The following is a 53,604-nucleotide window of genomic DNA, read 5'->3' as shown; positions in this document are numbered from 1 at the left end:
CCGCCTACATAAACACTGATCCCCAGACTGATGACGAAGCAGTGCAGCAACTGACGTACATGCCAGTGCTTCCTGAAGAAAAAAATTACCATCATTACTCGGAGATTTGCAGCTTTTCGTGCAAACAAAATGTCTGATTTACTATAAATGTATTCTAATTAATGAGACAGCTCTCATTCATTCATTTTATTATGCCATTCTTTAAAAGTTAGGTGTACTTTAAAATGAAACTACTTTCTGTATATGAAGTAGAAGTAAACAGCAGCAGCAGAATTATAAGAGATTAAGAATCAGTAATCAAACATTGACTGCGCCTATAAATAGCAGTTGGAGGATCAAAGGAGTTCTAGCTTGAGGTAGATAATCAGTGATCACATCTGCTTATTACCTCTGGATTTGTAGCTTTTTATTACAACAAGACAAAATGCCACCAATGAGCACCGCTGATTTTAGGACTTTACACCCCTCCCAGTTTCTATCAGCACTTTTTCATCTGACCTTTAAATGAAATCGGCCTCATATGTTTCATATATTCATATTACTAGTTATCACGCCCAGTCAAACTCTTGTCTTCTCATCATGCCGTTTCATTTCCTCTAACCATTGGCGTTGTCGGCTTTGCACAGGAAGTATCAGGTCAGCCCTGCCTCTGCCTCTGCCGCTCATCTCTCCGTTTTATTCTCCCTCACACAAACAAAGTGCGTGCAGTATCCCACCCACAGAGAGGAACTGCGGTTCAGACCAGTGTTTGTGCTTCTCAGCAAGAAGCCGCCCTCCCTATGTGGCTCCTGTCTTCTTCTCCTCTACTGCAGCCTTTTCTCGGATGAGGGGTTTGTTACCCACCTGCAGCTGAGCCCCAACATGAGCTTACGGAAGCTAAGTGAGTACCCCGTGCGTGTTTGGGTGCACAGCTTGCACTTTGTTTTACTTGTAAAGAGGCATGTGAACATTTGGTTAACCAGAACTGACTGTGATGCAGTTTTGAGATGTTTTGGTGATGATACGCAAGAAATCAACTAACTGCCAGACTTGCATTACACTAAAAAGTATATTTTAATGACTTTGTGGTTGAATTTTGTTAAGTTGTCTTAGTATTTATTATATTTCAGAATTATATGTTTTATATTATAAATGTTTTTTTTTTTCAAAAGCAGGGCCTTTTATATCTTCCCTCCTCTGCTCTTTCAAAATGTGCAGTGTGGGATTTTTTTTTTCTTTTCTTTTTGAGTCAAAGTTCTTACAGCAAAATGCAAAATAAATCATTATTTAAAAAAAAAAGTCCCTTAGGGCATCCTGGAATTGACACAAGCAGGACGATACGCACCCACACACTCACGCACACACAGTGTATGCAAATGCAATGCCCTTCATATAGCTGCAAAAGATTGCTAAGATCCACCGGCTGACTGCTTCTGCATCTCAAAATGTCATCACTGTAAAAGGCCTGTTGCTGAAAGAGCCGGACACTGAATGACTCTTTTCTTAAAACAAGTATTTTTTATTTTTTTGCCACTTGGTGGAGTCAAATCAAGCCGAACGCACGCCCATCTGTCGTGTTATTGTCGCCTTATAAAACTGTTATGGCGATAATGCTAGCAAACCGCCGCATGTTTATGCCTCAGCAGATGTGAAGCCATGCCCCGTTTGCAATCCAGATGTTAAGTGATTTCCTCTGTTAATACATTTCTACCTCTCTTGCAAATATTTAGCAACTTTTAAAGGGTTTTGCGCACAGTTCCCATCATTAAGTCTTTGAGTTATGAAGGACAATTACATCTCATCGTGTGTGTGTATGTTGAGAATCCAATTAACACATAAAATAAGCAAATGTTTTCATACTGCAGACTTATTACTGACCCTTCCTACCCTTCATGTTCCCCTCTGAAGGTTTCAAATGGTTCGGCAGCCTCACCAACCTCTCCTTTCGCCGCTCCACTGAGAAATCAGACTCCAAGGCCTCAAAGTCGAAGTCTGGAGATGACGGTGACTGCTGTGGCGCCTCCTCATCGACCCTCAGTCCAGTCGTTGAGGCCACGATGGACGACATGGGGGCCATGCGTCCTCGCACTGCCAGCTACGTCCGCTCCAGTGAGAGCTACACTCACGTTGGCACGCTGCCACGGCTACTGATGAGGAAGAAGGACAAGGGGAATAAAGGTAAAGCAGCAGAGGTTAGGATCGACACTTAAAGGACATTACTTTAGCCTGGCAATTACCTTTCAGAAGGAAAAGAAAAGGGAGAGCTGATGGGTTGCCATCTGTCTCCCAAAACTGCTTTAATGACTGTTTATTGTTTCCTTCTTCTTTCCCAGGATGCCCCAGCAGTACTAAGAAGAGTAAAGACAAGAGCGGCGTCAGCAGAAGCCAGAGCCAGAGACCTGCAGGGGACAAAAACCACGCGTCTCTGAGAAACCCTGACACCTCAACCAAAATGGCTCTAGCTGGAGTTAAATCTGACAGCGAGCTCAGCCAACAGTCCCCTACTGGCCCCAAGACACACCCTGAACCTAAAGTTGAAAGTAATACCACAAACACCCAAAACAAGGACCCTGGACCCACGGCTGCTTGCGAAGATGTGTCGCCATCTGGTGGCTCAAGCTCAGCTCCCCAGCCAGAGGAAGGTGTCACCCAGACAGGTGCAGGCTTGAACGGTGAATCCGTGAAAGAGGCTTCATCTCCCTCACTTAGCCAGGGGAATGACGAAATTGATGGGTTTGCACCTGCCGGGCCTGTGCCTGAACCAGAAGAGGAGGGGGAAGAGACGGACGGAGCCGACAAAGGGAACTCCTCTGACGGCATTTACAGGTGATGCAGTTTGCTGTCTTTTTCCAGTTTTACATTTTATAAAAAGTCATTAAAGTGGTAAAGGTTATTGACTGGACAGAAGAGGAGAGCACCAACCATACAAAGGCCTGTCCTGATGAAAAACCCTGTCATATTCGCCAGCATTGTAAAGTGTCTGATGCAGTTAGACCCTAAATTGACACACTTTTCTTCCCCCGGTGCCCAAAGTTGCCAGGTTAACAGAGTGTCAGGGCATACGAGGCAAACTTATCCAATCATTTATGAAAAATAAAGATTTGGATTTTGTTTTGGTGTATTAACACCCCTTTTCCTCTCCATGTTAATTATCCTTTCCAGTTTAGCTTAGGGACATCAGGCCCAATATCGATCTGATAATGGCTCATACAGACCAAACAGTGTCCATCAGTTTATTTATTTATTTTTTCAGCAGAAACAGTTCTTTTAATTTTAATACAAAGAGCAGATTTTGCTGATGATATGTCTGTACTTTAACGTTATTAGTATTTTCGTGGTAGCATGGTTATCTGTTTACATGGTTATATTGTAAGTAAACGATCTTTCACAATTTTAGCATTTGCAGTATTAAATATATAAATGAATGTGCTACCACAAATCTAGACTTTGTTAAATTCCAGCATAAAAAGACTGTCCACAGTGCTCAGACAGTGGAGGAACTAGGTGTTTTTAGCACTTATCACAATTCTGCTGTTGCTCTTACTCCGTGCGCACACCAGGGGGCGCAGGTCTGCGCGTTAAACTGTGCGCAGAAGTTAAACAATTCGTTTAGGTTTGGCCTTGCCGAGGGACTGGAGTTGTCTTTTTTTGGGGGGGTGTTTGTAAAGTGAGAAGATGTCAGGATTCATCCCTTCACTTCATTTAAGGGCAGCAGGTAACATCGATTCTTTTTATTGATCAAACGCTGCTGGAAAGCTGCCGGTCTGTTCCTGGTTTGATGATTTCTCATTTTGCATTGATTTGTTCTTACTCACAAGAGGCCGAGAGAAATTGGGCTTTTTATTTATTTATTTATTTATTTATTTTGCGAGCTCATAGTGTGGGTTTCCATAATGTTTTGGTTGATTTATCAAGAAAGTGGGAATTTGAGAGTTTGGAGGGAGGGGAAATGTGCTAAACCCCTCCACCACCCTCCTCCTCTCAGCGGAGCAGATTGCATTTTCTCCCTGTTTCCCATGACGTGCCAAGGGGCTCCAGTATTCCGTGCATGGTGGCAGGGTGCGTGGATCGTGTTACAGTGGGATTTGCGCTGCGTGTGTATGTGCGTGGCTGTAGGCATGCAGGGGCTCCTATGTGTGCAGCAGCAGCCCATTAGTTCAGGCCAGGGACCGTGGGAAATACAGCTCTATAGTGGACTCCAGGTTCAGTATGGGCGCTTCAAAGAGCTCTGTCAGTTCAGCCCTAAATCACAGGTCTTTCCATCTCTCAGCCTCACTGTCCATTCAGCCTCTTACAGTCCCTCTCCTGTTCTTCATCTATCCACTGCTCCGCACTGCTTTGAGTTTCCCCCGTTTTTTCTGGAAAAGGCCTGGTGGTGCTTTTTGGTGGAGGGTAAGATTTGGCTCTGGAATTAAATGTTGTCTGTGTTTCTGGGACAGTCAGCTCAGATGGCAGATTGGAGCCTTTAGCTTCGTTGTCCCAGCAGGCCTACTCATTTGTAGGCACTCATTTGAGTAGGGAGGCATTTTAACTGGTGTTGTTATGTCATGCCTAGAGCTGGAACAAGTCACTGGATTAATTCATCTATAGAAAGTTGGTCAGCATCTCATGTGTCAGGAGTTGATGCTTTTTTGTTGGGCTGACATTAAAGTAAATGTACATTTGTTGTGAACTGTTGATCTGAACCAATTTTGTACTGTTGTACTGTGCTTTGTGCTTTGTGACGTTAATTGTATACATTTGCCCCGAATCACAAGTTTCTCTAGGATGGCTTTAGAGTTTGTACACCATATGGCACTGTCCTCAGTCTTAAATATAACAATGAAAAAATGAGGCATGTATTCTCCTCCAGGTTGGCACACTTGCTGTTGGTGCTGCTTGTTCAGTAGAGTTGAGAGTTTTGTATGTGTACATACAAAAAAGCAATTAAAAGCAGACTGTAATGATGCTAAAACTACAAATCTTACTTCCAGGGATGGTTATAGGTGTTTTTTGTAGTGTGTTCAAGTCGACACCTCTCCTGACTGATGGTCTTCCTCCTCTCTAGTTCTGGTTTCTGTCAGCTCTTCCAGTCTCTTTCTTTCTGAATAATTTTTATCACTGCAAATGATGGAGGCAAATATTCAACACGTTTTTTAAAAGCAGAGTTGAAGCACAGCTCGAGCAGCTCGAGAAGGGAATGTAGAGCGCCTCTACTGTGGGACCTATTAACATTCCCAAGCCCCCTGCCACGATGGGACCCTTTGATCTGACCTCTCTGTAGTCATGTGTAACACGGCTTTGCGCCAGCTCCTCCGAGACCCATCATTCAATTGGGAGCTGCGCTGATTGATCTTAAAACTTGTCCGGGAGTGTAATTGCCCCCCTTTTGCTCGCTCTTGCTTGGTACCACAAAGCTGCACAGCAGCGCCCACAGTATGGCTCCCAAGGCTGCAGCGCAGCGGGCTTCTGACACATGATCGGGACCTATCATGAGTGTTAAAGTGTGAGTTATGGCGCCCACGAGATTTGCAAGGCCAGCTCGGTATTTTGCAACCGTAGATGCTCAGTGGGGTTTGTTATCTATCTGTTTTCCACGAGGCCGGACTGCACTGGAGAGACTGCTACAGTCATGGGAATACAGGCATGTGATAACATGTGCAGCACCTGTTAGAAGAGATGATCAGACACAAAAGCACACGTCTGCGTATAAAAGCAATTGTACACACAGTTTGGACAAAGATTTTCCAGAATTTTTTTCTCTTATTTTTGCATTACACAACATCTTCTGTGATTTGCTTCTTTGCTTCACTTACACATTTTTGTTTTTCTCCCTTTGCAGCTACATGAAGCCTATAGAGAACCAGCCAGAATATGTTCAGGTAAGTCTACTCTGTCCAGATGTGTATGCATCTGTAAAGATCCTATGCTGCAAGATCTGTAGTGTGTGCATGCATATAATATACACTGATCAGGCATAACATTATGAATATTGCGTAGGTTTCTCTTGTGCCTCTAAAACAGTTGTGACTCATCAGAGAATGGACATGGGCCTTCTGAGGGTGTCCTTTGGGTCCTATGGGTTGAGGGGTGGGGCCTCTGTGGATCAGTTTGGGATCTAGTGAATTTAGAGGCCAGGTCAACACCTTGTGCTGTTCTTCATGTTTTTTTGAGTTGTTCCTAAACTGTTTTTGTGTGTGTGTCTGTGTCAGACTGCATCCTGCTGGGGATGGCTGCTGCCATCAACGAGTGTCATTGCTATGGGGTGGGGGTGCCTGGTCTGGTCTAAGTGGGTGGTACATCCACACGAATCCCAGGTCCAGAAGTTTCCCAGCAGAACAGTGTTTTGTCACAATATTTACTTCTCCTGTCAGTGGTTTTAATGTTGTGGCTGATCTGTGTAATATTCCCGCAGAAAACTTTTCTGGGGCGGCTTAAAATTCTATATTTGGTTCCTACCAGTAACACACATGCACACACATTTAATACCTGACATGACAGTGGGTATCAGTTGTAGTTTTCAGCCTGAACGCTCACCCGAGTTCGAATTTCCTCCTCTCTCCGGTATTATTGAATTCGATTTTTAATGTGAGCGCTCAGATGTAATTGTGCCTGATTATTAGCCCTTAATCTTCAACAGCTATGCTCATTTCAGCAGACTCACTCTGCATTTGGGCTAATTCGGGCTGCCATTTAGCTAATTGAATTCGGAGCGAGGCGGCGCTGGTGTCAGCGCGGCGCAGCTCGCAGGCAGTCGCCGCTGCGGCCAGGAGGTGGAGCCACCGCCTCGAGTTGGGAGCGCCTCGGAGCTCAAGGAAGCTTTTACATGACCTTGGGGATGGATCGTAAGGATCTATTCATCCTGTATGCACACATATACTACAAACAAACACCTCTAATGAGCTCAAAAGTGTGAAATGAGAGCGGGAATGTCAAGCTTGAAAAGGAAGGACAGAAGAAGAAAGAGAAGGGAAGACTAAGTGAACTGTTGAGCTCTGGGGATCAGTTTTTGTATTGATTATACCTCACAGGCGAGGTGGTAAAAGCCTTCTCCTATGACCCTGACCTGTACTCCTTTTGTAAAACAAATGCGTCCAACTTCCCCTGGCCACAACAAATTGACTGCAGTTAAATCCCGCTGCATTACCTCCCTTGTTAGGATTCCCGTAAAGCTGGCAGCGGACCATCAGCAACACCGGCTCTTTGCTTACCTCCAACACATGTGTGGATTACGTGCATAAGTACAGGTTTGTTTTGCAGCTTTGCCGATGTTTGGATTAGCTTGGAGTACAGCTTTCTTGCAAAACAAAATGATGTAAATATGTGCCAATTATAAATTACAAATCGCCGTCGTATACAAGCCAGCACCATCACTTCACGGCCACTTGTCATGAATGAGTTCTTGGAGCTTCTGCTACTTTCCCAGAATGATAATGTCTTATTTTACAGCTTGTATACATTTCTTTTTATAAATTTCGTGTCAGTGATCTTGTCTTTATTTCATAACAGCACACTGCTGTGCTTTATGACCCATGCCTTATGCTCCTTAAAGCAAACAGCGTCTTTATTACACAGAGCGCTAGAGCTGGATTAAGGCGTTCCCCGTGTTATGGTTATTGATGTGACCTGCGACCTTTGAGGCTATTTTTGGTCATTATTTGATAGCAGATGTCAAAGACAAGCACATGTTCGCAACTGAGATTAACAGGGGTTAAGACTACTCTTACTTTAAGTCTGAATATTTTAGTCTGACCTCTCTTTACCAGGTAGTTATCGCCATATTTAGTTAGCCCCATCTCACCCACCTTTTACCTCCTATTTAAACCCCCCTGCGTGTTTTGTTGCCCAAACGTGTCATCTCTCTTCCTTTGCTCTTGCACAACACAACAGTCCCCCTCCCACCGCCACCGCCACCACCCGCCGCCCCACCCACTCTCTGAAAGCTGCCGGCAGTCCCTCCGTCTCCTTCCATTTCTCTGAAACATTTATGACAGCTGATGTTTAAATCAGTAGTCGGCCTCGCTGCTCCCAGCTGAAATGGGACAGACCAGGCCAGTGACACACGTGTGTCCAAATCTACAGGCTGCATCGCGCAGAAAATGAATGGAGATGAGGCAAAGTGGGACAGGAAAAGTCGCACAGTCTAAACAAATCTGAAAATGATAAATAATGATTCAGAAAACAGCCTTTTAAGACATTTTTCACCTTTTGCCGTAAAATATCCGTCATAATTAACTTTTCATTTGGATGCAGCGAGCCAAGAAGTGGGCTGTATTTGTTTGTGTGCATTTCTTAAGAGAAGCAGACATAATTTTTATATTCACTTAAATGGTTTGTGGCTGGTGTAAATTAGGTAGTCAATCAAAAATAGTTCAGTCTAAGTGCGTAAGACGTGCATGTGCGTGGTTTCTTGCTTCATGATTGTGTGCATTTATTTTTGCCTGCAGCCCAGCCCTGCTTTGTCTCTCATCTTGTTCAGTGGTTTGGTTGTATTTTGACGGGGAGGGGCAGGAGGAGGGGGAAGGTGGTGGGCCGGGTCGGTTTATATGAGGTTTATTAGCATTTGTCTGGCTCGGGAGTCGCAACGGCGCTCTTGCAAAAAAATATGTGCATGTGCGTGTGTGAAGGGTCTCAGCTGTGTGTCTGTGCGTTAATGCATGTTTGATTATGCGAATGGTTTAAATTTCCAAATTCTGTAGGTGTCTGCGCGCTGGCTGATTAAATTAAGGTAGTGCTCTGTGGGGGCGTGTGTGAGTATTACAGTAGATTGAATTATTTGGTGGCTGTGAATGAGAGAGGGTGAAAAAAGCTGCCGGGCTGCCGACGCCACCCCCGAAAAGTGTTCAGTTCCTACTCCTAGCACACGTGTGACAAAGTGACAAAGACACAATTTAGAGACGTCACTCACAGAATATCATGCCACTATTACACACAAAAATAGCTTGACTGCAACAGCACAGTATCACACAACACACAGTATGTGTTACTTTGAACTTACGTGCAGTTTTGTTATGTCCCCTTAAGGGCAGTTTTGAAGCTCAGTGTGGCGGCTCTGGCCGTCGCCATCTTGGCAGTTACTCACTCCTTCTTAATCCAGGCTAATTCAAAAATAGGCAAGTCAAGTCATTGACTGCTGACTGTAACACCATCACCTTCCACTTGTTTTTTTGGTTAACAATGCTGAAAATCAAGATATTTTTGTACAGAAGTGGCGACTTCAGCTTCTTTTTCCTTTCCGAATTTGCGCAAAGCCAACCCGCTAAGTTCTTGTTTGGCTAATGGTAATGGCGAGAAGACCAACTGACATTAGAGCCTACATTTGAACAGTATGTGATTGAATCGGCTCATTTACAAAATGTTTTGGTTTGTATTTATATTATATTTATATTTTGACTGTATTTTTAATAAAGAAAGTCATGTACCTTAAGGTTAAGGCCACTGGCTTCAGGGCTCTGGGCACTTTGCCAGTGCGTAATCCATCCATGAGACACATACACTGTGTTTTATTTCATTCATCATTTCTTTATGTTTACTGAATAGAAATGGGCCCAAGTACTCAATATATAGTTTTTCATTGCTGCATAATTCAAATACCATTTGTGTTTGTATCTTGGTGATTTATCTTGTGGTGCCTTGCAAACTTGGTAACTGGATAGGAGCAACACTACAGCAGTGCTAGCAATTCCGCAGAGTGATGCTTCAGACAAACAGTGCTAACAGTGTTAACATGCTGACGTTTAGCAGGCGATGTTTACAATATTTACTGTCTTTGTTTAGCACGTTAGCATGTAGGCATTTGCTAATTGGCACTAAATACAATGTATAGATGAGGCTAATGGGAATTTCATCAGTTTTGCAGACATGTGGCGGATTTGGAGGATCACCAGTTTCTACACCAAAATTAATTAATCCTTTCAACTCGTTTTGACATTTTACTGAAAGACAACGGGGTTAGATATTCCAGATAAAAAGTCACCAGAGTTGGCTGGCTTCATCGTCCATGGAAAGCTGTGTGCTAATCCATAGATATTTGAGAGACATTGCTGAAAAAGTTAAATCGCTGACCTGCTGGTGGCGCATTAGGAGGATCCAGGTGCCCATTAAAGTCCGTAGCGTTCATCTTCTGAGTACCATGTATATTTGTACCAAAGCTTAAGGGATTCTGTCCAGTTGTTCTTGAAACATATCAACCTCGGACGCAGTTTTGGACCTACTTGCCAGATATTTTCATCCCTAAAGTGCCTGCTGCTGATCATTTAAAGTGCATTGATCAGTTCCTGAACTCTTGACAGTTCAGTCATCAGACTATGTTGTAGTGTAAAGAGAAAGGACTCCAAAACTGTTCTGCGACGTGCAAAATAGAGGAAAGCTGCATTAACAAAGAGGATGACGTGTCACGTGTAGGGCTTCATCAGTCACCATTACTGGATTTTTGCTTCACAAACTGCAGCTTCAAAAGTAACCACCGAATTGAGAGTCCCAACAAAACATCAGATATTTACTGCAGGGCAAATTTATTCTCAGGTATTTCTATTATTTTGTCACCCCGTCTTCAAGGTCATCACGCTCATTCCGCCGCGCAGCACATAAAGCCGAGAATAATGACACATTGACCTCTCTTAGGCAGCGTTACACTCTCGCTTTATTCATGCTAAAGACGTGTCTAGTTGCTACAGCAACACATTTCTGCGAGGTTTAGTCGTTTTAATGCGATTAGAGCAAGACAGCTGATTTTTAATTGCACTATTTCACACCTAAATGAAGAATTTTCAGCGCATTTGTACCGACAAAGTCACAGCGTTCCCAGCAGGCGCCTTTCTGCCTTTGTATCGCGATTGCAGGCTGGTGATTCAAACGGGCTTTGAAACGCATATCTGTGGTTCGATACGGATTAACCAGTTGGCGAATAGGGTCCACCCTGTGAAAACACACTGATGACAATCAGACACACACACGCAGACACACACACACAGGTCATTAGCTGTACCCTGCTAACCCCCACTAGAGCCGGGCCTTTGTTTTTAGAGGCGCACATGTGCACACACATAGAGACGTGTTTGCACATATAATCTTGATCTACCCTCAGTGTATCTCCTTTCATCTCTCACACACACACACACCAGCCTGACACATTTTCTTCTCTTCCCTCTCACACACACTCTCCATCTTTGTGTGTGTCGCTCTTCGCACACACACACGTGGGCACACACTTTCATTTAGTGGGATGCTCGCAGGCACATGCAGGGATTCTCCATTGTGCTCCCTATCAGCCTGCGGGATGGGGCCCGCTAATTAATATTTAACTGAATACCGCCTCCAAGCAGGGGAGGAGGCATGCAGATAGAGGACTGGAAGGAGGGGAAAGTGGATGGACGGCCATGGAGGAGAAAGAAAGGGCAGAGGAGAGGATAAGAGAGAAGGAGGAGGATCAGAGAGAAGAGGAGGCTGGGAGAAGGAGGTTAGGCTATTGATCAGAGGGATAAGAGGGAGGGAGATATGAGGGGCGGAGGAGGGTGATAAGAAATGCTGGATTTGACAGAGCGTAGAGGGAGAGAGAGTAGAGGAATGCGGAAAAGATAGGTTCAACGCCTAGATGACAGCAAAAGTAGAAGAGTGACAGAAGACGTGTTTCGAAGAAAATTCACACGTTTTGAAAAACGAAAAAAGGAGCCAGGAGAGACAAGTCAGGGTAATGAAGTGTACAAAACACTAAAGTAAGAGTAAGACTCTCTAGTGTTTCCAAAGTTGGAGCCATTTTTCTTCCAGCGCGCGTCAGTTCAGTCCGCCACATGAAAACGGCTTAAATGATGTGGAACTCCAGGAATGGATGATACAACCAAGAGTACACAGTGTACTGTGATAAATTGCCACATTATCTCCTGACATATAGCAATAACTGTTTAGAAGATGTGTGATATTTTGCGTTGATCTGCGCCCCATATGTTTGTCTTTACGATCACTTAGAAATCCGGACCGTTTGGTCGGCCGCGTGTCGTCTATTTGCTGTTAAATCATGCAGCGTTCAGACCGTTTAAAACTGCAGTACGGGTTAATTTCTCTGTAGGAGAGCTGAATTGCGAGCCGAACGCAGGACCATAGGGGCTCGGTTGTGGCGGGCACGTTGGTTTGTTTTAATGCTTCGGCTCCCCGCAGCAGTCATTCGAAGTCTGCTTGACTTAATTGAATTCATCTGAGGATGCAAAATGATAAACACTGGAGCTTTCACAACGTATCTTGCTTTGAATCGATGACAGGATGTGCTCATCTTAGCGAGGTTGTTTTGCTTGAACTAATCATCATTAAAAAAAAAGAGCAGCCAAAAAGGCTATGGTAGCAGGCAGAATATGTTATTTGTGGAGTGGCCATTAGCTAATGCACCTTAAAGTCCAATACACCCTGGCATTGCCAGTTTTAACAATAAAGCCGCAGTGGACCGACGCTTTATTAGACTCTCGTCCATCATGTTGTCATGTGTTTTACCACACGAATTTTGGGTGGTGTGTGTGTGTGTGTGTGTGTGTGTGTGTGTGTGTGTGGCGCAGCAGCAGCCAGATGTAACACGCTGCATGTTATGATTGTTTTGCCACGGTATTATAGAAGACTGAGGGAGCGAAAGCACGGACCCCCTCTTATGAGATTATTTGCGTCCCCACTGTGTAATCTGTCTAATCCGGCACTGGATGGTTTGAGATTACATTAAGAGGAGACACTGCAGTTAACGAATGATTCCTGTGTCTTCTAGCTCCTTATCTGTCGGCTTTCTCTCTCTCTCTCTCTCTCTCATTCTCTCTCTCTCTCCCTGTGACCCACTAGCATGCATTCAAGAGGCAGATTAGGAAAGTGATTACTGGAATCATCTGATGCTGCCTGTTTTGTGGGTTGCAGAGATGACCTCGAGCGACAAAGTCAGAAGAAGGAGCTTAAAAATTATTTGTGCACGTTTCTCTCCTTCTCTGAGTACGTCCCTTTCTCTCTCTCTCTCCCTCTCTCTCCCTCTCTCTGTCTCTCACCCGTTATGCTTCCCTGCAGTGGTGCAGGACTCAACTAAATGCAGTGTCAGAATTTTGGATGCTGTCAAGGCTCTCGCAGTGTTGCCATGGCGAAGCGTCCCCGATGATGTCACTCAGGCAGGCCTCTGGAGACAGAGCCCCACCCCTCCTGACATCTCCCTGCCGGTATGCGTGTGTGCGTGTTGCTCTGTGCGTGCGTGTGCGTCTCTCGGTGTGTGAAATGGGCCGGCGAAAATCACACCGCGTTATCCTTGAAACACCTGCCCGTGTGTTTCAGCCTGTAATGAGCTGTCTAGCTGCAGTCTGCACGGCTTTTCGGAGACACATCATTATATTCTCCAACACCACACTGTCCCTCGCTCACTCTCTCTCTCTTTCACACACACACACAGATTTCTGTCAACATCATTTCAGCCCAGAAACCAAATGCTCAATAGCACCTGCTATAGTAATATATAGCAGTGTGTATGTGTTAATATGTAGGTGGAATAAAAGGTGTGAATTTGCATTCAAGTGTGTGTGTGTGTGGGTGGGTGTGGGTGTGTGTGAGTGTGGTGGGGGAGCACCCCTGCTGGGTTTCTTTCATGGCGAAAGAAAGGTTAGATTCCTCTGGGAGCCTGCATACATCCTCCTCTTTCTTGCCTTCCTCCCATCTCATCTTGTAATGATCCTTTCTTTCTCTCCTCCCATCTTTTCCTTACTTTCTCTCTGTTTCACTCCCACCCCCCCACCCCCTTGTCGCCCCCTCTCCCTCCACCCCCTGTCAGCATTGTCTCAGCGCTGAAGTGGGGGTCATCGGATGGGTGGGTGGGGTTTCTGCCTGCATTTCGACAGCACTCCTCTCTTTGCTTGTGCCTGCGAGCACCCCCCACCACCGCTGCCACCTCCCTCCCTCCCTCCCTCCCTCCCTCCATCCATCCATCCCTCCCACCCTCTCTCCCTCTGGTCCACCCTCCCCCCACCCACACTCCTTTCATCAGCAAGCAATGAGGTAATCCCTAGCAGCCGCGTGAAGTGCAGCAAGTGCAGTGAGAGGAGCGAGAGCAGAGGAGACAGAAGCCGGTGCAGGGCAGGAGCAGCGGAGATGTCAGGAGCTGCAATATCACTCGCTGTTATCTCTACCGGCTGTTAGCGGCTCGCTCGTAGGTAGTGGCTGATGTGGTTTACCAGCAGCTGCTTGCAGGCTGTAGCTGGGTTGTTAGCTGTTTAGCTCGTAGCCCGGTTTCTGTAGAGGTGGCACTATGTTGAGGGGCTGTTAGCCAGGCAGAGAGGCAGGCAGGCAGGCAGGCAGGCAGGCAGGGGTGGGACAGGCTCAGACCGGGGGCTGGTGTTCAGATCGGACACCCTGGGTGGGGTAGAGAGGGAAGAGGACAGGAGACGGGCCAGAGAAGAAGAGAGGAAGAAGTAAAAGAAGAAGAAGAATAAGGAGGGGAAACAGTGTGTGCCAACCATGACGGAAAGGTGTAGTCTGTGGAGTGCCCTTTCGGCTGCAGCATGCTGCTTCTACCGGGGATCCTTCATGCAGGTGCAGGTGAGTGGACATGTGAGTGTGTTTGCATGTGCTCTCAGCACATGATATGTCATTAGCAGGCATATGCGCGCTCTGGTTTCGCGTCCCATCCAAGTTTCCTTACATTTGGCGCATTTGTGCATGCACGTGTGTTCGTGTGTGTAGCTTCGTGCTCGTGTGTATTTGTGGGAGGTATGCTGGCTCCTCTTCTGTCCCGGCAGCCGGTAACGTCAGCCTGCCACCCAGCTGGCAGACGGATGATATCATAGAGACTCTGTACAGTTCTTCAAGGCTTCAGAAGGACTGTGTGAAAACACTGGTCGGAGAGAGTTAAAGGGAAATCATGAGCGGAGAGACGGTTTCGGGAGTTTCGTGTGTGTGTGAGCGAGAGTGAAATGACAGGAATAGGCATTTGTAATTTGTGTGCTTGTGTATGAGAGGGGGAGAAAGTGTGTGAAGGGTACAGTGGAGTGTGGCGTACAGTATCAGCTTTACTTGGGTCTAATTCTGGCTTGATGTTTGAAACCCAATATCTGACCTTATTCCCGGGACAAAATGACACCTGCAGCGTATTCTGTGTGTGCGGACACACTACGTGTCCATGTCTGTCAATGTTTGACATGTGATTGTGTTTGGCGAAAAGAACCGTAGCAACTTTTTAGGAAGCGACAAACTCAGTGTGTTTGTTTCGCCGCCTGCAGTGCCGCTTTGTGTTTTTCTCTGGAAAGGTTTGTCTGTGGAGACGTTTATGTGACAGGGGATTTTTCTGAGTGGGAGTTGCAGAGAATTCGCATGACAGCAGTGATAAGAGAAGAGAATAATAATAATAGATGAGATAATGGGAAATGGTAGACTGTGGGGAACCGAACAATGTTATTGCCTGAGGTTATGATACCGTGCTGGACTGAAGCATGGTGTCATAACCTCATCATAACCCCCTCTTCTCTTCTCTTCTCTTCTCTTCTCTTCTCTTCTCTTCATCCTAATGTTCCGTGCTGACACGTCCCACCTTGTCTCTGGCGGCAGGACACTTCGTCACTGTCACAACTAGCTGAGACAGTCAGTGTCTTCATCCTGCATTTGTTGTTCTTAAAACAAATGTCTGTCTCAGAGAGAACGAGAGACAGAGATTCTCGGTTCTTGGCATCTGCTTTTGTTTAGAGTGAAGTGTTTCAAAGCTCAGAGTAATGAAGTTGTTTTAATTAAATCTGTCGCGGGGGTTCCTGTGTAGTGGTGGTTGTGGTTGGGGTGTGCACGTGCGAGCGGGGGGTAAATTAATTAGAAGCCGTTGAATGGTTAGAGTTGAGTGGGAGTCGCACTAATGTTAAAAAAAAAAAGAAAAAGAAAAGAATAATGACTTAATTTTCTGTGTGTTTACAAACAGTGTGATTTCTGTCAATAGACCAATATTGATTCCACAATCCATTCTAATTAAACATGGCCCGTCAAGCACAATGCTGCGTGCCGAGTAACCCAAACACTGTCTGCGACACGGAGAGGCAGTGCGTTAATCACTACTTGTTCTGCCACTCAGTGCCATGTAGATTCCTTGTCTTTGCCTGCGGGGGGGAATCGTTTGTTAGAATATCTGAATCGGGGTTGACTGAAAAAGAGATAACCCTCGCTGTAATCTCCGCGGACAGGCATCTGCAGGTGTGAATGTGCAGAATGTGGAAGCAAAGGACGGGATTTCGACACCGGAAGCTTTCTGCTTATCGGTCCAGAGGTGCAAACATGACCAATCGTGTTTGAGCGGGCTTTGGTTGCACGCAGGTAAACAGTCAGCGAGAGCGTAAGAGGGACACCAGCCAGTCTGTCGCACATTGTTGGCAGTGAAGCTGATATATCATCGGCTGTTGTTGAGGTTTTAAACTGTTCGTAACCTGTCCGGTCGTCGACCTCTGAACTCCGTTCTCACACCTCTCTCGGGGTCGGATTGTGTGAACAATGACCGACAACACAGAACAGGCAGTGTTGGCCCAGATATCTGTTATCTGGATATCCACCGGCTGCACCAGAAGCCCAGAAACACTGGCCGTTGTCCCCCCAAAGGCTAAGTCATCAGACAATAGCTGATGGATTCCCAGATTGGAATCGCTGGTTTTAAACCCTCAACACTCAGGAATCAGTACCAAACCAGAAATCCGTAACATTTTCCATCTATCTATGACCAGAAATGACTCTAAGATACATAAACCCAAAGGTTACAAATATCTGGCGTAAGGAGTGGTACATTTCTCACAGTTTAACTCTATATATTTTTTATTTATTTAATATTTTGCAGAGAGTATGCAGAGAGACTAATTACTTGTAGTATCTCTGGGCATCATTAGCGAGTGCAGGCTGTTTGGTTCGTGCTGGTTTTTGCTCCATGAGTGTTCATTAGTGGTCAGTAACTGCACCAAAGGAAGAACTTCTTCATCTACAGAAAACTGTAACCGTGATATTTTTCTCTTTTTAAACATGGATGTGCTTCAGTTAGCCGAAAAAAAGTTGGGACTGTCCACAGACGGGGCAATTGAGAACGTAGTTAATGTTTGGGCATGCGGAGAAGTAGGCAGGCGTGAAGAGTATGAGTAAATCTTTGTGGCCATATGTGATGTTAATGCTTCTCAGTCGAGACTTGTGTGCAATAAAGGCAGCCAAAAAGGTTCAAATACTCCTTTTAAATGGATTAATAAGTTAACCTTTTTACACATTTGACATGCAGAAATGATGTTGATACAGTGACGGTGGGATTGTTACCATAGTTCATCAGCTGTATCGGTGGAAAGAGATTATGCTTGATCCCCCGGTCTAGACTGCTAACTATGAACGCACACACATTCACACATTCTCTCACACACACACACAGAGACATGCAGCTTAACCATTGTGTCTGCATTACGCCCAGTGTTTCCAGCGCGTCTCTGTAACTGGGACAATGTAACCGCCTGCTGGACTCAAACTCCCCATCAGCCCCCATAAAAAGACCCACACACACCAACGCGCATGCTTCACAAACAGATGCACGGACGTAAAAATCCACATAATGATTCCCTCTCCTGCTTCGATCGCTTTTGAAGTTAATCCTGTTTTGCCTACCAGCCACTTTCCCTCCGCCTCCCCCATCTCTGGCCTCTGTAGCCTCATTCCCTGCTGACCTCAACAGCCAGCAGCCGGTACCTCTGTCCTTTAGCGTTCTTGCAGCCCGACTGTATCTGGAGCGTTGCTGTCAACCTCCAACCCTGCCACATGGCGCCTCGCTGGCATCCACGTACACTGTGTGCAAACTCATACCTCATGGAATTATTGGACGGAAAATAGTCCGATAGGGTATGATTGAAGTCATTTGGACTTAAATGCCGACTTTGATAAAACGTTCAGGAACATAAGTTAATTTGTTTATGTTTATATTGATTTTCTTACTAAGAAATGCCAAGATTTTTATATTTCATACAGCTGAATGTGTCCCTGTGCACGCAAAAGTTTAGAGTAGAAGTTCAGAAAATCTTCTGCAAAAATTTTGTTAATCACAATTTTGAGCTGAAGCATTTGGTAGAGTCTGATATGGTTGATTGATGCACACCAATCAGCCACAACATTAAAACCACTGACTGAAGTGAATGACATTGACCATCTTGTGACAATCCAATATTTGGCTGGGAAACTTCTGGACCTGGCATTCATGTGGATGTTACTTAGACATGTACCACCCACCTAGACCAGACCAGGCACCACCACCACCCCATAGCAATGACACTCCTTGATGGCAGCAGTTTCCTGCAAGGCAACACCATCCAAGACTTTGGGTCTTACCAATTTCATCCTGCTGATTGCGGCCTCAGATGAACTGCTGCTTTTTTTTTTTATAAATAGAGATTTGTGATGAAGAGCCAGCTATGTCTGTACAGTATTGTTCTGCGTTAAGTTCTGATGAAATATACAAGCGGGCCATCCAGGCAACCAGAGCCTGGTATGTTCACTTGCAGCCAACACTACAAAGCGAGGGGCAATGAGCAGACCAGACCTTTTTAAGTAAAAACAGCAAGCTTTTTACATCAGTTTTTGTATTTTTGATTTGTTAAATTAAATTTGCACATGGAATATTTAAAAAAAAAAAAAAACAATTCATATGTTTTTCAAATAAAAAACAGAGACATTAATTCAGGTCATATAAAAGACAAATCGTTTGGGTCCATATATTCAGGCTGCAGGTGGATTTTTTTGCCTAGAAATCCCGCTACAAATAACTCATACATATTACACCGGACAGTTTTATTGCACTGACGTCCCGTCTGTACATCTCGTCTATGTATTACTCCTATCTCTATTCCCAGGAGGAGGTCACAATTTAATAACTGAAAATGAACCGAGCAGCAGTGGTCTTGTCCTGTCTGAGTCGTCTGTGTGATGTTCGCATCTGTACATAGTTCTCAAGTCTGTGCTTTGATGTTATCCATTTTAAAGAAACAAAAAGTGTGTCACATGTCTTGCATGTTAGATGACAGATGACATGGCGTTAAAGTGGTAGGAAGGGCTTGGTTGGTTTTGGTCCACTCAGTCTGTCGCAGCAGTTTAACCAGCACTTTGTCACTCAGATCCCCAGGGGGTCCTAGTGGTTTTGTATTAGCTTTACCCATCACCCACTGTCTCTTATATATATATATGTATATATATATATATGTGTGTGTGTGGTGTGTGGTGTGTGTCTGTCCAAGCCAGAAAGGGAGACCAAACCAATTGGTATGTTTTAGCATTGAAATATTCACCATGTAATCCCCTCTTCTCCACTCCTCCTATCTCTCTCCCCCTCTCACCCTCCTCCCCAAAGCTTTTCGCCACAAATCCTCTTTTGGCGTGCCTGCCTGTCACACCCTGCAGGCTCATAGTGTGAAGGGCAGCTGCGCATGCTTGTGTGTGTGCCTAAATTGCCTTGTTCCAGTGTCTATATCCTCATTAGAGAACTGTGATGTTTTTGGCACTAATGAGGAGCAAGACTGCCCGCATATGTGTGTGTGTGTGTGCTTGTGTGTGTGTTTGAATGTATCAGCTTTGTATGTGTGCTTCGCGGGTTTATGACTAGCCTATTTGTGTGTGAGTCTCCGGTCCAGTTAGTTAAAGGTTTATTGGGGGCATCTCAGACTTTTATTGTTTGGGAATTAGCTGAAGAAAAGGCTTAGTTTAAGCCTGTGTAATTGATCAAAGATTCTTTAGATCAACTAGTTTGTTTAGCGCTTGCAACCTTTTTTGATATTGTAAGAGTTAATTTGTGTGAGCTTCACATAACTCTTGAAGTAACAATGAAAAAGTTCTTATTTTTAAACAACTAAACACACTGCTCAAACATTAACTGTATAAGAGTACAGCATCAAGCCAATAAAGAGACGACCCCCAAAACTGGAATGCTTTTACAGGTTGAGGGTACTGACATTTTTTCCCTCCTCATCTTTTCTGACTGTTTTTCACTAGTTTTGCATTTGGCTAGGGCCTGCTTGTAGCATGAGGCGATACCTGGACCCTACAGAGGTTGCACAGGCAGTTCAACTCCGCCAGGGTGGCACATCAATACTTCTGCCATAGCCAGAAGGTTTACTGTGTCTCCTAGCACAGTCTCAAGAGCATGGAGGACATTCCAGGACACATGCAGTTACTCTAGGAGAGCTGGAGAGGGCCGTAGAAGGTCCTCAAACCATCAGCAGGACCAGTATGTGCGCCTTTGTGCAAAGAGGATCAGGATGAGCACTGCCAGAGCTGTACAAAATGACCTCCAGCAGGCCACTGGTGTGAATGTCTCTGACCAAACAATCAGAAACTGACTTCATGAGGTTGGCCTGAGGGCCCTGGCACGCTCTACTGGGTCCTGTGCTACAGCCCGGCACCGTGGAACTCGATTGGCATTTGCCATTGAACTCCAGAATTGGCAGGTATGCCACTGGCACTCTTTGCTTTTCACAGATGAGAGCAGGTTCACCCTGAGCACATGTGACAGACATGAAAGGGTCTGGAGAAGCCGTGGAGAACCTTATGCTGCCTGTAACATCGTTCAGCATGACCAGTTTGGTGGTGGGTCAGTGATAGTCTGAGGAGGCATATCCATGGAGGGATGCACACACCTCTACAGACTAGACAATGGCACGTTGAGTGCCATTAGCTATTGGATGAAATCCTCGGAGCTTGTCATACCTGCTGGTGCAGTGGGCCCTGGGTTCCTCCTGGTTCACGACAATTCCTGGCCCCTTATGTGGTGAGAGTATGCAGGCAGTTCCTAGAGGATGAAGGAACTGATACCACTGACTGGCCCGCATTCTTGCCTGACCTAAAAGAACACCTCTCTGACCTTACGTTTCATTCCATCCGATGCTGCCAGGTTGCGCCTCAGACTGTCCAGGGGCTCAGTGATGCCCTGGTCCAGATCTGGGAGGAGATACCCTGGGACACATCCATCGGCTCATTAGGAGCATACAAGCGCATACAAGCAAACTACTGAGTACCATTTTGAGTTGCTGCAATGACATTTCAGCAAAATGGACCAGCCTGCCACATCATTCTTTTTCATTTTGATTTTCAGGGTGTCTTTGAATTCAGCCCTCTGAAGGTTGATCATTTTGAGTTCCATCAAATGATGTGGCATCCTTTCATTCGTAACACATTACCTAGTCCATGTCAGTATAAATATCCTGCATGATGTTTTTTTTTTTCCATTGAGATCTGATGTGTTCTCAAAGCATTCCTTTAATTTTTTTTGAGCAGTGTAGATTATTTGCAGCATTTTCTTATTTGACGTTGTCATTATTTATGCCTTTCAGAACTATAACAAATTACCCTGACAAAAACTGTGTATCTACGCTTTTTAAGAGCTGCCTGGGAAGGATGAGATACACAATCTCTGACATCAAATTAGAGGCTTTGTATGCTTTAAACATCCACTCTGATCTCTTCAAGATTTGCAAACCTTAACAGCGTCTGTGCTTGCTTCTCAGAGAAAATAGTCATTATTAGCACAACTGCTCAGGGGTGGTTTGTCAGAAAAGCATTAACATGGATTCAAAGACACTTCTAGTGCGTCAAGGAATTGCTTGAAAGAAAATGTTTCGGCTGTTAGATTCAGTGGAACAAGCCATGCTGTAGAAGGTCGGTGATACACCAGGCCAGCAGTCTGTAATTTGCCGGTGTTGGGCAGTTGATAAGTGTCTGTGAACGTAGTGTTTGCGGTGTGTCCTGCAAGGTTGCCTCTTGTCAGACCTCTGGACTTTTGAGCAGATTCAAAATTTTGATTTAGAAGAAGCATGATTTAGGGTTGTAACTCTTTCATGCTTCTTGGCTAGTCCTAGTTTCCAGTTACCCATTCTAAATGACAAATACAGACTACTGCCACCTGCTGGTATGGAGAGTTATTTCCCCTCACACAGACACACAGGGAACTCTCAGAAAATTGGCCAACGATGAGGAATCCTTTGAGAACAAAACCTAATGTACATGAACATTCAATCTTCGAGAACAGTAGCAATAAACATTTATCACATGAAGGATGCTGCAGTAGCACCCAGTCAGGTTATAAAGACCTTGATACAGCAGAAAGTGATTAAACTTTACTTGTGAGCTTATAGCCATGCTGTTGTGAAGAAAATGGGAAGGATGAATAAAACAGCAACCGCCAATCAGCTTATACAAACATGATTTCCTGCAAAGACAGTCTAATTGCTTTCGCCGAAGCTTCACCTTCCTCTTTCATGGTAACACAGCAGGGGAACATACGTAAGTTATTCAGCAAAAAAATAAAAAAAAATAAAAAATAGATCCTGCAATGCCTAACCACATATGCACCTGCACTGATTATGCGACGACACTTTCAGCATCAGCCTTACAGTATGAGTTGAACTTGACTTAACACGTCATAGCTTGAAGGCTTTTACTGTGAAGCAGAAGCAGGATGTATTAAGTTTGCTTTAAGATCATGCTAAACAGTCCACTAGTGGTTCATTCTTTAGCTGCGCTTTGTCCCACTGATACATGTCTTCAGGCACTCTGCTTCACCAAACCCCATAACACACTCACCATTCAAACAAGTGAAAATGCAAAAAAACTAAATGGTCTCTTCATATCATGACTTTTAGCTGCAGGCCGGGATCACAGAGCTTTCCAGCTCACTGCTTCATGTAATCATCTCCCCTCTGCAGGCGTGATAGAGGAAAGCTTTAAAATAGAACAACATAAGAGCATAAACCTATGCTGAATGCTCCTGTGCATTTAATTGCAGTCTCGCCTCTTTAAACAGAGCCTAGTGGAGCGGAGATTATTCTGAAGACTACTTGCCTGCAGGTTAAATTAACATGCCCTTCAAGTCAGTATTGTAATTATCTCTTTTTTTCTTCTTTCAGCATATGTTGTGTAGGACTTAATGGTAATAAGTTTGGTGGATATTTACATTTAGACTATTCATCGTTTAGTGCCTCAGCTTCTATAAATTTACAGTTTTAGATCATTTCTGTCGTTAATTTGTCTTGTTTGATTCTGCGTATTAAGAGCTGGGCAGAGTAATGTAAAATAATGGCATCGGCTTCTGAGCTGCTAATGTTGAAGGCCAGCTGTTCCTGGATGTGAAGAATGGCTGCTAAAAGGCTCACACAATACTTTAAATCAAGATGTATTATCTTAAATTGTGAACGTATAGGAGTAACACTGAATATGAGATGATTGCTCGGCCTATTAGCTCAGCTTATGTGTTGCAGCCACTTTGTTCGTCAGTGATTATGTTCTTGTGTCATCTCTCAGTTGAGGCTGGGAATTTAGTACGGTGCCTTTTTTGAGTACAGAAGAAGAAGAAGTTGCGTTCTTCCCTTTTTTTTCTGATTTAAAGATAGCCACCACCACTGACGCATGTGGTGTTGGTTTGCAGCAGGGCCCTAACCCTAAGATAAAGAATTACAAAAGCCCGGGCTTGGCTGAAGCCGATCCCGATCTGATAATTTTAAAAAATACCAGCCCTGACTGGGACATCCCTACTTTGTAGTACAAGAATGAACTCTGTCGGTGCGAGAACGTAACCCTACTCTCCATACTCACTCTTTTTGTGTTTTCTTTTTCCGCCTTCATTCACAAGTTCTAATGTTGGGTTTGACGATGAAGTAAGCTGTTGGTTTTACTCGCAAACTTTCAGAAATGAAACGGAGCGCTCGACACTTTGTGTGTGAATGAGTCCTCTGAAGTCTCTCCACCAGTCTCTCGCTGAAGAAATCATACATGCCCTGGGATCCACACCACACACACACACACACACACCACTCTCGCACATGCTGGGAAAGACACAGCTGAGAGGGAGTGTGGCATAGTGAAGAGATTTGGAGCAGGAGGTTGGCAATTGTTTGCCATCTTCATCTTTGACCTCTCCCGACCTGGGAGGACGCAGGGGCTTTTGGGTCGCGGGCTGCTGCGACTTTAAAGGCTTAGTTCTCCCAAATGAAACAAATAGCCCTTCCAGCACGGGGAGGTGTGCTCTCATGGCCATTGTTTGATCACAAAAAGTTGGGCCTTCTGGTTTGAAATGAGAGCAATCTGTTAGGTAGGACCTTCTCAGACACGCAGGTGGAGCTGATAATCGCGGGGAAGTTCAGACAAAGGTTTGATTAAAAACTAACAAATGAAGTTATGATAGATTTTGTTGCTCGCCAGGGTTTCACTCGAACATAGTACAGTGCTTAGAACGTTAACCGATATTAGAATGCCACTGTCTGTCGTGGAAAATGTTTTTATCCCTATTAATTTATTTTGGATGAATGTTCAGAGCACAGTGCATCCGCTCGGGGACTTTGTATTTCGTTTAGGTGAAGATTTTCCAGCTCTCCATGCTGGTGTTGCTCTACCGCTTGAATTTCTAATAAATCCCAGCGGGTAAAGCGTGTTTGAGTTACGAAAGGCCCCGGACCTCTGTGGACTTTTTAATGCGTCGTTTTCCTTTATGAAAAGACCCGGGGCTGTTAAAGCGTCTCTGGGTGATTTGCAGGGAGCAGCTGAGAATGGCACACTTGCTCTCACTCGCTTTATCTCCCTCCCTACCGCGCACACCCAACATGCGCACGGATATTCAGTCATGTATGTGTCCATGCCTAAACATGCAATATTTCCAATTTCATTTGCATTCATCCTTGTTAAACAGCTGCTTTTGTGAATCAGTTATTACTGACTAACTGTTGCAGATATCATTCTTTACAGGAAAAGGTGCAGATAAAATGTTTTAGTTATTAATGGAGCAGATCGCGGTGTTAATGTGAACCAGATACAGATACTGATTGGAGATTAAATCAGCTTTATTGACAGAAATGTGATAGCTTTGTTGAGCGTAATTAAATTCAAATTGGATTGGATCAGATTAACACTTCTGCCAGTAAAACGGAATTTATGCGGTGTGCACACAGAGATCATGTGCTGGAACGCATATAACCCCTGCATGCGCGTAGTCACGGGGTTTCAGTGAAAGTAATTAGTTCGAGCAGAGAGAAAGATGAGGGGAATGTGGTGATGGAGCTGTAGATAGCAGTTATTATGCTTCCTCAATGCGATGTTGAAGTAAGAGAAGTGTCCCATTATAAGAAAGTAATGGACAAGGTAAAGAACATCCTACAGCGAGGCAGTTACTTCCTGTATCGGGACATCTAAATAGTACTGTGTGCGTGCTTAAGTGGCTTTCACAGTGAGGTATTAAGATGTATATCTACACGGTGCATATAAGCTCCCATCTACAGCTTTTGAGATTCAGGTTTGCATCTTTTGTTCGTGCCTGAAGTCACTGCTATGCTGGGAATTACGAGAGTGACATCATAGTCTAAAAAAAGGGGTATTGGGTTGAGGAGTAGCGGAAGGTGTGGGTGGTGAAAGGCAGAGGCGAGTGTAAGGAAGAGAGAGACGGAGGAGAATGAACATGCAGCGTGTTGTAACGGGCTAATGTCTCATGAGCAGCTCTTGGAGGATGCGCCGAGCGTCTCTCGCGGGAGTGTTTACACTCACACCATCACACAAACACACTTCCTCATGCTGGAAGTGAGTCCCTTTTGCTGTTTTTTTTTTTTTTTTCCTGCTCCTTGAAAGCAGCTGCAAAGGCGAAGGCGAGGCAGACCTCAAAAGGTGTGCACAGTCGAGCATCAATGAAAAGTGTTGTGGGAGCGTGTGTGTGTGTGCGTGTGTGTGTGTGTGTGTGTAGTTTATTGCAAAGTGAGAGTCCCAGCTAGCAGTAAAAGCTCCATCTGCATCACCATGACAACAGCCCGGTAACAACAGGGAGACAACACCCATCTCAGCCCTCCCAACCCCCATCAGCTGTGTGTGTGTGTGTAAGCGTAAGTATGGGTGAGTGTGTGCACGCTCGATTTGATGCATATTTGATAGTGTGCACTTTATTGAGATTTGAGCATTTGTGTGTGCCAGAGAGAGCGTCCATTAGGGGCATCCCAGCAGGTACTGTCTGTGTCTCGGGATGATGGACGGGGCCCTAATAGCTCTGTGTGTATGCCACAGTGGGGAGTGGTCACCCCGACAAACGCACACAAACACGCGCTTGCACGCACGCTTCGTCGCCGTCTCCGTATGAATGGAATTGATACCTCAGCAGCGCTCCCCTACTGTCTGCCTCAGCCAGCCAATTGCACGGCTCGCTGCTCAGCCTCCAGGAAGAGATGACATCATTGCCGGCCAATGGCATCACAGCTCAAGGGCGTGCTTCTCTCTGCTGCTCTGCATGGCCAGGGGTGAAAAAGGAAAGGGTGTGCGTGCGTTTGTAAGAGAGAGATAAAAACTGATTGAAATGCATGTGCAGTCTACCTGTGGGATCAAACACTTTCATCCCATCAGTCACTACTCTGTTTGTGCCCTTTCTTCTTTTTGTTTTTCTCGCATTTCTTTCTCCCTCTGTAACTTCTCTTTCCCCGTAATTCCTTTTTAAGTGTCTTCTTGTCCTATTTCCACTTTCTTTTCTTTGTCTTTAATCTCTAGCGCCCCTTTTTAATCTTCCACAGTTGCGTCTTCAGCTACATCATCGTCATCATCATCAGCACCTCTCCCTGTGGATGTTTGTGCGTCAAGTTACAAGGGCAGTCGATAGGTCATCGTTTTCATTGTGGCCAGGCAAAATTTATGTGTGTGTGTGTGTGTGTGTACACTGACAAAGCAGAGAGTAGGATGTCACCGTGACAAAGCTGCAGAAATGCAGGTTAGCCTGGATACAGCCTCATTTCTAACACATAAACAAGAGAGTGGTGTCATTCTTTTGATCAAATTCTCAGGAAGAAAGCCAGCAGTATCACACATCCCAAACTACGTCTTAGCCAACAGATTAAGGGATTTTAGACTTTGTAAAAATGAAAGAAAACTGTCTTTATGAAGCTGCTTCACAAGCACTGGCTTCATAAAAGTAAACAGTGGTCACAATGCATTTGTGCCATGACTTGGTACACACTTTATGTTCACAGTATGCCACTACTTCATGCTGTGAGAAATCTACAGATGTTTCAGAGAGAGAGTCTTCCTGTCAAGCCAGTGAATCCTTATTTGACTTCAGTTTTTGTCCAAAGTCAGAGTCTTTGAGCCTTGGCCGCGTTTCAGCGTTCAAAGCTGATTAATTCTCTGCCGTCAGTCATTGATTAATTAATTAGATGCTGTGTCACCATATGTGTGAGTCTCCGTGGTAACAAGGCCGCATCTTTGGCCGTAGCCATTGTTGACGTATCTCTAACAGAAGTAATGGCACATAACACTTTAAAACACGGCATATAATGCAGCTAAAAAGTTAAATTAACTCATGAATGGGTAACGGTTACTGGTCTAGCTTCTATCACAAACTCGGTACAGATCATCAGATCACAGATGCTAGCAAACTCGCCGTGGAGAGTTCAGCCTTCTGTTTGCTCAAGCACGAGGCTAATGCTATGTTATCAATCTCCGGTTTGGAAGTGGTCCAGATCCACAATTATTTTGTTTTGTGGATGCAAATTTTTATAATGCCAAAGGCGGGTTTGTGTGTTTTTTTTTTTCCTACTTCGGCAAGAGCTAAAAGATCCCGATGTTGTATCCTTACAAGGGAATTGTGCAGATGTAGTATCGTCATTATATATTAACCCGCCATCTTTACATTTTACAAAAGGAAGGATCCAAAAAGAAGAAGCTTGATACTTCCAAGTCGAAGCAAAAGAGTAATCCAATTTACTAAGGAATCCAAACAGACTCCAAAGAATACCAATGAGGAAACAAGACACAGATGAGACCACTTAGGGAGGAGCAAACATCATAAACAGAACACAAAATAGACAAAGACAGGAAGTGAAGCTGAGAGGGAACGACAACAAATCAAAGATTACAAAAGAAACACCAATCAGTTAAACACGGAGACTCTAAATCGTCGCAATTTTTGTCTTTCTTTAGCCTCTGTCTGTCCTTCAACTGCTGCTCCCTCCCCTTTTCGTCCCTTTCCTGTTTAACTGCGCTGGAGAAATGCACCGTGGATTTGTGGTTTTCCCTTCACACCTGTCACTGTCAAGATAGATGGTCCTAGTATGGATGGTAATGGTACTGGCTGGCGGTTAAATGGCATATACGAAATAGATGCGCGTATGTGTGTGCATGTGAGGGCAGGCTGCGATGTATGTTCAAATTCATGCACGCGTGTCTGCACCTAGACAAATAAATGCATTTGTGTGTGTTTATGTGTGTGTGTGTTAGCAGAGAAGGGTTAGCGCTGATGAGTCCTGAGACCTTCCATCCATCAGTGTGACGACCTTTTACCCCCAAAAGCCAGCAAATTAGCCATTAATGGTTAAGCCCAGAGAAGCGAGGATGACAGCGAGTGGCACAGCCCACAGGGGAAATTGTGCTTGTGTGTGTGTGTGTGTGTGTGTGTGTGTGTGTGTGTGTGTGAGTGAGTGGTTGTGTGTTGTGTGTCTTCTTGATGGGAGGGAAGAAAAAAGACTGAAGCTGAGCAAAGTTGTGTTTTATGGAGCATGGGCCCTGATTTACCATGCTATAATTAGCATATTTGTCATAATAAGGTCATTTTTAGAAACAGTACTTAGAGTTTGCTGACATTCATGACTCCCCACCCTCTGCTCCACCAATTTCACAATCCGAGCTGCCAAAATTAAAGGTTAGATTTGTATTTCCAGCAGAGTGAGTACAGTGCCCACAGCGTCTTTCAGCTGTCCCAGCTGGTCCCTGTTGTCATAGACACTAACGGCTCCTGTTTCATTTAAAGACAAAGAGATGAAGTGGAGTGAAATGGTGATCAAATCAGAGAAGACTAATGAAAGCATTGGTTTATTACAAACTATAAACACAAAAAACGGGATTAAAAACAAACAGTTGGTCTCAGAAGAATAGCAACAAATAAATAAATGCTGAAGCCAATTTTCCATGAACATAGACAAAGTAAGCTCTCGGTCAAGGCTCCAATTAAATAAAATGATACATGTGGGAGCCACAATGCTTTTTCTTTTTTTTTTTTTGATGCAGCAAATGTTTAACTCATTTAATGTGAGCCTCTATAATAGGTGTCTCTCCTGTGTATACGGTGCCCTCGTTGCATGCCCAAAGCTCCGTCTACGTAAAAAGCCATTCGCTCGTTTATAGCTGACAGTTGGTTGCTTAGTTAACGTTCCAGGCTCTGGTTACCTAGATAATCTTCTTGTGTATTTCCATCCCAAATGTTGGGAAACAAGCAGAACATAGGATTTTCCAAGTGTATGGACAGAGAGGCTCTTCTTCCCGCCACCGCTCTTTCCACTTGGCAAGACAATGCCGTCAATGATGCTGCCTCTCCATCTGGTTTCATCTGATGCTCCAATCCTGGTGAATTTGGTGGAAGGAACTACAGTTGTGGATTGAGTTTACTTGCAGTAAATTGCTAACTTTGTTCATTACGTCACATTTTCTACACATGTTGACCTGGGACAAGCATATAATGGGTTTATTTGCATCCATTACAATGAATTGTGTTCAGCTTTGATTGTCTAAGTAACTAAATTAGGACTACCAGCCTACAGCTTCAAGACATTTTTTCAACATGTACAGCATATTTTTTAAGACAAATAATGTATAAATATATAAATTAAACAGGATGTTTATAAATGTTTAAGGTTTAATGATTAAGCAGCTTCTTATCTCCTTCCCTCTCCTCCGCCTCCTAATGCACTGCTTCACTTGCGCTCTCTCTCTCTCTCTCTCTCTCTCTGTTTTGCTGATGGAACAAGGTGATGCCTCTGCTGTTGCACGATATCAGCACGCATCCGCGCACAAACAGCTACACACACCGACATCCCGGCTGAGTGGATCGGGGAGGGGAAAGTGCGCAGAGAGGGGAATGATATGATATGTGTTTGAGAGATGGCAGGTTAGAGCAGGAGGAGGGAAGGAGGGAGGGAGGGAGGGAGAGATGGGAGTAGGGGAGAGTGGAAAAAATGAAGATGGACTGAGAAGCAAGGCGGGAAAGGAGAATTTGCAAGAATAAAGCATTTCAGTAGGTAAAAGAAAAAAAGGTAATGGAGTGAGTTAGCAAGATGATAAAGTGCATCTCAAGAGAACAAGAGTAAGCGACAAGATGGACATATGAGCCGTTGTGCTTGTCAGAGAGAGGAAATGAGACAACGGACGTCCCACAGCTTATTTCCTTATCTCCATCCTTGCCAGCTCTTCTTGTTAAGATGTGTCACAGAAGAAGGGGAAAACAAGACGGGCTCAGAAAGGAATGAGCTTTTCGAATACAGAGCAAAACATGTCGAGAGAGGAGCGAGAGAGGCCGCAGAGTTGGCCTGAAGCGCGGTAGCTGGAGACGGTGAAACCTGATGAGAGGTGATGGAAAAATGAAGCGGCGAGGTAAAGGGGAAGCCGTGTGATGAGTCAGACGTGTGTACATTCGAGCCGTCTATAAATTGCACCGCGGCGAGGGAGAAAGTGATGTATGAGAGGAACAGAAAAGCAGCAGAAATGAGATGACTGTACGGCAAACCCTCTGTCTTTACTCTGAGCTTCGGCCTGGCCTGGACAGTGGGCAGGGCTGGTTTGGCTGTGGCTGTGGGTTAATGGACAGGATGAATTTTGTAACTACGCGCTACGTTGTCACAGACCGCAAGAGCTGTGATTGGTCCACTTGGTAGTGGCATATTTCTGGCTGCTTCTCCATCTCCTCAATTTTCAAATCGATTGTTTCGGACCAATAAAGATGGAACACATCGAGGAAAGGTTAACGGAGGAGGTTCGGAGATACAAACATTTGTATGACTCGTCTTCGGCGGAATTTCGGCAAAAGTTTTAGTCGCCATTCTTCAAAGTGAAGCAGGAAGTAGAAACAAAAATGAACCCGAGTGACAAAAAAGACACAAGCGTTTACAGAGCGAACCAGACTGACGAGCGCACAAGTATAAACGGCTCACACCGGCGTCGACTACGTGCGTAGGTTACGGCGTCTTTGTCCCGCAATACCCCAAAAGAACCTATAGTGGTGTCTGTTACAGTTCCTGTGTGGGGGTGAAGGTGCAGTAAACAAAACCGAGAGCTGGAAAAATGACTAATAAATGTTGTACTTGTCCCAAATCCTCTGTCGTGTTGGCAGAAGCACAGGTCACCACATACTGTAATGTGTGTATATTTACAGCATGAGTCACTGTAAGAGAGCGGCAAAGCGCAGTGTGACTGAGTGGGCTGCTCAAGTGTTTGTTTACTCTCGTGTGGCTTCATGACTTTGTTTTCAATCTATTGTTGCTTTTTCTGTCAGACTGTAATACAGCTGGTTGCAGACTTTGGTACTGAAGCAGATCTTTAATTCAGAATTCCAGTTAACTCGCATAAACTGTGTATCTTCAAATGAAATCTGGATCTTTTGGGAATCTTCGTCTCCAGGCGGGAGGACTTGACCGCTCGCCCATAGGGAAAACCGATGACTAATACTGCAGGACTAATACTAAAGGAATAGATCGCACGTACATACAATTGGGATGCCATGATAACTGCTCCCAACCAGCCATGTTTTCCTCTTCGGTACACCCCACTGCACATGACGGAGCAAAGCACACATGGGGCACATTAACCTCTCCCTGTCACGCACACACCCAGATATCTTTCCTCGGGGAAACACCAGCTGGGGCATGCAGAGTATGGAGTTACCATGGCAACAGCATCTATAGGAGTGACCGTGCTGAGTCGACCATAAGAGAACGGGGTGTGAATATACGTGCTAATCTATTCCGCGTGCTCACTGCAGCCGAGTCCGCTGTGGGTTGTTGTGTCGACTAACTTAAATCCTCTCTCCTCCGCTTTGTCCCATTTCGATGCAAAAGTTGTGCAAATCGAAGCTAAAGTTACCAAACTAAATGCGAATCTGGCTTTGTTTATTTTTTAATGGGTTTCTTTTGTATTATCCATTAAAGCAACTCAAGAGAGCGCTTCTCCGGACCTGACAAGGCGGTGTCGCATTGCTGCTTCCTGCCTGGCATGTTGTTCACTAACAAAGACCACGCTTTAATTGATGCAAGGAAGTTTGATGGTAGACAGGATCTGACAGACAGGACTGTCCCTCTGGGCAAGTGACTGGCGGAGTGGTTCATCCCCCCCCCCCCCTCCCACCCCCCGCCTGGAGACAAAGATTTCAGAGACCTAGATTATATTTAATGAGACAGACAAAACAGTGAGTTAGTTCTGAGTAAAGATCCGGTTTACTGGCGAAGTCTGAAGCCAAATGTATTAAAACCTGAGAGTAAATAGATGAAAACAAAGTCATGAAGCCATAAAAAAATAAGGGTCAAGAGGGGTCGAGGGATGAGGAGGGTGGGGGTTGAGAACTGGAATGATTAGAGAGAGAGGGCTGAGACGCACCTTGACAGGTAAGCACAGGAGATAGAACGACATGAGGTGTGTTCTTGGTCTTGACATTATAATTCATGGACATAAACTTTATTTATGTCCATTAAAGGTAAAATATGAGTCTGAATTGTTGGTTTTGAACCCTTTCATGCCAGTTGGCGCACAAATGTGACGTCAACTTTTTCCATTCGTACTGTAACACACCAACACACACAGTTAAGAAGCTGACTGGGCCTTCAATTAGTCATCGGGTTAATTAGTCACATGCATGTATTAATTTGTGTTAGATTTGTTGTTGCATCCAGTTACATCAACGCAACTCGCGCGGCCGCATTGCCGTGTAATTAGCAGAAGCAATCCGAATTGAATTAGGTTCAAGCGAGCTATCTAATTTCATCCGCAGAAACATGTAATTAAATCTGTGTAATCTTTAATCAGCAACCGTGTGTCGTACTCCGGGTTGCGCCGATGCTCCGTTTCTCTAAAAAAAATCAAACATCTTACCTGTGTCTTCAGCGAAATGCAGCGCTGTCATCTCCATCTCCGCCTCCACCTGCGTGCACACGTGTGCGCTGCGGGTATTTGTGTGGGGTCTTGTTTTTGTGTGTGCGCGCCATTCTCGTGTTTGTTGTGTATTTTTATTGAAAAAAAAAAGAGGGGGTTGCGTCTGAGCGGATGCTTTTGGGAAATGGATGTTTACTCCCCTCGCTGTTGTGTTTGTGTTTGTGCGTGCGCGAGCGAGTGTCTGTGTGTAGCCTACAGGCCTGTTTAGCAGAGGAACGATGGGTTAGGAGGCGAGGGAGAGGAGTGCGGTCGGACTTAACAGTCAAACATCATTAAAATCCTCTCTTCTGTGTGTTTGGGCCCGTGCGTAGTGGGTTTGTGTGCATCAGTGTGAATGTGTTAGGGTTTCTCAGTCTTTTCATGTTTGTGGGGATAAAAAAAGTTTCTTTGTGGGTTGTTTTTTTTTCTTTTTTTTTCGCGTATCTGTGATGATTTCAGTTTCCCTTCTCATCGCTGCTGACAGCTCTGTCATGAGCAAACAGATTTAAAGAGAGAGAGAGAGAAATAAATGAGCCCTCAAAGTTACATTTCAATTCGCCGGGGTGTCAGTGTTGTCGATGTGTGCATAATAATCATACACAACACCGCACTCGCACATGGAGTCACACAGAGGACATTTAGCCCTCTAGGCCGCTGATTGTCGTCATATATCTCCTGCCACGGTGACAGGCACACGCACACACGCACATACACACTCATGTTTCACTCTCAGTAATGGCCTCCTCATCAAAGTGCTGATAGATGTTGTTGACCAGGTTGATTAGAGACGGAGAGAGACGAATGGAGAGAGGAAATGCGTTAGTGGTCCTTTGAGCTGGAAACAAATAGCAGGAAGTGAAAGGCAGACGAAGACGCATTAAAATATGAATGACGGAGTCAGACAGGGACACGGAGCGACGGCCAGGTTTGGCCTGCAGATAGCAGATACTCGCATGCACTCACTTGCCAGTTCATTAGGTACGATAGTGGAAATGAATGCATTCTAATGTAACAGCCCTGCACTAAATCTTAGCTTCATGAAGGTTACAGTATTTAAATAACTGAAAGAGCTGTTGATTCAACGCTGTTTTCTAGCTCTATTGAACTGTTTCTATTATTTCAACAACCCCCATTTTAATGAGTGGGTGAGAGGAGCAAGGGTTTCATAAAAGTGTTTCTCTGGACACCACTGCCCTTTCCTCTGATTGGTGGAGGTAGATATTCGTAACTATTTGCACATCTTAAGTTAAAAAGTACAGAGTAAATTTAGTTATTTTGGGTTCATTGTAACAAAATTGTCTTCTGTGTTTGCTGTAATTCTCAGTGGTTCATAATCCCTTCATCACTGTACCTCTTACCTGTAAGATAATTGCTTTGTCACCGTTGGTTACCTCAAGACAAAATCAGGTGGAAAAAAGTGGAGAGATAACATAAGAAGAGCCCCGGGATATTTGACAAAAGTGAGCAGAAGGAGAGTGTAGTTTTGAGAAAGAAAGAGGAGCCGTGCAGCGCAGAGTGGCACTGTGCTTCCTGCAGTCTCAGTGGGAGTGTAGCTGGATGTCATATCCCGTCCACCAGCTGTCACTCAATACAGGGGGTCTCTGCCCTGACACCATACTGACTGACAGCACACAGCAGTGCGCTATATATACGTGTGTGTGTGTGTGTGTGTATTTCTGTGGTTTCTGTGGTAAGATACACTATATATCAGCATACAGCTCCCTCAAGAGGTGAGTGCCTCGTGTGTGTTTGTACATACAGGAGACACTCATTCCTAATGACAGTAGAAGGTCACCGTTACCACTCTCATATTCCCTCTCTTCTTCTCTGCCTCACTCTCTCTGTCTGGAGAGACTAGCTGGTCCTTTGATGCTGTCTGATCACAAGAGAAATCAGGACCGTTATTTATATGTCCGCGTTGTGTTTTCGGAGTGCTCGGTATATCCCGCTTGTGATAAGTGCTCGAGCAGACAGGGTGGAATTAAATCTACGGTGTTGGGTTGCATTCAGCCCCTCGCCAAAAGAGTTCACACAGTGCTGATTCAGCCAATCAGCAGCAGGTAAATTTGCAGTCTGGCGGAGTTTTAAATCTAGTTTAGGGGCTTAAAATATGGTTGGTAAGATTTTGAACTTGTAATGCGGTGAAATAGTTCCAGAGTTTGTCGCTATACATCAACCTGCGCAATCAACCTGTAGTTTTAGAGGCATTAGAATATTAGAAAAGATACTGAGTGGATAGATGCATGTCTTTTCACTGTGTTAAAAATTAAATCATGACACGATGTCTCGGTTTTGTTTCTGGTGAAACACCACTTGTACATTTCATATTCGGGATTATGTATTCACTGTTTGTTCATGGGATTGTGATCGTGTGTGTGTGTGTGTGTAAGCGTGTGTGTGAGAATGAGAGGTGAATTATAAACGTTGTTTACTCCGACAACAAAAAAAAAATCCCAGCGGCATTGCCCTATTTTTATTTTAATAAGGTGCAGGCTTGTTAAATGCTGCAGCGGCTCGGGCTCAGGTTGAACTCAGGTTGGATCTACGTTTGATATAAAAAAAGAAAACAAAACATGTCAATTTTTGCTCACAGGTGATGTTATCAATCTTTCTAACCAACAAATGTGAGTTTTCTTTCCTTAATCATTAACAAAAGCTTTTTGCTCAGCTTTGATTCACAGTCATTCTCACCTTGCTAAGAAAACAATAAGTCTAATGTGACATCCTCTCCCTCCAATGCTCGTATCATTTTACATGTGACTTATAGACCTCTACACTACTACATGAGCACCAGTGCGAGTATAATGGCAGAAATCAGGCTGGAGGGCACAGAGGGATTACAGCAGTCTGGAGAAGGGTGATACTGGCCACATACGCGCACATAAACCCCTATAATGCCAGTGTGTGGGCGTGTAATAGGAGATAGGAGGATTTGAGGGCCCTTCTGCAATAATCCAGGTCTCTATCACCCGAAAAGAAAGGAGGTACGGGGTGGAAGGGGGGGGGAGGAGGTGAGAGAGAGCAGATCAAGGGATAGCGAGGTTCTTCAGGAATGAGACCCCCTGACCTCATGTGTAAATGTGTGTTTGTGTGTGTGTGAAGTAGGTGGAGCCTCCCCACCCCCCCCCACCCCATCCAAACCCTCACAACCTCCACCCCAATTCGGGGTGTTACCATGACAACAGGGTTAAAGGCTTGCCCACTAGCTGGAAAAGAAAGAAGGTGCATTCTGTCATGAGCTCAGATCCAAGTGCTGCACTCTGTTTAGAATGAATTCATCTCTTTTGTTGGTGCCCTTTTTCTTTTTTTTCTTTTTTTTTTTTTGATGGAATGCATTCTTCTTCTTTCCACTTAGCATCCGTGCTGGTGAGACTTTATTTTTTTTTTCCTCCCCTGCAGGTTTTCATACTTGTCAGCAATTGTTTTCCATTTCATTTCTCACCGATGCCCGCGCTCTTGGAGTTCTTTGCTTTGGGTTGCATCGAGTTACTTAGCGTCGTGATCCTTTAGCAAGAACTAACAAAGAAACTTTTAGGGCCGCAAACGGCGGCGTGCGACACTACACCCCGCCGTGAATACCTGAATATTTTAACTTCGCATTGCATACTTGGGTGACGCCATTTAAGCTGGAAACCGGCGACTTTCAGTTTAATCTTGCATTAATGACTGCTTGCATTGTTTGCCCTATCAAATAACAACCCGTAACACAGGAGATATGCAAACTGGACCAAGTAATAAACGAGGTAAATAATCAATGCGGCGTAGAACAGAGAGAGAAAAAACAGAAAATTAAAATAAAACATAGTAACACACACCAATGTGCCAATAAGGGTGTGTGTGTTTGTGCATAATATATGTATAAATATGTGCATATATTCAGAATTTCTCCCCATTATCGTCCCTTTCATTTACTTTCCTTTTATGTGGCTCATTTTTATTCTTTCTGATGCTTATTGATAGCAGTCAGTTTTCTCTCAGGGAGGGGTGCGGTGATGTCATGAGGCGAAACCGTCTAATGGGCCCGCTGCGAGGAGAGGAGCCTCGAGTGCGCGTTGGTGTAAATTAGGTGATGGATCGCGCTGCGGGTGTTATCTATAGCTCATTTTCACACATGCACACAGACCCCTAACCCCCGTAGCCTGCCTCCTGACTCTCCCGTATTCGTTCCAACTATACCGCATGCGCCGCCGTCACAATCGATGCAGCCTTTATTTTAACTGAGCTCTTATCTTTTTTTACGACCTGGCGTTACTTTCTCGCCACATCAGCCTAAAATAGAGTACCATCCATTAAGGGCACTGCCCATGTAGAACTCGCACATATGCACGCACGTGGCAACAGATACATGGATGAATGCACAGACACACACCAATCACTTTACTTCTTTTGCCCCCCCCCCCCCCCCCCCCCGCCCCGGGGAAGCAAAGTCCTGCATCAGCTCCTAAATTACCTAAACTCTCTCCCTCCTCCGCTAATGGGGCACCCGTCTCCCTGCGTGTCTGCGGCTCTGACCACGTTAATGAGTTTCTGTTGTCCGTCCGTCTGTCTGTCCGTCCGTCTGTCTCCGCGCCTTCCTGAATGTCTGACGTCTTGTCTTTATGTATGCAAGCTGTTTCGTGTGTCTACGGCTGTTTCTGCAGGGTGTCGGCTTCTGTTCTCCACCCGTTTGTCTGCTCGGAATTCAACTGACGTCTGTGTTTTGGTTTAACGACCGCCGTGTTAGCGCGTCCGTGCTCACTGTACTTTGTGCACATCCTCCAAATGTCTGCTTCTACTAAACCAACAGGATGCAACTGTATGAGAGACAGATTTTTTTTTTCTTTGCCGCTTCTTTTGACTGACTCAATTCAATTTTATTTAAATAGCCTCAGTGCCCCAGGGCATGCGCTAAGGTGACATTAGCAAGGAAAAATTCCCTTTTAGGAAACCTTGAGCAGGACCTATATCTCATATTGGGGGACCATCTGCCTGAGGCCAAGAGGCACAGAGGGAGAGAGAGACAGACAAAACAGGGAGCTGGGGCAGAAGCAAAGAGAGTAGAGGGCACAATGCAGGCAGATAGATTCAGACAGGCATCTGGGTAAATGCATATGTGCAGCATACAGTAAAAACATGACACCAGAGTACATGGGAGATTGAGATGGAAAATAGCAGATGTAGCAAAAGCACTTACAGATACAGTAATGAAAGCACAACAGAAATACTCGCTACTGATCTTAACAGTTAACTGTATGTGGTTACGTTCAGTGAGTGTTAATATATAGTCCTCTTTTGAGGGAGGATGCAACCGATAGACACGTGTCGTGACAGTAATTCACGCCGCAATCAGATAGATGGCTACTACTGTGCGCATGAGACACATAATTTCAGTTTTATTCATACATTAGAAGACAATAAACTATTTTTCTTTCTGTGTCTGTCCTTGTCAAATCACTTTTGATTGTCCATCCATTTTTTTTTTCTTTCTGGTCTTTTTGTCAGCGTGTTCCCTCTGATGTCAGCCTATTCCATGAAGCATATCATAAATAGAGCCCCGCTGACATTTCAATTTGCCTCATAACCCATCAAATATATATATATATATATACACACACACACACGCACACACACATGTACACAAAGTTCATTGTTGAGCACGAGTTTAGTGGCAGCCCTCTCCTGGGTTTCCAGGGACACAAGGAAAAGCAATAACTGCACACTTGACCCCGCAGCTCTTTTGTTGGCCTCTTCTCCCCTCTCCTTCACACACATACACACTCACACACCTCAAATCTAATCTGTTAGAGTGAGCCTCCATGGCGATATCCCCTCCAAATCCCCCAGAGGTTTGGAGAAGAGAGGCCGAAAAGAGAGGGAGAACGGCGAGGAGTGGAGGCAGTTAATAATTTCATCTCGCGGTGACCTGGAGATGATTAGATCGAATGTTTGCCTCTTGTAGACTCCTCTAATCGCACACATACGCACACACAAACATGCTGGCTGGTGGAAACCCACTCACACTTTCAGCAAACAACAAACTTCTTGAGACTTCATGATTGTGGGGAATGAAGAGAGGAACTGTGGGCGCGAGGGAGAAAAGTAAGTGGAAGTAGGAGGAAAACACTGACCCCGAAAAAAGAAGCTGAGAGGCTCTGATCGAGGGAAAATGTTAGGAGGAACGACAGGCTAGCCTTAGCGACAAGGCTGTTTACTGTTTATTTTGGTCTCCAGTCTCATTTCTCTTCATACTGGCAGAGCCGAGACGATTTCCTTTCACTGTTTATTCCTGTGTGGATTTCTCTGTTTTGTGCATATTTGTGAAAGAGTTTGTGCGGCCGTGCACGCACGCTTTTGTGTACGTGCGTCCTCTGTTTTAAATAATCTGAGGTCGTTCGTCTGAACTCAGTCTTTCCGCAGTCATCAGTTCTTATGGTGTCTTTACATAACGTCAGGGTCCCACTCTGGGGTTTTCCATTTTTCCTTCTTACCTAAGCAAATAGTGCTTGTGCGGCGGTTAATGTAAAATGACAAGCACTTCAAACATTTGCGTTGGCTGTGTTGTTTGTGTGGCACCATAAAAAATCATATTTTCATTAATGATTTAATTTGTCATGGATTCAGACAATTTAATTGTGTGTGTGTGTGTGTGTTTGGTCTTGTTCAAGTTGCATGAGCCATCTTTCATGAAATACGTAACTTCGTAGAGACATTTTATGGTCGTCAACTTTTTGAGGGTTAAAACTAAGGGTGAACGTTGCAATTACGTTAATGCATTATGTCAGCGGTGTGTGTGTGTGGCTGTGTGTGTTTTGCAGCCCTGATTTCCCCCATGGATTGCTCTTTGTGTAAACAGAAATGTGAAGCTTTGAAATGTGAAATATGTTTCGATTTGTTTGTGCCTTGTGTGCATTAATGTGCGCGAGACTGTGCATTTGACTTTATTACCAGCCAACCAGAGTGGCCACTCTTAAAGGCTAAATCCAGGTCTCCACAGCACATAAGAACAATAAGAGCTTGCCCGTGATGATTTCTTCCTCTTAGTAATCAGGTCAGGGTCGATTGGATAGTTTCTGGTGTGTGTGTGTTTGTGCGTGTGTGCACATTTGCGCGGAAGGCACCACTCAGTGGCGCTTCCCTGCAGTGTTGCCTTCTGTAACGCGGGTGTGTGTTTTTGTCGGCGTGTATTTGTGTAAAAGACGCTCTGTTGCACCACACACTATATTACATTGTGATGAGGATTATACTGCAGTTTGTATCGAATGGTTTAAGTTATGTGCTTACAGATATACTCATGGACACAAATCTCCTTTGAGATCTCAATCCTTGGGATGAATATGAATAATAAAAGTTAAATATAGATTTCCATAAAGTATAAGCTGAATGTGGTGTGTACTTGCACAACTTAACTCTTGTTTTCCTCTTTGTTTGTCTCATGCAGTTCTCCAAGGAGAAGTACCTGCTGGAGTCTCCTCCCGAGAAGCTTCGCAAGGAACTGGAGGAGGAGTTGAAACTGAGCCCTGCTGACATCAGGAGCCATGGCTGGTACCATGGACACATACCCAGAGAGGTAAGAAGACGGTGAAGTGCACCGGAGGATTATATGCTTATGCAGCAGAGTGCATTGTGCTAAGGTAACAATGGAGGACAAGAGTGGACAGACTGGTCCACGCTTGCAGGTTCAGTTTCATAAATGTGATGATGATTTGCTGCTTTCGCCTGTTTTGCGTCTTTGAAAATTGAACATCTTTAGGGTTTTGAACAAACCAAGCAATTTGCAAATTCCACTTGGAGATCTGGGCTTTTCTTTTTTTCTTTTAAATATATTCATTGAAAAAAAAAAAAAAAATCATTGAAAGAGGAAAGTAATCACTCCAGCTGCAGCTTTACTTTCTTTTGTTTAAGCTGAATGAAGCGTGTTTCTAGTTTAACACACAGTGCTTTCACCCATAAAGTAAAACTTCATTCATTCATTTATCATAAGTCAGTTGTGAAAATTGTCAGTTTTCAAGAATTTAATTACCAAGAAACCGCCAAGATGAGAAGGTTCAACTTAGACTCTCTCTGTAGCAGTGAAATAAATTATGTTTAGACAATTTCTGAAAAGGATCTACCGCTAGTTTTGTTTTCATGTCAACCTCACATTTCATAGTTTATATTAAAAACGCAGAATTTATTTAGATAAAAGGAACGAATATAATAGCATTTAATTGTGGGTTGACGTGGTTGTCAACCAGCAGTGTTAGTTGAGCGATTACTTAGCTGAAGTCTCTGGCTTTGAAAGCACAGTTTAAACGCTTTACACACAGAACAACACTGATTAATGAATCCCATCATCTGTCACAGCTCAGCAGAAATTGCTTTAGCGTTCAGAAGGAGGGAAACTCTGCCAAACAGACAGCTGCGTTATGCTGCCGATGTACGCAATTGAATTCCACAGCTGGTGACTAAGACACAGATACACAGAGACGCACAACAGCGGACCCCTGGCGCTCGCACACACCTCATGCACATGTGGAGGGTACTTGTTCATAGACGCGGCCTCTGTCTCTTGATCAACCTCTGTCTCTCTTTGACACACACATAAACACAGACACGGATTCAAATCAGCCATCTGTGAGTCTCTCTCTCCTGTTCATTTACATAAAATATTCATTTATTCATGGTTTGCCCCAGTGTAAACTTGGGGGAACCCCAGGCATACTGGTTACCAAAACAATGCATGGTGACTAGGCCTTGTGAGCAGGTACTGTATATTAACTCTCTTAAACCCTGTCCCTACTCTATAATCCAGTCATTCGTGTTTGTAAGACCCCCACAATGGACAGCAGTGAGTGTATGAGTGACTAATGTGGTTTCCCTTAAATCACATTATTTCATATATTGTTATACTTTCAAACTGTTAACATGGTGTATTTTGAAATGCATTGGGTTACTTACCTCAGAATAATTATTATTTTTTCAGTGGAAGCATTAAGAAAAACGTGCACTCCTTCTGAAATTTTGATCTGTGTATATACTGCCTCCTGCTGGCCAGTGACAATATTTACCATTGGCTCTGTTGTATTACATATTTTATGCCTTGTACCCTGGGTCGAATCAATTTTAAGCCTTGCACCTTTTGCTTTATAGTCTCTTTGCATGTACTTCGAAAGAGAATATGCTGCTTGAAACGTGTCTCTCTCTCACTACACAGCTACTAGATCAATATTTGTGATTCTGTCTCACATCTGCAGTGTTTGGTATCGGCGAGATGTACAGCCTGAAGCTTTGCCTCAAACCGTGAACACTGCTTTTTCTGGATTGTCAATAAATTCTAAATACATTTCATTTAGTGCTGAGTTCGATATAAAATACGTCTTCAGAAAGTCATTCCAGACACTGTCGCTTGGATTTTTATTCATCATTGCCAACTCAACCTGTGCACACCGGAGCCAATTTTTTTTTCCAGTGAGAGATAGTTGTGTTTGTTCAGCAACGCAAGCCATCCTAAGGCATTACTATAAGTGATCATGATTTTCTCAATTCAGTTATTAAGTGTCAGAAACTAAACATTTACATACGGGCTATAGCTCAGTGAGCCAAGCTTGCCTGCAGCTCTTTATCCTCTAAGCTTTTTCATTCTATTTTACAACTCAAAACTTACTCTCTCTTTCCTATTTTTTTCCTAGGTGTCAGAGACTCTGGTTTTGCGTAATGGAGATTTCCTCGTGCGCGATTCCTTGACCAGTGTTGGCGATTATGTTTTGACCTGTCGATGGGACAACGAGGTGCTGCACTTCAAGATCAGTAAAGTCCTGGTCAAATCCAGCGAGACTAAGGTACGTATTGGTCTGTCTTACATTTACTTTTTGACACACTCATATATGATGCTAGGTGGTTACTTAGTTAGGATCAAACCATCAGCTCATCAGTGCCCTCAGTGTGGGAGCAGGAGTAACTAATGTAGATGTATCAGTAATTGTTCCTGGAGAGTCAGCATGTACAACACCAGCGATGCATTAAAATACTTGAATGCCTTCAAATTGAACTTGTTAGCTTGCGGTTCTGAAATGGGAAGTCATGTACACATGTTGATTTCAGATAAGTCAGCGTGCCCATGAGAAGAGTCTAACTGAACTGCCCTTTCACGACCTTGCAAGTGGCGATTATCGGCAAAGTGCGAATTCACGAGTTGTGTGCACGACTTCCCACGTCCCGCCCAAGAGCTCATGAGTTCCGTTTGAAGGCAACATAAAAATGTGTGGCGTTCAAGTGGTAACATCAGATGTGAGTCACGAGAAGGTCGCTGATACGCAGCCGTTGGTTGTCTAGAAGCCATTGAGGTTAAAAATTAAAAAAAGCTAATGAACAGGTACACACAATAAACATGTTTAGCCCCATTTGACGGCAAGTAGAACCTGGACGTACCGTTAGCTCTTACTGTGCTAATGGATGGAACAACAATTCAGAAAGTCAGTGATAATTTGGGTGGAAGTTGTTCTTGTCCATTCTTTGCAAGCGCGTTGGCAATTAAGGGCAGTTTTATGACCAACATGCATCAGTCAATCGTAAGTCATGGAGTCACGGAAACAGCTATCAATGTGTTAACCGCTGAAAAACCACAACACGTCCTTGTTGGTAGCGCCCATCGTGTTTCATATCCCATCTTAAAGACACTGAATGTGTATAAACGACTTCCTCCTTTGGGAAAATGAGACCCGTCCAAGGAGCATGTGAATGCGCCGTTTGCTACACCTGCGTTTCATATGCCAAAACTGGGATTACTGTGTTCACCAGGGAAGTGAAGTGAAGTGAAAGGTTAACGAAGGATGCACACAACTTCCCATGTCCTACCCACGAGCTCACGGGTTCCATTTGAAGGCAGCTTTAGTCCGACTGGTTTAGCCTCCTCTCATTTCAGTTCAGACTCTTTTACATCAACATGCACACCAGCTCTCCGAACCTCTATGTCTGAATGGAAGTGGTTTCTTTTTTTTTAATATTCTATATTTGCCAAGTCAATATCTGTCCTCCATTTTAAAATGTCTGTTTTCTCTTGTTGCCCCTGGTGATTGAGCTAATTACATGCGGAGGCTAATTTGGTGCAGGTGTGCCTCGTTGACCAGCTGTGCCTCTGCTGCCTCTCTCTGCCTCCGAGCTTTAATCCCGACCCAGCTTGCTGATGCCAGTTTCTTTTTTAATGTATTTTAAGTTGCTGTTAGATCATTCCCCGCTGACTGTAGACAGAATATAAGAGGAACGGCAAGAATATGTGCCCCAACTAAACTGTGAGAACAACGGAGAACACAAATGCTCGGGTGTTTTCCTTGTGGTAAATGCAGCGGCTGTTGGAACTCCGAGATTTTAAACTGTAACCTATATCTTCATCGCCAGGTGCAGTACATGCTGGAGGCGGACAGCTTCGACTCGGTCCAGGAGCTTGTGCGCTTTTATGTGGGCCAACGCAAGCCGGTTTCCCAGTCCAGCGCTGTCCACATCTACTGTCCGGTCAGCAGGACTGTCCCCCTGCGATACCTGGAGGCCACCTTCGCCCTCTCCATGAGCAAGCAAGGCTCGGCCTACTCGCCGTCCAGCCAGAGGGGGGCGTACATCAAGAGGAGGAGCGTCACCATGACTGATGGGCTGACGGCGGAGAAGATAATACCTCACAGGTGAGCCCGGGAGAACAAGCATGCATTTGTGATTGTGGGTGCATTTCTGACCTAAAAGCATTCTCTTTTTGCAGCTTTGTCATTTTTTCATTGTCGCTTTATGTTATATACATGATTAGTGACTCAGACAGTCCCAGTCCAGTTGAGACACCAGTGGTGCCAACGGAACCAGAGCCGGAGCCTGTGCCAAGCTGCAGGTTGTGTGTGTGTTAGTGTGTGAGAGACACCAGTGTTGTTATTGAGCACTGAACCTAGTGCACTTACCTTCCACCTTCCTGTGGTCGCCCCTCACTTCACAGACACCATTACCACCCCCCCACCACCCCACCCCCCCCGAATAAAGGGCATCAGGTCCTCAGAGTGAAGCTGACTTGTTCACTTGGCCGCCCTCTTCGCTGGATCCACTCAAGTTTCAAACATTAATGGGTATTTGAAACTTGAAACTGAATCTACAAAGGAGGAGCAGACGAATATGTTGTGTACAGTGAAGAAATATACAAAAATAGCCCCATGGGTAGTGGAGGAGAGCATTTGTAAGCAAAGATGTCTGGGTGAAAAGTATTATCTACACTGAAAACAGCTCCCAGTTAAATGGTCGTAATAAATCTTGAACTTTAAACATTCGTTTTCTCAGTGTTTTCCTCAGTGATCTCGCTGTACTCCATGTTTCTGCTGCTGCTTCCAAGTCCCAAATGTGGGTTTAGTTTTAGAAATAGCACATGTGTAAGATTTGTCATGAAAGTCACACCAACTTAAATGCCTCCCTCTTCTCTCACCTTGAAATAATCAACCTATACATCCTAAACCACACTATTCCTGTCACCTGAAATGACCCTGAACTGCACAGCTTTGTCACGTTCCCTTCCTTCTGTCAGATGTTTAACGTTATTTAAATGCTGTGTTTGCAGCCCGTCGACAATCCACCACCATAAAGACGCAATGCGGAACTGTGCGATGAGCATGGACCAGATTCAGGAGTATCGCTGCCCCTTGTCGCCTGTTGGGGAGACGCCACTGTCCCCTGCGTATAGTGCTAGTAAGTGCCAGACGCATAAATAAATAAAAAGTCCTCACATTCACCAACACATTCTGCAGATATTTAAAGGCTGCGCTCTGTTTTTTTTTTTTTTTCCCAGTCACCAGGCAAAGAGCCCACTCGGGTGGGCGGGTTCTGGCCGTCGTCCCTCCCTCCCCCGTGATGCGTCGTTCCAGCGAACCTCAGCTCAGCCCCTCGGCCGGGGACATCCCTCCCGAGCATCCCGCGCGTACCTCGCACTCGGCGCACTCCTCGCCCGCCCATCATCCCAGCTACCAATCGCATCCCTCAGAAACGGCGGGTAGCTACTGCGACCTCAGACCTTGCCCCCCGGGGCCGCCCAAACCCCCGACTAAGGGCTACGTAGAACGATTGCGAGTTGAGGAGAGGAGGGCGGAGCAAGCGAGACAGGAAGGAGAGGGGATGTTCACCGCCCCGCAGGTGGAGACGGCTTCCTCATTCAAACCATCCAGGTACGAGACAGACGGCAAAGTGAACTTTTTAGGGCTCAAGATGTGTTAATTGTCCATAGGAAGAACAATAGGAACAGAAATTTGGCCTGCCTTTAAACTTCACAGTTTGAAGAACTGTAAGGTCTTATGGTTAGGGTCAATACACTTGCTGACATTTTTCATAGAGGGCAAAAGTGTAGTGAGACAGTTCTGAGAGGCACTGCAGTGGAGTGAACGGAGACCGAAAAACAGACTTGAGCAAACAACAGATAATCCTGTGGGAAATACCCGGGGGGCAGACTTTGTGCTGAGGTTAGAGACATAGCAGATACTGTATTTTATTTGGGCTTACGGTGCCAGGGGAGGAAGCAGCAGATGAAGCTTGTAAGAGGAAAATGGTCGGGTACACTGAGCCGGCAGCCGCTAGTGAGCAAATAGCATCTTTTGGACACCTCGCCGTCCCCAGTGAAATTGTGGTGCAGGAGGATTATTGCTCAATCGCTGTGGGGGAAATTGGCAGTTAAAGGCAGGAAGAGGCTGCTGATGGTTGAGGCATCAGTGTGAGCCAGTGATTGGCACGTCTCATCCCATGTAGCAGCAGATGTTGTGGCAGTACAGGTCGATATTTTCAGCAGAGATATTGGTATGTCAGCAGATAACTTGCATGGAATTGCACACCAGAAATTACACTGTAGATTATGTTTGTGGTAATTGTTCGATTTTTAACTGTAACTAAAATATGAACTTGAGCCAAATGATCCATTTAAAGTCATAATATCTGCATGAGCCTCACAAGTTCCAAAACCTGTGTAAACCTAATTTTCTTTACCTTTTCTGACATTCCTCATCTGTGGTGGATTTTTTTTTCTTGCTGCAGGTACGAGTCTTCCCTTATGCCAGCCGAGAATAAGCCTCTGGAGATGTCTGTGCTGAAGAGAGTCAAAGAGCTGCTGGCTGAGGTGGACGCAAGGACTGCAGCCAAACACATCACCATAATGGACTGCACGGTACGCCTAATCACACACAACAAATATACCGATCAGCCATAACATTAAAACCACTGACAGGAGAAGTAAATAACATTGACCATCGTGTGACAATTCAGTGTTCTCGTGGGAAACTTTTGGACCTGGCATTTATGTGGATGTTACTTAGACATGTACCACTCACCTAGACCAAACCAGGCACCTCCACCCCATAGCAATGACACTTCTTGATGGCAGCAGCCATCCCCAGCAGGATGCAGCCTGACACAGGCACACGCATAAAAACAGTTTAGGAACAAATCAATGAAAGATGAGAAACAGCACAAGGTGATGACCTGGCCTCCAAATTCCCTAGATCCCAAACTGATCAAGTATCTTTGGGATGCACTGGAACAAGCCTGATCCACAGAGGCCCCTCCCCTCAACCCATAGGACCCAAAGGCCCCCACTAACCTGTCTGTTACTGTTTTGGAGGCACAAGGGAGACCTACACAGTATTCAGAAGGTGGTCATAATGTTATGCTTGATGGGTGTATATGCACATATAGTATGTTATTCATAAATGTAAGAACCCAGATATACTGATATTTTTATCATTGCTCTTGGGCAGGTTGCTAGAATATTAGGCGTAACCACAGAAACGCAAAGGATGATGGGAGTGTCCTCTGGGCTTGAGTTGCTGACGCTACCGCATGGACACCAGCTGAGACTTGACCTACTGGAGAGGTACAAATGTTTTTCTTTATGCATGACTCAAGAACTCTTTCATTAATCCAGCTATTGATTGTCACTGCTGTGACAGTCTTCTCCTCCGTTTCATCTTTTCTGTGCCGTTTTCATTCACAGCCTTCAAAATGTCTCCTCATCTTCACTTTCTTCTCATCTTCTATTCTTCCTCTTTTCCTCTGCTGTCATAATGCTCAGTGTAACTGAGACATCAGTCTTTGTATTACAGCTTTGAGTGACGGCTTCTTCCTCAAACTTCTCTGTAAAATTATTAAACAGAGCACTTTAAATAAAATATACCCTCTACATCTAACCATTAGATTACATTACTGGCTACATAACTTTTTCCATAATGCCTCATCTTTATTAAAGCCTTTTCTTAAATTGCCCCACCTTTTATCTCAGGTTCTACACCATGTCTATCATGATGGCCGTGGACCTCCTAGGCTGTACGGGAAGTACAGAGGAGAGGGCAGCCCTGCTCCACAAGACCATCCAACTAGCAGCGGAGTTGAAAAGCAACATGGGCAACATGTTTGGTTTCGCTGCTGTGATGAGAGCCCTGGAGCTGCCACAGGTAAGAAACACACCGAAACAAGTCCCCATCGCCAGGTATCTATTGAAGTTTGGTGTCAAATGCATTTTTGAATTTTTCAGATTTCCCGCTTGGAGCAGACATGGGTAACTCTACGCCAGAGACACACAGAGGGCGCCATTCTATACGAGAAGAAACTCAAACCTTTCATAAAGAATATGAACGATGGCAAAGGTGAGACCCTAGTAGCTGATGTGTGCAAGTGTGTATTTATCTAGGACTCAGAACTCAGTTCTCTTTTTTTTTTTTTTCTTTCAGAGTCCAGTGCCCTCTCCAACACCTCCTTTCCTCACATCATTCCCGTCCTGTCCTTACTGGAGCGCGGCGTGGCTCTCGGTGAGACGCTGGAGGCCTGGGAAAGTGCAGAGGTGGGAGTAGATGTGGTCATGTACCACCTAGAGGCGGCTCGTACCATTGCACATCACGGGGGAATCTACAGAACCAATGCAGAGACCAAATTGCAGGGTAAGATATTCCCGTTCCCTTTGATGTGCTGTAACCTTATAGACCTTTTTTTGGTGTGTCATCAGGTACCTCCAAACTGCTGTTCCCCAGTATGAGCATACTTAGCATCCAAGTGTTCATCCACTCTAACCTTCAGAAATTAAGACAGAACGTGCAACAAGAAAATGACATCGAGTATTGTGTTAACATCATGCTGTTGTTCAGTGTCACGGCGTCACTAATTTCATCATAATGACCGTGTGTGTGATTACTATGTTTGTCGTATTGATTCTTAATGCCTCACCATTGGCTCTCAGTTTGAGGTCATTACTGCTTTATTGAACAGTGTGTCAATAGGTGTCAGTTTGCATCTCTGTTTTCTGTAACGTCCTGCTATCGATCATCCTGACCTCCTTTCATCAACAGCTCTATTAGCTCAAGCGGACACACCTATTTCGTACGGTTAAAGTCAGTTGAACTGGCTGAAATGCGCTGTAACTGCCTGCGGCACAGATACGGCAGAAGCATACATGTAGCTTAGTATTAAATTAAAAAGGCAACTAATAGATTCTAATCACAAAGGTAATATTTAGTTGAAAGCTCTACTAAGGCTTCATCTATGTTACTTTACCTCAGTTATGTCAGTTGCGACTTTTTAAATGTATTTTTTGTCCACTTATGCCCAGTTATTTTCTGATCAAATGTGTCGTTTTGCTGTACTGCAGTGACCAAGTTAAAAAATATTATATATTCTATTTCCTTTTTCTGTTTACCCCATAATTTACCACCAGTATTGAGATCACAGTGTCATCTGCATAGAATAAACCTCCCCATCTCTTCTCCTCTCCAGGATTTCAGGAGCGAGCAGAGATAAACGAGATCTTCCAGACGGAGTTTCAGATGCGTCTCCTGTGGGGCAGCCGCGGCTCCGAGGGCAGCCAGTCGGAGCGCTACGAAAAGTTCGACAAAGTCCTCACCGCCCTATCACACAAGCTAGAGCCTCCCGTGCGTCAAAGCGAGCTATAGCACCTGGCCCGGCGTCAACGAAACACTCCCGATTGCACTTACCGCTCACGGTGGTATGGTCCTGTTTTGCATCGTAAAGGATGATGTGGGAGCTTGAACACTGGGAGGAGTGAGAGTGAACGAAGAGGCAGCTAAAAAAGAGCATGTGCAGTGAGCAACAGGAATAGGGACCTCACTTATAACATGTGTTGCACTCACTATTGACTCAAAGGAAGACGCAGAGGGTTCTCCTATTCCTCTAGTGGACTTCTTCACTTGAAAATATTTAAGGGAGAGACGACAAGCTAAGAAGGAGACGAAGACAGGTGATAAGGGTGACCAGCTCTTCTACACGTGTGTACGGTGTTCTTCGAGGGTCAAACCGAGCTACAGGATTTGGCTTCGCTCCAGACGCTCAACTGCTGTCACACACTTTAGCCAAAATAACAACAATAACTTACATAGGTCATATATAGATGTTTAGTCTGTGCGAGTGTGTGTGTATGTAAGCGTCTTCCTTCCTTCCTTTTTTTTTTTTTTTTTTTTTTAACATCATTGTTCTTTTGTTGTCTTATTTGTTGGATTTGATCAAAAGACATCCAAACATTATGGACATTGCTTCATGAAACTCTTGGGACCGTGTCGGTGCTCATTCTGAGGAAACCCTGTTCGTGAAATCTCATTAAATATGTATCAAGCAGTCCCATCGAGTCCCATTAAAAATGTATCAGGCATGCATTAATAAATGTACCCGAAATGGGGCATTTGCAGAAGTAATGGCAGCGTCTCTACCGCGAGGGCTTTGCGCGTTTTATGAAAACGCTAAAGGGACAAAGCCGCCAACATCTCTCGCGTCCAATACATTTGATATTGTGTGTCCTGTGCACATAATGTTGTTACAGCCAGCAATTATAAAAGAAATACGGAGCGTGTACTTTAAATTTAGTTAAAGCAAGGTTTCACTTAGTTTGAACATGGTTTGGTATGGTTTCTAAATGTGCAGAAATACTTCAAATGGTTGATGCATGCATCTATAAATGTTATACCAAGTCAAATGTTGCTTTAATACTAATTTAAAATTAAAGATTTGTCAAAGTTGTGAAATATACAAGTACAAAAAATTGATCTTAGACAATTTGTCACATTGCAAATATGTTTTTCAATTCAATTTTGTTTCTTTTCAGTCTTAAAATGGAATGAATCTAAGGACGTGTACACAACTGCTGTGCTTAAAGAGAATGCCTTATGATTGTATGTGTTGAATTTGTGTTTCAGCAATAGAGCTAAAAATAACTGGAATAATTTGATTTCTTTGGGATTTTATTTTGGTTGACCATTCAGTGTTACAGTACTGCTGTATTGAGAGGCCTGAGAGGGCTGGAGCCCACTCTCAGAGCTATGCAATCATGTCAATCAAGGGCTGGGACGTCCCTGATGAACCTATTCAGAATATTTAAGGAAATCTTCAATCACTAGCCTTTCTTATTCAATCTGATGAACTATATATGAAGACATAGTCAGATATCAGTCATACACAAATAATACTTCTACCTTAGAGAGGCTTCTTGGAGAGTCTTAAGTGGATGATTGTGTGTAAATCCCAGTTTTCTAGTCTGAAACCAGCTGTACAGAGCAGAGTTCATGAGATCGCCGAGGAGCCATGTGCCAGCTCAGTTCCCACTGCGGTCCAACAGGGGGTGATCTTTAGTGAGAAAAAAAACAAAAACAAAAAAACAGAATCATTAATTGTAATATTGAAGACATACACACAGAGAAAAGAAATGACTGTGTGTGTTGTGAGACCAAGAGGATGCCTACTGGTTTAGGTTTGATCACTGATACCACTGATGATGTAAAATGTATTTGTATTTGTCCTCTGTTGAATGCTGTACAGGAATGCTCTGTGGTTCTGCTGCGTCGAACAGACCGTATGAGATGAACTTGAAACGCAAAAACATAAGAAATGATTTAGGTCTTGTCTCATGTTTTTTTTGTTGTTGTTTTTTTTTTACGTACTGTACATAGCAATTCACTTTTTTTCAAATAAAACGATTGCTTGTGTTGACGAGTTTGATTCTTTGTTCTTAGTGAGAGCACATTGCTGGTATAGTGACCCAGAAGGCAGTTTTAAGCTTATTAATCCTTCACCCATCCATCAGTAATTATAAACTAGTCTATATAAATGATTAGATCTTTATTATAGTTGTCACAGTCATAGAAAATTATAAATAGGACTTACAGTCAACATGAACTAGGTAGATAACTTTATTTTGACTGTACACATTTGCTGACATAAATACTCACCACAGCACAGATGCTACAACTCATACCTGAAACTAGTGAATATTTAGATTTATTTATTGTTTGCTCTACAGAACATCAGATAATAAAAATTTGTAAATTTGTCAGTAGTAGGGAAAAGTACAAAATACTGCTAAACTTATCCTTTAAAGTCGTGATGCAAAGTAAGTAAGTTAATTTACTCATGTGAAATTTTGTGCTACTTACTTATTATTTCTACTCTATAATATGTTATATTTCTATTTCGTATTTCAGAGGAAACATAGATAGATAGATAGATAGATAGATAGAAACATCATTACATAGAAACAGGAGGAATTATAGTCGGCAAAAGGGGAAAAACAACAAAAACTACAATGCATTTTCTGACAGCTACAACAGATTCAGATAAATAAAATACAATCAAGAAATAAATTGGGCATTTATAATACATTATTATACTGAAATATTAAACAAATTAGTATTTTTTGTGACATCCTTATTTTTCATAATCGTTGTTCAACAACCTTCCTATTTTTGTTGCAACAACCTCTTTTCCTTTCCTTGTTTAATAAATTCCTAATGGGTACTTTTGCTACTTATGATCATTTTCTAAAGCAAGTTTATAATTTGTACACATACTTCACTGTGGCCACCACTTCCAGTGAAGCTACATTCCTAATGAATCATTCTCTTGCAATGCAGACAGGAAGCCAGCAGGGGTCAGCATTTTACTATCAAACAAAAGCTGAGCTTCCTCTTCCACACAGTCTGCAATCTTACTCCTCAACTAACCAGCTCTGGTGATCAGCATCTTACTGGTCCTTTTAAGGTTAGATGGTTGGCAAACCTGTTCTTCTGGACCTTTAATGACTCCTTGTTAAGTAGACAAGGACATCCTGTTTTGTCCTTTTTATTCTTATTATTTATTTAGTACACTTAACCTTTAAATGGATATTATACATGAAAATCTGCAAAAATCCGTCATGGATTTAGCTGAAAATGTGATATGATGTGCACCGAGCATGCGTGTTGTGTGGAGCGTCGCACATTGTTTTGCAGACAGGACCCACGGTGGTGGCAGTGGGAGGCAGAAAAGACAGATGGAGTGTGTGTGTGTCCATGCATTTGTGAGTGTGTGTGTGTCCGTATGTGTGCATGCGTGTGCTTTTACCAACATGTGTGTGTGTGTGGGTGTGTGTGTGGATGTGGGTGTGGGTGTGTGTGTGTGCCACAAGACAGATGTTACAGGAATACTGCTGTTGCTGCTTATTCCCAGGCAGAAAAAAAAGACAAATCAGAAAGTAGAAGAATTACTACTTTTGTGACCTTAAAAAAAGCTAACAGAAAAGAATACAATGGAACCAAATAGGATAGGATGTCTTACAGTCTGCCACAATGGAAAATTATAATTTGCTCTAGTCTTTGTCTCCCCTGTCCATACAGTTCCATAGGCGTAACATGTTATGGATGTAATCTCTAAGAGGATTCTCTCTGCTTGGTATCATGGTACATGTTAATTTCAGCTCTTTATGTTTCTTATTGAAACAGATCCAAGATCTCCCAAGACAGCCAGCCAGCCGGCCCGTCATCAATTCACCCCTAATCTCTCCCC

The 53,604-nt window shown here is 44.1% G+C and overlaps 1 protein-coding gene across 1 annotated transcript; it reads left to right on the top strand.

Moving 5' to 3' along the window:
• Window positions 1-364: 364 nt before the first annotated feature.
• sh2d3ca (SH2 domain containing 3Ca) lies at window positions 365-51,878 on the top strand. Its single transcript, XM_084572087.1, has 15 exons — window positions 365-880; window positions 1,888-2,157; window positions 2,313-2,805; window positions 5,801-5,840; window positions 40,253-40,381; window positions 42,483-42,632; window positions 44,188-44,465; window positions 45,374-45,501; window positions 45,602-45,974; window positions 46,831-46,960; window positions 47,550-47,665; window positions 48,071-48,242; window positions 48,323-48,434; window positions 48,519-48,725; window positions 49,555-51,878. Exons 1-15 carry the CDS (start codon window positions 862-864, stop codon window positions 49,728-49,730), a joined length of 2,793 nt encoding a protein of 930 aa, XP_084428213.1. The 5' UTR covers window positions 365-861; the 3' UTR covers window positions 49,731-51,878.
• The last annotated feature ends 1,726 nt before the right edge of the window (window positions 51,879-53,604 follow it).

Source organism: Chelon labrosus (genome assembly GCF_963514085.1).
Source record: "Chelon labrosus genome assembly, chromosome: 22".
NCBI lineage: Eukaryota > Metazoa > Chordata > Actinopteri > Mugiliformes > Mugilidae > Chelon > Chelon labrosus.
This window is presented reverse-complemented; position numbering and strand designations above follow the sequence as displayed.

Bases quoted from the DNA above. Each gene is read 5' to 3' on its own strand.
- sh2d3ca (XM_084572087.1), top strand. The intron at 5,841-40,252 runs GTAAGTCTACTC...TGTCTCATGCAG, and splicing joins ACCAGCCAGAATATGTTCAG to TTCTCCAAGGAGAAGTACCT. The intron at 48,726-49,554 runs GTAAGATATTCC...TCTCCTCTCCAG, and splicing joins TGCAGAGACCAAATTGCAGG to GATTTCAGGAGCGAGCAGAG.